We start from the raw sequence: 72,089 nt of genomic DNA on the forward strand, positions 1-72,089 counted from the left end.
AAAGCTGGGAGGATTCTTGTGGTTACAAATTCTGTAATAAATTGCTGTAGACTGCAAACAAAATCAATCTTTGTCCTTCCTTGTTGGGTCTGTAAGCGACACCCTGGGGACCCAGAAGTGTGGTTAAAGTGAGACACCAATATATCCCCAATATTAAGTGACTTAGAGTTTGTTATTGGTTAATTAGTACAGTCAAAGAGTGATGTATTGTCCAGCTGAGATGAATCTTACAGGCAACACTCCCAGGTAGGGTTAAAATCATAGTTACCTAATCTCCTGGAATGTCCGAGAGATTCCTTAATTTGTAGGAGTTCTCCCGGACTGCCGGGAGAGCAACGTTACCTCCTGCATCTAGCTCACTTCCCTTGTGAAGTTGGTGGAGGCAGGGCTCAATGGCGCGATTCACAGCGAATCACGTAATCCTAGCCCCACTCCTGGCTATATTACCCCAGGAATCAGGGAATTTTGGCAGGGGGCCTAATAACGTGTTGCGTGTGACCAGACCCTGCACTCGGCAGCAGGATCACCTCTCGGTGATCTCCCGGACGGGAATTCCAAGTATGGTTAAAAATAGCCCCTACCCAACAAGCCAGTCTAGCGTTTACAGTTTCCCTGCAAATGTGTGCCAGTCCTTGGCTGTATACTTGAATATTCTTAATTGTATCTTGTGCACCAGATTCTGGTGTTGACCTCTGCCCGCTGCCATACTGCTATCTGTGAATCAGACATTCACAGATATTGGGTTGTGAATTGGGTTGTTGGCTGTTCATCGTTTAAACACCGGATTTTTGCAATGAGTCTGGTTATTTTTTATATCTCTCCTGAGTATCTGTTTGCCTTAAACCTGGTTTGCTACTTAATTGTACCCATGAACCGATTACCGGCTATGAGTTTGATGGCTGACTACTCCTTGCTTAATATACCATATTCTTGCTGGATGTTCCATTATTGCTGTGTCTTTTATGTACCAAACCCCTAGCTCCTTACCCTGATTTAATATATCTGTGAACTGGAGCCTGGCTGAGAGGCTGACCGCCGCTTGCTTGCCTCTTAAACCACAGACATTAGCTGTACATGCACAGCTTATCTTACGTGTTCTAATTATTCAGCTGGTTTTTAACTCTGATCATCGTTCTTCCCATGTATATATGTGAACCAAAGTCCTCACCTTGCACCGGACTTTTATTGAAACCTGCACATTCTTCTGAGTGTCAGATTCGGGTCCTAATAATATTCTAACCCATTCCAGACCATTGAACATTGATGACTCATTTCCTGAGGTCCATCAAAATCTCTTGATTGGAGCATGGCGCACTTCCACAAGCCTCTGTGGGGGAGAGCAGTCTCTGATGGCGGTGTCCAAAGTTTACGATTTTCATATAAAGACAGGGCCATCCAAACTCACTCCACTGTCTGACTATTATTTGAAACGCTTGATTACCACCTTAGTTTTCTTGAATAAAGAAGTAAGAGAGAGGCCATTAAGCCGAGGGAGTTTAAAGGCATGTGTTGTGAGCTGATAATGTTACTTACCACTGGGAGTTAAGTCTGTGATGGAATCAGCCAATTGGGAGGAGGTGGAAGTGTCGTGGAAAGAATATATCAAGCAGTTGGAGAAGGAGAGAGCTTCCTGTTTCCTGGATCCAGATACCCACCCACCCGCCCTGTTTTAAAGTATATTTAGTTGCAATATTTCCTCGTCACGAGGAGCGAGGTATTTAACGGTAGGAGAGCATGGCAGTCAGATGGTTGTTAAACATATGGTACTTAAGTGTTGGCGATGTAGCCTTGGTTCCCTCGACGTTATCAGACTCGTTGATGCTCTAGTAAGGAGTATCAGGTTTTGCCTAGAAAGGGTTAACCAGTTTGAGCCCAGAGGGTAGTGAGTTAATTTGTAGTTTATAGTACCGGCCAATAGATAAGGTTTTAACCTGGGTTGGTGGAAAGGAGACGATCTTCCACCTTATTGGTTTATGTTGGTTTTAGCCGGCTGCCCTGCTCTTCGCCACCTATATAAAGAAAAAGGTCCAAATTGTTGATAGAAACTTTTGATAGTTTTTGATAGAAATAAAATAAAATAAAAAAAATAAAATAATTTAAAAAAAAAAATAATAATAATAATAAAAATAAGTTTTTTATTCCAAACTTAAGTCGGCGTCCGTGTCTTTATTTATGGTTTGTAAATGTTGGGCAAGGTTAACCAGAAAAGGGGAGTTGCATAAGAAGGGGAATCAACACTACGCATTTTAAGAAATTGATTCTTAGATAATTTGATTCAATAAATACATGTGTGCATTTGTTTTATCAGATTCTCTTTATAATTAGTTCAAATGTCTGAAGAGGTAGCGGTCATTTCTAAAGGGTTCACAAATTTTCTTGCCAATGTATATGGAAATGTCAATGACACTGATCAGTGACAATGAGATCTCATTGATGAGATCTGCAGTATTACACACATACCCAAATCAACATTAAAGCTTCCATCATCATCATTACCAATTTATATAGCGCCACTAAATCCGCAGCTCTGTACGGGGAATATTTGTCCCTCAGATCAGTCTATGCCCCATTGGAGCTTACAGTCTATATTCCATAAACACCCACACCGATCAGCAGCCGATTAACCTATCGATATGTGTTAAGAGTGCGGGAGGAAACCGGAACAACTGGAGGAAACCCACACAAATACGGGAGGACGTACAAACTCCACACAGAAAAGGCCATGGTCGGGGAATGGAAATTGTCACAATAAATTGCAATGTTTACAGGTCCTGCTCCTTTGTCAAGTGTATATTCAAAGGTGTAGGATTCTAAAACAATTATCCTGCTGTGATACAGTAAACTTGAACTCTTGAGAGAGCCTTAAAGTTAATATAGGCACCTACAAGTCAGGTAGGCGCTTTAACCAGTGATTCCAATCTGTCAGGAAGGTGTTTGAGCCTTACAAGCTAACCAGGAAGATACAATGACAAATAACACAACATAATTTCCTAAAAGCTCTAAAAGAAATGACTGCAGCCTCTCCGGAAGGTGTGTGGGCTATTAACACCGGCCTGTTAATAAGGGGCCTGAGACAATAACATCAACTGCATGAGTAGATTATAATAATTCTACATTTTTTGAGGATATAAGAGCTGAGGTCTGAACTAAGCATGGATTAAAACCTGAGGTTGTTTTCCTTAACTAAAGTTCACCTCTCTAAGGGTTAAAAGTTAACAGGGGATGGGGTACGCCCATTTAATGTCACTAGGGGAGGGTTAAGGAGTAGTCAATAAAAGTGAGGGGCGGAGTTAAAATAATGTTCTAGGATCCAGGACGTTGCCCGCCCACCCTCCCCGATATTGGATTGATTCTACGGCACTTCCGCGGATTGTTGTGATGTTCTATTTTTGTGCTGTGTTTTTTATCTTTCTGTTGGTTCCTGGCCTGGTATGGAGTTTGCATTTTTAGAGGTCCTTTATAGTTTTTGTGGCGGAAAACACGGTGCAGTCGGCATCCAACGTTGGTTTGGGGCATTCTGAACCTGTTTCCCTTCAAAGATCCAGGTATAGTTTTGGTGCAAGTATCGCGCTTGAGGCTACACTCTTTTCAGCCCAGAGGGGTTGCGGGTTCTGTAGTGTCCGGGATAATTGATCCCCGGTAGAGTGAATGGGTGAAGTTGATACCCACGTTGTTGATATCCAGAGGGGAAGTTGACCCGCATTGGGATATCAGGTTTGGGCCTTGCCACACTGCCTGCTGTTTTCTCCCCTACCATACAGAAATAAACTCCTTTATTTTGCCACAATGCAAGTGTGGTGGCAGTTATGTTAGGTATATGTTAAGAGGGTAAAGAGAGGTTACGTAAGGTAAAGAATAGTAACCCGTAAGCATTTTAAAGTGAATGCACTTTTGCAAATTACAAGCCCACCTGCAGCAAGGAATACAAGTCAGACAATACACAAGAACGTGTGCAGAAATTCATTTCAATGGCAATTTTGTATAATTCTGCCAGTTATTCAAGCTGCTTCTGCCTATATTAAAGTGGATCACAATCAGCAGGAAGGACTATCAGGCAATTTAAGTATACTATCTACCATTTTATGTCCATTATTTGCAGGACTGGATTATTCGTTGTCTTCTTTTATTTTATTTTTTTTAAAATCCTACATCATCCCCATTAAAGTAAATTTTTTGGATTAGTGTTAAAAGATTTTTTTCTTTCTATGGGAGAGAGCTTTGGTGACAATTTGCTAACTTTATTAGTAAATTAAATTATTATTACTTTCATTCTTAAATTCATTATCACTTACATGAGGAGTTACATCCTTACATATCCCCTTACATATGCTTAACAAATACACTGGTTACTATATAAACTGTGTATGCTGGCTCCTATGTAGCCAATACTGTACTCTCACAATCTTCAGTAGTCTGGGCTACTGACAGTCACAGATCTTCTCTCCTAGTACAATCCTTTTATAAGGCCATAGACGTGATATTTATTGCGATTGACCTGATCTCCGGTGGATATAGATTATTCCCCAAATGTTGGAGGCGTCGGCAATAATTTGTGAGTTAGTTAATTTCCGAATGGGCGGAATGAATTCACCCATCTGCACTGACAAGCCGAAGTACAGCTGCATCACGACCTAGAGTAGTCCCGGTGTACTTATGGAGCACGGGAGCATGCACACATGCAATATAAATGCAATATACTTACTATGTGTGACCTAATGGCACTTCCGCCGTTTGCTTAATGGGAAGTTATTCTTATATATGTGCTGGAGATATGTCTCATAAATAAGTAGTAAAAGAGATCAAGTTTGTTGTGTGCAGAGGATTTGCTCCTTGTCAGAAGATGTCAACATCATATTTAACAGATCTAGAGGGTTCATTCTTGGGGACTTTGCCTGCGTTGCTCAACAGGGACTGGCTGGAAGACTCAGCTCAGCAGGCTATTATTAACATTTCAAATGAAAAAAAATATGCAGGTAGCCCAATGACTCAGCCCAAGTTAGCCCACCATGGGGCCGGTCCAGTGGGCAGATGCTTCCCAGCACCCCCTCCCCAGCCCAGCCAGAGCCTGTTACCGACATATGAAGTGGGAAAGGGTTTGGAGAGTGGTATAGTGCTCAACGTGCCTCTTCGGCAGTGTGGTCATTCCTTCTTTGGCGGAGGCACATACTGGGCCACTCAGTCAAACTATCCCCACCCCCCCCCCCCAGGTATACAAGTGAGTTATGACTCACTTGTATAACTCATGAACCTCCACATAACTCATGAACCATGAGTTATGTGGAGGTTCAAGGCAAAAGGGAGATCTCTATGCAAAAGGGGATATCTATAAAAAATGGGTGGGGTTCTTGCAATAGGGAGATGTCTATGCAAAGGGAGGGGGGTTCTATGTGCAAAATATGGGTTTATGTACAAACAGAGACCTCTGTGCAATAGCCTCTGGCTAATGCTGCATTATAGACAGAGCATTCGCAGGCTGAGGTGGCTAAGATTTTGTACTGGGGAGTCTTCTTTCTACACCACTGATACCAAATATCATGATACGTATGGTAGATGCCATGTTCAACATCTGTCCTTATTTGATATGTATGAGCAACTTTATCGTAACCTTTATTTTTCTTTGTATGTTGGATGAAGTTCTCAGCCTCTGTTTTCTCTCCGGATGTTTGGTCAACAGCGCTGCATTCTATATGTACGGACAACTACTCTGTGCCAGAAGTTTCTCCCATATAAAACTGCCATAGCCAAGACCCTGCCGCCATCAGGAAATGACAATTCCACTAATGAGAAATTGGAAATAAAACTACAATATTATGCGTCTGTGGCATGTAAATTTCTGGGAGCAATTCAGACAAACACATCATTTCACAGCGTGCCTTTGGCAGTAATGGTTTCGGACGGTGACGTGTTTTCACTGAACGTTTAGTATGGAAGAGCCGTGTGGGAAATATCATTAACCAGTTTATGACAAAGGAAAATGTAAAGTGTATTGCGAAAAAAAATTCTCTTTGTCAGACATTTATTAAAACCGCAATGCTTTAGTGGCAATCTTGTAAGGCCTGTGGTGAGAAAAAATAACAATATAGACTGTAATGCGTGGTATATACTTGTCACAGGAGAACTGAATTGTACAGCTGGGTTTTTTTTTTGTTTTGTTTTGAGTACACCACAAAACACATAAATTACCATTAAAAAAAACATGGGCGATCAAAGAAATCATTATTTCCGTTGATGTTGTTCCCACTTTCCTGATGGAATTTTCCGTATGCTAATGAGTATTTTTATCTTACTTGAGCAGGGAAATGAGAAACGTCTCCTGCTTTTTTTTTTGCAAGGGCTTATTAGCCTATAACATTGCAGCCTTCCAAAACGGAAAAGTGTTGCCCGTAGCAACAAGTCACGTTCTAGTTATCGTGTTCTAGAATGTCCTAGAGAAATGCTAGCTGGAATCTGATTGGTTGCTATGGGCAACACCCTCACTTTACCTTTTTTGAGAAGGCTTAAGAATCCTGGGACCTGTAAAATTTGAAAGGGAAAATGAGAAGGAAAACCTTGGAAGAAAAATTAAGAAAAAAAAGAGAGAAAGGAAAAAAATCTACAAAGGAAAAAGAAAAAAACAACAACAAAATCCTGCAATTTCGCAGAGGTGTTAGTTAAGATTTATTTTAACTAAACCTAGACCAACAGAGAGCTGGAGATGGAGTAAGCCAGCTAGCAAATGTTTGGGGCAGTTTTTTGTATTTCCTTTACAGATGCAATAACTACCTTCAATTGACAAGTCAATGGTGGTGTTTTTGGGTGTGGCAGCAGCAGTATCCATCGATCGGTGCTCAGAAATAAGAAACCACACAGAGTGTCTGGTGTCCAAATTGAACTGCTTTACTCAAGGAAATAGCTAATATTTTTATAAACAGTAATCAGGTCACAACAATCACGTCAATGGAAAATATCTGTAATATTATGGAAAGTTTCTAAATTAATCAAACAGGTATAAAACAAGGTAGCGGTCATGCTTGAAGCTAAATGTCATCAAGTTCCTTATTGCTTATCCAATCAGGGGTCCTTGAGCCTGGCATAACTTCTTGACTCTGCAAAGCTTTACATTAGCAGACGCTCAGGTAATTTCCTTTGTGATTAGCTTCTTCATTCCAGACAAACAGTAGCACAAAATATCTGATTTGATTTAAGGAGATACAACATCCTAATAGAATTGAGATAGATACAACATATAGAAGAATGCAAAACACTATTTCTGAATATAGCTTAAGGCCCTAAGTAATAGGATAACCTTAGCAACATGTTTCTTTTTTTTTTTTTAAATTCTTTATTTTCATTGCGGGTGAGCAAGCATTATAACAAACGTAGCCAAAAGAATGGTCCATTAGGAAGAGAAATTGTCAGTACATAACATTTGTAACACATGAACCATCAATAGCTAATAACATTTGCGTAACTCACACCGCAAAAGTTTTAAATTGGCAATAGAACACAGACTTAAAAGGAAAAAAAAAAAAAAAGGGAACACTCCCCGAAGAAAGGGGAGACAAAGACTAACAGCAAGAGAGGAAAGGGAGGATAAAGTGGAGGGGGGAGCAGAGGACACATATGGAAAGGGGAGAGATGGGAGGGGAGCTAGTAAGCGCAGGCAGGTAAAGAACAAACTATCTTGAAATCTTCTGAGTTTTTAAATTCAATCCAGGAAAACCATGTGGCTAAGAATTCTGTGGATTTGTCATTGGCTGAGAGGATAATGTCTTCCATGGACATGTAATAATCAATTCTATTGAACCAGTCCATAATCAGGGGGGGTGTTCGGGATTTCCAGCGTGTAGGTAGGACTGCCCTGGCTGCGTTGTTGAGGTGTTTCAGTAGAGATTTTTTGTATTTTGAGGATTGAATAGGGGAGTATGAGAGTAGCCAGAAGCCTGGATCCTTGGGAACCTCGTGTCCCACAATAGCACTGGATAATCTAATGACCTCGTTCCAAAATGGGGTAATGAGTGGGCATTCCCACCAAATATGGAATAAAGAACCCAGGGAACTAGAGCATCTCCAGCACGAAGAAGATAATTGGGGATTAAATTTATGTAACAGTGTAGGGCATCTGTACCACCTGGTCAGGAGTTTATAGTGAGTTTCTATTACTGAGATGCTTAGTGAACAGGAGTGTGTATTTGTGAAAATTTTTTGCCAGGATGCTGAGGTTATATGTGGCGCTAGGTCCCGTTCCCATAATCTGGCAAAAGGAGGTGGGGAACTGAACTGGTCCTCCAACAAAATTTTGTAAATTTCAGAGATAATATGGACTGGAGCGGATTTGGATAAGCATAAGTTTTCGAATGGAGTTGGAGATCTGTTAAGAGTTCCGGTTCCTCTAATAGAATTAATGTAATGGAAGATTTGAACATATTTCCAATGTTCAGAGGAGGGTAGCGAGAAAGCTGACTGAAGGTCTGCAAAAGAGAGGGGTCTACCATTCGTCACCAGCTGGCCGAGGCCCTTGATTCCCGCCCGAGACCACCTTCTGAAGTCAGAACCCGATTGACCTGGTGGAAAGTCTGGATTGAACACGAAGGGGGTGATAGGTGAAGGAAAAGTTGAGATGCTTTTTCCAAAACGGATTTTCTTCCAAACCTTTAAGGTTGGGCCGATGGTTGGGTGAAGGATTCTGGGTATCTTAGATAACCAAGGTACCACATTTAGCGGGGTAGTGATAAGTTCATTCTCAATAACCACCCATTGTTTGAGGTCACCCCCTCTGGTCCAGTCCACTATCCTGCTAAGAAAAACTGCCTGAAGATAACCCTGGAGCATTGGCAATTGTGCCCCTCCTTGATGTTTTCGCCTATAAAGGAGAGCATGCTTAAATCGGGGTCTCCTACCTCCCCAGACAAACTCGCGTATCAAACGCTGGAGACTATCAAGGAATCTTTGAGGGATTATGATCGGAAGTGCTTGCATCAGGTAGAGTATTTTGGGAAGAACATTCATTTTTATAATGTTCATTTTACCAAACCAAGAGAATTTGGAGGACGACCAGGCTGTCAAGTCTTTTTTAATTTTATTTATGAGAGGGGGGAAATTCAGATGGAATAGCTGATCATTGGACCTTGAGATAGAAACCCCAAGATAACGTAAATGTGAGGGCTGCCATTTAAATGGGAATGCTGATTTGAGGCCTTTTATTGATTGTTCTGGGGCTGAGATGTTAAGGGCATTTGACTTAGAGAAATTTATTTTGAAGTTGGAGAGAGTGCCAAATTTAGAGAATTCTAACATCAGGTTAGGTAATGATGTGATAGGGTTTGTGATGATCGCAAGCAAGTCATCTGCAAATAGGGCCAATCGGTAGTTTTCTTTACCGATCTGCAGACCCGTGATGTTTGGGTTAGATCGAATCGCCCTGGCCAGGGCTTCCATACAGAGTACAAATATCAGAGGGGATAGTGGGCAGCCTTGACGAGTGCCGTTATAGATGGTAAAGGAGTCAGATAAGATGCCGTTTGCTCTAACTTTAGCAGAAGGGAATTTGTACAGGGCTAAAATTTTATGTAAACAAGAGGGGCCAAGTCCCATATGGAGAAGTACACCCTTCATGAAGCCCCAATCCACTCTATCGAATGCCTTCTCAGCGTCGGTTGACAAGAGAATTGTGGGCAGGTTAACAGAAGAGGCGTAATGTATTAGATTAATAATTTTAGTGGTATTCTCCTTTGCTTCCCTGCCCGGTACAAATCCTACTTGGTCGTTTATAATTAATTCCGGGAGGAGATTCTTTAACCTGTTTGAAAGAATTTTCGCATAAAGTTTAATGTCTACGTTTAGAAGGGAAATTGGGCGGTAGCTAGGGCATAAAGCTGGATCTTTACCCTCTTTAGGGATGACTGTAATATGTGCTTCCAGCGACTGTGGTGAAAAACCTTTTGTGTCCGACACTTCATTGAAAGCATCTAGCAGAATGGGACATAGCTTATCTAAAAATGTTTTGTAATATGATATGGAGAACCCATCGGGGCCAGGGCTTTTTCCAAGGGGGGAAGATTTTATAGCTCCCCTTAGTTCTGTAAGAGAAAAGGGAGAGTCTAAAAGATCCTTTGCCTCTTGGGAGATTTTTGGAAAATCAATACCTCGAAGGTATTCTCCTATAGCTTCCTCAGCCCGGGCATTATCGTTATCAGATACCTGGGATCTAATGTGATATAGTTTTGCATAATAGGAGCGGAAGGCTTCAGCGATGGACTTATCTGTGTGCTTAGTGGTGCCTCCAGAGTCTTGTATGCTATGTATGTAGGAGCGGTTACGTTGGGCTCGAAGGGCTCTAGCTAGAAAGCGGCTCGGCTTATCCCCCCATTGATAGTATTTGTTTCTACAGCACCGCCAGGCCTTTTTCATGCGGTCATTTAGTAGAGAATTTAAAGTTGACCGCTTATTATGGAGTTCAACTAAGGTCTCAGGGGACAAAGTGTTTTTGTGTTTAGTTTCTAAGTCCCTGATATCTGACAGGAGTGCTTTGCGAACCTCGTCCTTCTGCTTCTTGAGAAATGAACCTAATTGAATACACTTCCCCCTCAGAACACATTTGTGGGCTTCCCAGACTGACAACTTGGACGTCTCTCCATTATCGTTAATATCCAAATACTCCCCGATAGCATCATTCAATTGTGATTTACAGTATGGGTCCTGCATAAGTAATTCGTTGAGTCTCCAAGACCACTGTCTGGGGGGAGGAGAGGCCAATTTGATAGACAAATATATCGGGGCATGGTCAGAGTCCGTTATTTGTCCTATCCAGGAATCGGCTACCAGGTCTAGACTTCTGTGGTCTATAAATAGGTAATCTATGCGAGAGTAAGAGAAGTGGGGGTATGAGAAAAAAGTGTAGTCTCTATCTGCAGGGTGAAATATTCTCCATGCGTCGGCCAGCTGGTGATCGTGAAACTCCCTCCTAACCTTACGGGCATCTCGAAGAGAGGTCCTGGGAGCACCAGACGAGGAGTCAACTTGGGGGAGAAAGGACCAATTCAGATCCCCGCCTAGGACCACCACACCTTCTAAATGGTCTTCAATCTTAGCCAGAATTTTGGTAAAGAACGCAACCTGGGAAGTATTGGGAGCGTATATATTTACTAGAGAAAATAGCTGATCAAAGATCTTTACTTTAACAAGCAGGACTCTACCTTCTACTATCTCCGTAATGGATATATCGGAGAGGCGTAGGTGTTTCGCGAAAAGAATTGCGACACCTCTAGATTTGGATAACGAATAATTGTTAAAAAAACCTGTAGGGTAGTGGTGGTTGGTGAGTGTGGGGGCATGGTTTTTTTTGAAGTGAGTTTCCTGGACAAATGCGACATCTACTTTATCTATATGAAATGTGTGCAAAAGGCGTGAACGTTTCTGGGGTATATTCAAACCTCTAACATTAGTAGAAATAAATTTCAACTTATCCATTGAAGAGGAGGTCGGCAGTCGAGATCCCGACTATGACATCTGGGAATCCAGGTATACACCATGAGGGAGGATACGCCCCAGCAAATTTGTAGACACTAGAGAAGCTCCCAGAGGGGGGAAGGAAGGGAAAGCACAAAGGGGAGGGGAAGAAGAACAAGAGAGAAAAAAAACAAAATACATACAAAAAACATATCATTAGTAATCGAAACATATAAGAAGACATTGTAAACAACCGTCACATAGACCAGGGGGCAATAAGACCCCTGGACAAATCTAACAGGACGGAAAAATCAGGGGTTAGCAGGGGACATCAGGAGTCTACCGACCAGAAATGAGAAATGAGACTATATTTGTAATTATGGGTTATTATCAAGATGTCAGAATAAACTCAGGGGGGATGTATGTGGAATGGCTCGCCTGGGATAACCCCGGCTCAGACCATTCAGATATCAATAGTATTATTGGTACTAGTGTAAATAGTTGTAACTAAGATCAATGGGGGGAGAACGATAAACAAAGAAACTTATTATTGAACATTGCTGATAATATAGAGGCAACTAACAACCTATGTGGGAGGTATGCAACTATAGAATCCTAGGCAGGATCAATGGTCCAAGACTGGGACCAGTTGAAGTGGTAAATAGACAAGGTAACTTAAACAGAAACAACTTCAATGTCAAGTCCCACTCCGAGAACCAACTGGAACCATTGGGTGAGATCTTCTGTTATTCCTTGAGACCTTCTGCCAGCCTCCTCCATTGGAGGCGTGGAGGGGGATTTGCGCCATCCCTAGATTGTCCCAATCAGGAATCTGGATTTTAGGCAGATTCAGGTTTTCACAGAAAGATCCAACATCCGAGTGGCTATGGAGGGTCACCGTTTTCCCCTCGTGGTTAACCTGGATACTTAACGGGAATCCCCATCGGAACCGGATGGAACGTTGTTTAAGTTCATCAGTGAGGGGTTTTAAAACCCGTCTTTGTTGCAATGTATACCAGGACAAGTCCTGAAATATTTGGATTTCGTGACCGTTAAAGTCTATACTAGATACACCTCTTGCTTTCCTGAGGATAGCTTCTTTGACTGAAAAGTAGTGCAACCTGCAAATGATATCACGTGGGTTGTCAACCTGAGAACTCTTAGGGCGTAACGCTCTGTGAGCTCTGTCAAAGATAATTTGATTGTCTGGGTCTGCTTCCAAAAGCTCATTAAATATTTTGGTGAGAGCATCCGTAATCCCAAGAGGGGGGATATCTTCTGGGACGCCTCTTATTCTCAAATTGTTGCGACGGCCTCTATTGTCGAGGTCGTCTAATCTTCTACGAAATTCACCGAATTGTTGAGTGACCATACTCTGGAGGTTGTCAATTCGTGTATCAACCGTTTCTGAGTGGTCCTCTATGGAAACAATCTTTTCAGCCATCTGAGAGAGATCCGACTTGATTGAAGCAATTTGTGATTGCAGGGCCTCTTGAATCCGGGACTCAAGGGCTTGAAAGTCCGTTTTAGTTGGAAGAGATTTCAGATGGGTTAAAATCTCCCCTAAGTCTCCTTTCTCTGACATGATGGTAGAAGATACCGACGAAGTAGATTGAGGAGAATCTGCAGGGTCCCGTGAGGGTGTTTGAGGTGTTGTTTGTGGGGGTGTTGAGGAGGCGTTGGAAGTGAAGAGTTGTTGAAAAGCACCACGAGGTGTAGAATCTCTAGTTTTCTTCGGTGCTTTTTGAGCAGGAGTTTTTTTGTCTCTCCCCATTTATACAAAGACTATATATACATTGACATCCCCGAGTACAGGTGGGTACCCATGTGGGTGGTACTGATCAGGAGACAGCCGAGTCCCCTCCCCAGGGGGGCGCTCGCTAGTCGGCCATAGTCAGGGCTACTTTGGCATGAAGGAGCTTGTAGAGAAAGAGGAGTTCCTGGCTGACCTCAACGAGATGGGATATCAGGAGGTTCAGAGATAGGAAAGGACCAAGGGTTTCCAGCAGGGTGTACTGCTTGAAATGATGAGAAACCAGGTTGCCTTCAGTGATGCTGGTTCAACTAGAAGTGAAATCTCAGGGATTTGCTGAATAATAATAATAATAACACTTGTAGTTTGGGCTTTTCACCACAAGGTGGCGCCTAAGATTCACTGAAAACGAGCTTCACATATATGATCCTCCTTACCTTCACCTCCCAGAAGGCTCTGCTCCAAGCTAGTCGGAAGAGAAGGAGATAATGGTGGCCTTAACTTCCGGTCTGTCGCCGCTGAAGGAGGACTCGAGGGGGGGGTCGCCCACGAGGGCACATCCACCAGGGATCTCTCAGGGGGAGATCAGCTGGGCTCCCACCCCAGCACACAGCAGGATGGCGTCAGAGCTGCGTGGGAACACAGCGCGGCCCAAGGCAGAGATCCTCCACCCACGGAGATCAGCGGGAGAGTCGGCGGCACGGCAGGCGGGCAGCGGAGGATGCTGACAAGGTAATCGCTGATCCGGGGGGGGTGCAGAGACCCCAGGAGTTGCGGCAAGCTGGTGCTGGCTAGCGGTTCCGCCGCTAGCTGCTGCTCGCGGATGTCCGTGGCCAGAAGAAGGCACAGAAGTGTCCCGGGAGTATGGGGACCAGGTGGAAGTCACCAAGAGGGTGATTAGAGCAGGGGGAAGCCCGGGGAGTATGAATTTGGCCACCGGTTTGCGGGAGCTCACATATCATGCGACTGCACGAGATGGCGTCCAAGCCACGCCCCCAGCAACATGTTTATTGCTTCATAGGACCCTAGACCCCACACGAACGGCAGTGAAGAGTTTTTGTGCCGGAATATATTGGAAGATACTGAATGATAAGAAGTGATCTCCCCTTTTTTTTTCGTACTATCATTACATAACATCATTCTTAGAATTTTCTGGTCTCTATTAACTTGGATATTTGGTCTATATAATTGGAAATATTTACGGCGGACAGTATCCTGCAGATTGATTAATGATTCAGTCACCATTTGGGTGTAAGCAAGTAATTGAATTGTTCTGAATTTGTGGTATTGAATTTATGGGTTTTTTTCTTGGTTAATTTGTTTTCTTGGGTAACCTAGGTTTATCTAGGTTTATCTAGGACATGGAATGATATCCATTCTACTACTAAATCTCAGGTTATTCGGAGCTCTTCTCCATCCTCCCCATTATCCCCTGTACTTCCCCAGGGAGACTCTGTGCTTTCAGCTACTTCTGACTCTCTGCCTTCCCCTGTTGTTGCATAAATGGCCAAAGAATTGTCACTCATATTAATGCCGATGATTGATAAAGAAATTGGATGGTATACATGCCACATTTGCTATGGTTGTGGCTCAAATTCAATCCAATGTTAAACGTATTAATGCTTTGGAGTCTAGAGTTAGGGATATTGTTGCCACTAATGAGGCCTTGCAGCCAGTAATTTCTTCTCTGGGTAAAACAATTGCTACAATTACTAATAAATTGGATGATCTTGAAAAACGTCACAGACGTAATAATCTCCGCCTTATTGGTGTGTCTGAAGTGGTAAAAGGAACTGATTTTATACATTTTCTCCAGAATTAGCTTATTGAGGCTCTAAGGGGGGTATTCAATTGTTAGCGAGATCCCCGGAAAACGAGCGCTCGAAAAATATTAGCGTTAATACGGTAATTACTCGCTGAATTTCATCTCGCATCTGAGCTGCGAGATAAAATTCAGATGAATACCGTATTAACGGTATTTACGCGCATATTACCGTATTAATGGTAGTATTTTTCGAGCGCTTGTTTTTCAGGGGATCTCGCTAACAATTGAATACCCCCCTAGGAGTCTCATCTGATATTAAAAGATGTTACTGTTGAAAGAGTCCATAAACTGGGTTCTGAACGTGGAGGTACTGATAGGCACCCTAGAGTTTCTTCATTACATATTCGGTTTCCTTAATTAAACCCGCTAAATTGCGGATTACTAACAATGGCCAAAATAATTTTTTGGAGGACCCAGTTAAGGCGAGAGAGTTTGTAAGTTAAATTAGTATTTTGGATACTATGCAATACAGGTCATCCGAATAATGATGGCGTTTGGCTGAATATCTATTTATGTTATTTTTGCTTTTTGATATGTTTTTATTCATGCCCTGCTATGTAATGGCAGGTACAAGATCGCATTTCTGGTGGAAAATGGGAGAGGTTTAACAGTTAATTATTTATAGTCCACAACTTTTATATGTGATGGTGTGTTATTACATTACTGTTGATTTCTTTGGGTTTTTTTTTGTTATTTTTCATTGCTGTTATATGTGTCTTGTTATCCAGGTGCGGTTAATTATGTATGAGAATGTATTTTCGCTCTGTTTGCTGGGACAGGATGAGGGTTATGTTTAGCTATTTCATTATTGCTTTAGTCCCTCCATGAATGGGTATTGGATAATTGTCAGGCGTTGTCCTTGCACGTCCACTCAGTGCCAGGGACGGACGCCTTTTTTACTGCTCAGACACGCATCTTTTCTTCCTGTCCGGCGCACGGTGGTGGGGGAGCATGCGCGGTATGGTCGCATCTCCATTGCTAGGCACCGGGATGCTTTCACTCTCTGTGTTCGGCGGTCAGCTGCTTTGCTGCCAATTCACACTGCCACAAATCAGTTTCTTCCTTATACTATATATAGGAGGCTCTGGCACCATAAGGGTGCCAGAGTATCAAGGTCTACTTATACTCCAGCGTTCCTGTTTGCGTCATAGCATCCTGACTGACCTCACGGCTCCTGACCTGGCTATTCCTGACCTTTCTTCTGAACTGCCTTTGGCGTGTATAGATCTCCTGGCTTGACCTTCGGCTTCCTCTGCTACTGCCTAACCCTTTGGTACCTATTTGCTCGTACGGTCTGACTCCGGATTGCACGACCACATTTGTTCACTCTCTATTTTATTGGTGGGTAACCAGGAGGGCCGTGACTTGCGCGTCTTCTGTGGCAAACTCCAAACTCCTTTGCGGGGGTCCCTGGCGAAGACCAGAGGCGCGTTTAGACTCCGTGCCTTCTAGCTTAGCAGAACAAATATCAGCAAGTAGGCTTCAGTTTCTGCAAACCCTTGACAATAATTTTGCTACAGCATTACAATCAGTGAGTTCATATGATGCTGCTACTAACTTCCGTGGGGTCTCTTGGAATGTGGGTGGATTGAACTCACCAATTAAACGTAACTCATTTGAAGATCCTGTCTTCTGACATTGCCTTCATCCAGGAGGCGCATTGGAACTGTGTTCAGGGATTGACTTGAAAAGCTTATTTGATTCAAGATTGTATTTCTGCCCCTTATTTGACAAAAAGGCTGGGGGCTGCGATTCTATTGAATAGAAGATTGTGTTATACTATTGTGGATTCATTAATTGATGTTGATTGCAGATATGTCCTTCTGCATCTACTAATAGATAGGAGACATTTTACACTCTTGAATGTTTATGCTCCTATTATTATTATTATTATTATTATTATTATTATTATTATCGTTTATTTGTAAGGCGCCACAAGGTTTCTCCAGCGCCGCACACAGTACAAACAGTAGACTATACAGGGTGAAACAGTACAGAACAATAAACACGAAGTACCAATACTTCAGAAACTCCGGGCAGACAAATGCAGTAAGAACGGGTAAGGAGATGGGAGGGAAGAGGGCCCTGCTCATCCGAGCTTACATCCTAAGGGAGGGTAAACAAAATCAGGCACAAAAGGGAGCCAGTGAAGCAAGAGGGAGAGAGTAGAGAGGGGAGAACGAGTGGAGGAGATGAGGGGTTAAGTGGATGGTTGGTAGGCCAATATGCCTAATCCTTAAGTCTTTACTACAAACCTCTGGACTTCTGCTCCAAAGGGATACTTGCAATCTCAATGTCGGAGGAAACCTTAATACGGTTTATAATCCCCGGATTCTGGTTCTGGATGGGATAGTATCTATTATTTTAAAAAAATATATATGGGCTCATTGACCCTTGGCTGATAAAACATATACTTCCCATTCTGGGGTTCATCATATGTTTTCCCATATTGATTATTTGTTGGTCTATAATTTGTTGATTTCTAGAGTTAGTTCATCCCAAATTGGGAGTATCTTGATTTCAGACCATGCTCCTGTTGTGTTAACTATAAATCTACGCCCTGCTATTTCTGCTTGGAGGTTCCCACCATACCTGGATCAGTGCTGAATATCTTAACCATAAGTGGAGGATGGAATTCGTCGATTCAACATAGGTCTTTGGGATGAATCAGTATTATGACAACTTAGGTCTTTGGGATGACTCAGTGTTATGTCAACGTAGGTCTTTGGGATGACTCAGTGTTATGACAACGTAGGTCTTTGGGATGACTCAGTGTTATGACAATGTAGGTCTTTGGGATGACTCAGTGTTATGACAACGTAGGTCTTTGGGATGAATCAGTGTTATGACAACTTAGGTCTTTGGGATGACTCAGTTTTATGACAACGTAGGTCTTTGGGATGACTCAGTGTTATGACAACGTAGGTCTTTGGGATGACTCAGTGTTATGACAACGTAGGTCTTTGGGATGACTCAGTGTTATGACAACGTAGGTCTTTGGGATGACTCAGTGTTATTTTAGAAGACCTCTAAGACAGCTATGCAAGGTCACATCTTTGCGTGCTTAGCTAAGCAGAAAAAAGAATATCAGGCTAAATATGTTCTTCTTCATAGAGCTGTACAAGTAGCATATAAGGCCTATACTTGTTGTCCATCAGTTTCTTCCTTTGATTTTTTTTAATTTTTATATGAAAGAACTACAGCTCCTTGAAGACCTAGTGGCCTCTATTGCGAAGTCTAGGTTAGACTATTCTAAAAATAGATATTACAGGTGGAGCAATAATACAGGGAAGATTTTAGCGATTGTGACCAAATTGGACAATTGGGAGATGTGTCCCACTAACAGGTGTCACGTTGTGTGGTCCAGAGCCTTCACAGCGCTGGGCACAATCTCAAGGATCGTGACACACCCTAAAGTATGAGGCAGAACGGTGGCTAAGTGGTTAGCACTTCTGCCTCACAGTGCTGGGGTCATGATTTCAATTCCCGACCATGGCCTTATCTGTGTGGAGTTTGTATGTTCTTGCCATGTTTGCGTGGGTTTCCTTTGGGTGCTCCAGTTTCCTCCCACACTCCCAAAAACATACTGGTAGGTTTATTAGCTGGTATAAAAATGTGGTATGTGTATAAGTAGCCATATTCATGCATCTAGCTGTCCCTCGTCAAGAAACGCCCCGATCCACTTCATCAGACGATGCTACCCACAGACGCAGCATCTCGGCCCTTAAATATATGGCTTTTCCCGAAGCAACAGATACATTTACATAAAAATAGGAGCGTGTGCAGGGGTAGAACTAACCTCTCACCTTTGGGATCAGCAAGCAGCCGCAGTTCCGAGTTCCACCACTAGGCGGCCTGTGTCATAAAACCAGCATTTGCGCTACAGGTCCACAATTTTACACTTTTTTAAATGACCCTTATAGACACAATGCATCTGCCTTTGTGAATTAAAGTATTGAACATTCAATAAATATATCCGGAGTAATAAAATGTAAAAGAAGTTCAGTTTTATTTGAATGCTTGAAAATATCCATTCAGATTTACCTTCCGCACCAATAAATACTATATACATTACGCCTCATTTCACAAGTGAAATTCTTTTCAACGGTTGCTTTACATAAAGACGTTCTGATCAATAGCTTCCTGTTAACTCGATACTAGACAATGAAAATGACCCCACTGCAAAGTTTAACTTTACCATTGTATTAGTAACTTAGATACAAAGCACAGGATTTAACCACTTAGTTGCCACAAAGACTGCAACGATCACTTCTGTATTATGTTTTGCAAGCTTGAAATCACAGAACTATGGTCACTTGGCTGAAACACCACTGAGGCACAATTACAAGTCATTTTGTTTCATTTTTAATAACCGTAAAACAAAAACAGCATATTGTATGTGCAGAGAGAACTTGATTTCTATAAACAGTATATTTGCATTTAACGTCTAGATTAAAATGAAACGTGGAATGGAATAGTGACACCCAGTGGCCGAATTGTAGTGAAAAATCATGTAACTCTAGCAATAAGTATTGAATAAAGCACGTCTCAAACTCGAAAGTACCTGTATTTCACTCAGCAGGAAGAGCCAATCAAAACATACATTGTTTAACAAAATAAGTAGCATTTCAATATAATGTGCTTTTAAAGTGTTTGAACTTTTTGAAGGAAAATTCTACTGGATTATTGATTCATTACTTAGGAAATATTTACAATTTAGTTATTGGACAACTTACAAGATATCGGGCAACTTACTTGAAAATTCAGCATTTCTGGCACCTAAACCAGCCCAATGTCATGTAATAGTTTAATTGGAATTGACTGGTTTATTATTGAATTACATGTTGGTAAATATGGTTAGAACATGACTGGATTAACAGGACCTGAGGATACCGAAAGTGATTCGTCCCATGTGCGTCGCCATATTGGACATTTGATCTTGTGGCTCGGCCCTTGAATCGCCCCCATGTGTGACTGCCTGTACAGTATACCTGCTGCCAGTAGAGGAAGCAATATAATCAGCTGAACAAATATGCACGAGAATTCGACCTATCCTTTCAGTGTTGTCACTGGTTCTCAGTGTAGTCCACAAAATGGCGGCCTCCACTGTGTGCAGACGAAATGCTTACTGTATTAGATTGGAACGTGGCAGCTGTTTTGTGTTATTTTTCAGTTATAGAAAGTCTGTGATGGATGGAATGTTCAGAAAATGCTCAGGGTGTTCGACTGCCTCAATTTTGTTTGAAAGAAAAGATTTAAATTCAAATATATTGAGGTTGAATCAAGGTTATGGAAATGTTTGCAAAATGTAATTTTCCTTCAGGCCAATTCTAATGAAAAATACATTGTCCCTGAAGAAACTATTATTGTGTATAATATATCATTCTGTCTATGCAAATACATACAGTTTTGAATGCGATTTGTTGGGAAAACCATTTTCCTTTCAGTACTTTATTACTCTAAATTAGAGAGCTAAAGTTTTTTTTTTTTTGCCTTAATGTGCTCTTGGTGGAATTTTTTGGTTTTTGACAATTTCATTTTGTTCAGCCCCCCACAGGCATGTATAAATATGCAAATTGCACAAAAAGAACATTTATAGCAGAAGATAAACTTTGTTCGACTTCCAACTGAAGGAAAATATATTTACTGCATAGGGAATAATGGATTTTCCTTTAACTAAAGTACAATTATTATGTACATATAACACATGGGTGTAAATGTATTAACCTCCTGTTCCAGCAAATCGCCTATATTCAACGACATTGCCAGCCAAATTTAAAACGGCAAGTTTTGCCTTTAAACACATTGCCATTTTAAATTTTGCCAAAGTCACCGTATATCAGCGATTTGCTAGAATCGGAGGTTAATACATTTTCCCGCCTGATGTTTACAGACTGTCTTACAGCATTTATTGAAATGATGTCACTGGTTAAAAATGGCTGTCTCTATTCTGTACTAGTCACACTAATAACAACGGAACTTATAGAATTGAGTGTGTGGTACCATCTAACCTAGGTTCTCAAACTGTGGTATGTGTACCCACCTGGGTACATCAACAGGTACTTCAAACTGTTAAATATAACTCAAGTAATATTAAATGTATTAGTAAATAATAAGATATTTAAATGCATGAGGAGTGCTTTGGGTACATTTAGGCGTACTTGCAATCATACTTAAAGGGGTAATTGGTAAACATAAATTATTACATGGCGTTACATGTTAAAATTACACTACTGATCCTACCACGTACTCGTTGCCGCCCCCTGCTGGGTAACAGTGGAATGGACTTTTCTGCTTATTGTAATCTACAATAAACCTATTGAATATAGTGATTATTCTAGCATTGTCAATTTTGAACAAGGGTCAAAATTCACTAGGGCTTCCTAGGATTTACTATGGGTAAAATTATTGGCAATTAGCAAAAAAAAGAAATAAATAAATTTACGCCCATCAGTACGATAAAATTAGCAACTGATCTATTGCGAAATTAATGGCTTTTATTTCTTGAATAGGGAAAATTTTGGTACTTGTTTGTCAGATTGTAGTTAATAAGAACTAGCAGCACTGTCTGTTATTGTGTTATCAGTTATTTCTATTGTAAATTACACTTTTCTCAGTGTCCAATTGCAATGTTTTTGGAGGAAGGGGGGTTTAGTTGTGCTTCTCTGATGTGGTTAGTGAGGCAGATATTTATGTTTACACTTTCCAATTGCCTGCTGTTTGGAATTGCATCTATCTGTGTGACTGTTCCTTATTCATCATCACTGCTTGATACAACCTCACAAGCAGTTTGTAAAAAAAAATTGGTTGTCATTTCATGAGACTGTCACCAATATCTGCAAACACAGACTTGCTTTGCCTCACGCACAGATGACACAAATCTATTTCAAATTCTAAGTCAGTTGGATTAGGATGCATTAGGACTATTGTCTTTGATTTATTATCACTGACATAAGCATTGCTTCTTTCCTGTTACAATGTAGTTCGTGATTTGAGAATGGGAGAAAAGTAAATGCTCATCCTCATCATCCCTCTGAGGATGAATATCAAATATTGCAGTACTACACTCTCATCGTGCTCATCCTCAGACTGCTGTGAAAAATTAAATATAATTTGAGAAATACTTTTTCCACGGCTAGCATCTGACATGTTGTCCTCGAAGTCAGCAAAAGTGACTAAATAAATGGGAGGATGAAGATTCACCAGTTTCATCATTTGGATTGGCAAACCTGGGGTAGCCAGTCCAAATTTCATATGTTTTTCTTAAATATAAGCTCTATAAATAGCCGATGATGACTTAGGGAGCAAGCTATTTTATAAGGCTATGGACATGTGACATTTGTTGAAGCTTGCTGATTGGTTTCCTTATTTTCAAAGCGCTCTGATTGGCCTGATTCTCCAGAGGAAAGGACATTCATTTTTCTGCACATTTTGGGCACATCAGGGCCAATTTGTGAATCTTGTGCTCTGAAATTTTTGCCAATTTCAGAATAGGCAAAACTGACCCACCCATTCTTTATTTTGATTTAATATCCCGGAGTCCCAAGCTGTTGTAGACAGTGAAGCTGCATTTTAATGTGTCAGTAAAAATGCTACTCTTCGGTAAATTTATAGAAAACCGTTAGTAAGAAGTATTTTCTGGGGATTTTCCATAGCAGTTTTTTTTAAAAAAACTAACATTCTTATTGTTTGGTTTTAATTTTTTGGAATATGAGTAGTGTTGTGTCGTTGCACTTTTTCTTTAAGGGTTCCATTTTCGGAAAGTGGGAGACAGCGTCCATTCGCGTTTGCACGGTTAAACGCCCAAAGCAATGAAGTGTCTGGAAGAAGTCATAAAATACTTTCAATTATGTTGTAGATTTCAGCAGGGATTCATTATAGACTCATTATCTGGGCTGTCATTGTCTCAATTTAGTAGTGTAACCAGCTGAAAAACAGGTCCAAGGTTATAACAGTGGGATTCAGAGAAATCTTTTGTACAAGGAAAAACTCCATCACATAAACATAAAATAGCTCACAGGTCAACTCCTTCTGCTAGACATAACGTTTAGCTTAATATATATTTTTTGATTACATGAGAGCAGAAGTCTAAAGGTGTGATGGTTTTATAAATAGTGTGACATTGTTGGCTAGGTTCGGGGCTCAATTCAGAACCCTCCTTCTTTTGTTCCTTTCAGGGTCATCGCCTGTTCTTAAAACTTCTGAAAACTGCTAAAGTCATTGATAAACAAAAAAATGTATAAAACACTAAAAAAAACAATCGACTTTATATAACCAAATGTCTTATCAATTTTGTGTTTGGATTTGTAGTAATAGATTTGTGAACCTCTTCACCGAAAGCAGAACCGCAGGCCTGATTTTGCTGATTGCTCCTTAAATTTAGCCTGGGGAGAGTTTCAGCTTTCTGCTCTTAGATTAATTATTAACACTTGAGTAATATAGAAAAAAAGAATACGGCCATACCTGTAGTTATAAGGAGTTACATACTTTGTGCTAATGGCTCGGCTTGAAGCCTAATAATATACTCCAGAGAGGTCATTATCTTGTATTATCTACTGTAAGGGTTATATAGTTCCTGATACCTCATAAAGCACTCAATGGGGAAAACTGTGTTCTGCATGCAATGCAAATCAGTGAGATAGTGAAAGTTTAGCACTCACAATCTAGACTGTTAGAAAAATATTTTTCGATAAATGACACGAAAAGTCTTTATTAATAATGTAAGTGCATGCAGCACAGGTATCATGTAATCAATAATAGCCAAATACATTAGCTTTTTTACCATTCTGATGCAAGTTAGACTAAACCTATATTTCAATGGGTGTTGTATTGCATTTAATTAATGCAATATAAAAATATTTTAAAATAAACAGTGCATTAATGTATTTTTGTGAGTCAATGTGCAAAGTATGTAAGGTGTGTTTCTTTGTTATACAGTGCTAAGATGTGGGTGCGTTAGGCAGTTAAGAAAAATGTGCTATATTAATATGGAAGATAATATTGGACTAGTTGCTATGAGCTATATCAGCCATGTTATTACAATGTTTAACACTTCAACCAATAAGGATGGCTTTTATTTTTCAAGGGTCTTTATTCTTGCCTACGCATCTGGAATGTCTAGGAGATTCCTGTATTTCAGATAGGTCTTCCAGACTGCCAGGAGTGCAGGCCACCCTCCTGTGTCCTGCTCACTACCTAGCGAAGTGAGCGGAATAGTTCCGACGCGTTTTGTGTCATCGTGGCCCCGCCCCCAGCTGCTCAGTGGTTCGAGTTGCAGCAGAAGCAAAGGACCGCGATCATGCAAAGCACGTCATCACCTGGAGGAGAATGGAAGAAAGTTGACAAATATGACATTACTTAGTGTCTGTGACTTAACGCCTGGGCTAATGAACTAAGCATACAACGGACGGACGCCATGAGATATTTCAGAGGGTCAAATAGTCTTAGTAGCTGTTGTCTTCTATAGTTTCCATGTTAGGCTCTGATTGGCTCTCTGCAATTTACTTCAATAGACTTACAGACAGCAAGTTTGATATTCACGGAAAGGAATACTTCCACGAACACAGTCTAAAGTTTAATATTTTCAATTTAACCCCTTAGATTCCGCCCATTGTCGATCTACATCCTGTTGTGCTGGGTGAAACAAGGCACAGACATACATTTCTTTATGCCTCGACTGTTAAACTGGAATTTATTATTTACAGCCCCTGATTCCACTGGTCTGCCGAGAGTTATATTATTGGGCTCCCCGCAGGGGAGGGCTGGCAAAGTTCAGCCCAGAGGGCAAGACTCCACTCAGCAGTCTATTTTAAAGGACAAAAAAAATGCTGGTAGCTCATTGACCCAGCCCAAGATAGCCCTTTATGGGATCGGCCTGGGGAGGCAGATGCCCCCCTTGCCCTTCTGCCCAGCCTGTCCCTGTCTCAGTAAATCCAAGTGAGCACTGTGTATATAATGAAAGTTAAACATTAGAGTTGCTATGGAACCCCGGCGTTGAAGCTGTGGATTTCCTCCATAAGGGATTGAACTAATCTAGGTTTCCTCTGTACCCTGGCATCTATAAAGGGAACTGCTGGTTTGGTTGCTGTGGTAGCAATTCCATAGTGTTGTTTCATTCGTTTTGCTTTTCTCTACTGATTTTTTTCCAAAATCAAAGGCATATCACAGTACTTAAAAAATAAATATATTGTAGATCTCCTCTTGCTGAGTAAAACAATGGTACTCCTATGATGCCTAAGTCTTAAGGCTTTGTTCTAAAGATATTGTTGAGAAAGGCAAGAAAGCATTTTATTTTATAGTGTAGTCACTGGGAGGCATAGTTCCATTGTCTGTGAGTCCAGATAAAATATAGAACATTTTTTATCTCTGGGCAATCATTTTTGTGACCACAAGAACTGTCGTTCAGGGCATCAATGGCATAGCCTATTCCTTGCACTGATTTCCATCATCACTACGGTAATGGAAAATGGCAGAATGTCTGTTAATTTTGTTTAAATACATGTTTGGGATGTTTAATTTGGAAACCATTAGTCAAAATGTTCTGAAAACCAGAAAGAAAGAAAAGGAATTAAATCCTGCTCTTCTCTGTTAATATCATAGAATCTCTGCGTATTGTCACTGTGATACAATATAATTAGTTGGAGAATGCCAGGTTAGTGAGGTGAAAGACACAAGTAATATTTAAATACACGGTGCTCTTGGTTACCCGACAAGCCCCAACATTCCGAATAATAAATCCTATACCTGTACATACATAGCATTCTAATATTATTTTATGAGAGAATAAATTGTCAATATCTGTGATGGTATAAAGGTAAAATATTGTTCTAAAAGTAAAATAAAATAAAACCTAAAATGCCAAAACCAGAATATATTTCATAGATGTAAGTCGTGTTATAAAAACAAATATATATTGTTCCTATAAAAAGAGAACTGGTAACGCAGAGCCCTGGGGAACCCTCGTGTAAAATGAGAATAATGCAAACTTTCAATATATTAGTATATATCATTTGTCACTGTGCATTTACCATTCCCTCTGGCATGAATAGTGATTAGATCCCAGCAAAATTCAGCCATACATAGTGCACATTAGTATGTAGATGTGATGTGTGTTTATATTACAATGCTGCATCCACTTCACAGGTGTTTTAATCTGATCATGAGCCAGACATGTTGTTTTGCAGCTGTAATTGCAGACAAAAATAGCTTCCCGTGAAGTGACTATCAAACGGTTTTGACTGAATCTCTCAGCACATTGTTCTAGGAGGGGGGGGGGGGGAGATTGGATAGGATAAATGCATAGGATGCGAGAGGTGAACGTCACTATCAACTCAAGGAACCAGAAATGACTTTTATATAAATACTGCAGTCAGAGTTCATTTAAATGTTACTCAGCCGGAGTCGTTGTTGGAAACACTTTCATCTTTAAATAGATTAGAAGCAGAATCTCTTCGGTGTAGAGAGTCTCATTCTCAATCCATGAAAAAAACATATTTGCCTCCAGCGCTCTGTATATATTATATTTACATTCTTCTGACGGAGGTTTCAGACCTTGCTTGTTTGCATGTGCCCGTTTACTTCAGAGTTCCGTGACGTGAGCATGGTCTCCTGCATTCGACTGCTCTTTTCCTGCCTGTTTTCGGTCAGGTCAGCGTCTTTGATGCCGTTGCTTTTGCGGAGGCAAAGGACCTTCTGAAAGCTCTGCTTGAAATTGTCCGACAGAAAGCCATACAAGATGGGGTTAGCGCAGCTGTTGGCGTAGGACAGGACGACCACAAAGAAATAGACGCCAACGTAGGCTGGTTCATTTGGTACTATAAACGTTAAGTTTACTATGTTGAGGATGTAGAACGGAAGCCAACAAAACACAAAGACAGCCACTATGATGACCACCATTCTGGTGACTTTACGTTCTGACCTTCTGCGTCTGGTGGATCCTACACGAAGACCAGAAGACTTCACTTTAATTACAATTAAAAGATAGCAGAGGCAAATCACCAGTAGAGGTCCAAAGAAACCCAACACCGATGTGTAGATGATGAAGGCAGCAGACCAAATATTAACCGGATCTGGCCAGTTTATGTTGCATGTGAGGAAATCTTGCTGGATATCTGAAAAAATGATGACTGGGAGAACGACCAGAAATGAAAAAGTCCAGACAGTAGCACTGATTAGTTTCGCCACTCGAGGTCTCCTCCACTTGGTTGACCTGATTGGGTGAACCACAGCCAAGTAGCGGTCAATACTCATAACGGTTAGGCAGAAGATGCTGGTGAATTGGTTTATACCATCCACTGTCATGACCAACCTGCAGAGAAAAGTGCCAAAAGGCCAATAAGAGAGTGCATTCTGGGTGGCAAGAAAGGGAAGTCCCAACATAAAGAGGACATCTGCCACCGCCAGATTCAAGATGTAGATGTTGGTGACTGTCTTCATCTTGGCATAACGGAGGACAACATAAATTACTAGGGTGTTACCACTGAGTCCAATGGCACATACCAGCAAATAAATAAAAGGAATGAGGATGGAGCTGACCCCTGACATTGGAGGCTCAGCCGTTGTACAATTGTCAGTGACATTTCTGAATGCTGTTAAGTTGGCGTCCCTCGTCCCAGGTTCCAGGAAACACGCCATTGCAAGAGATATCTTCAGGACGGAGTCCTAACTTACACTGAAAGACAAAAAGAGATCACACGTATATTGGTTATTGAATTTATTTTAAACTATTAGATGCACAAAAATTATAACTCAAAAAGAACACATTAGTTGTATAGTTATTTTGGCTAAAATAAATACATATGACTATCAATTTCAACCTTTCATACTCAAAATCCCCAAAGCTGATCCGGAGCAAGGAGAAAAACATAGTTGTTAATGCCTTACGAGGGAGAAAATTCTTCCTGACTTCATTATTGTTATCAGACTACTGCTACTTGTCTGGCCTATCGCTAACTCCTTCGTCATTCTGTAAGCTGCTCAAAAGAATGACATTTCTTTTTTTGTTTCAGAATATAATTCACTACCATTGTGTTTTCAGTGAAACTAAAAAGGTGAACTATGGATCTGCTTATTTATTGATTTGCCTAGGTAGTTTAGGTTTATTTTTTTTGATAGTGCCAAATAGGGTTATGCTTCGTTTGAGCAAAAGTTGTGCCAGATTGTACAAGTTGAAAAAGTTGTCACATGTAACGCTCTTAGTTCACTTGTGAGGTCTGCCACAACTCTCACCCCTTGTTTTTTTTACCGGTCTTGCTCCTGGTTCTTTTCTAGTACAAACTTATGATTTTGGAACATATGGGGCCTGATTCATTAAGGAAAGTAAAGTAAAAAAAATGAGTAACTTTGCACCGGGGCAAAACCATGTTACATTGTAAGGGGGAGGTAAATTTAAAATGTGGGGACATATTTATAGTTGGTGTAGGGCATGTCCTTGATCAACTTTAAATGCCAGTGTAAAAATAAAGCTATCCAGTATTTGTGTTCTAGGTGAAATAACAGCCAGTATTTAACTTGGGTGCAAAATAATAAACTAATTTGCACCCCTTGCATCGTAACATGGTTTGTCCCAGAGAACATTTATTACTTTGTTTTGCCTTACTTTCCTTAATGACTCAGGCCCATGGAGTTGTAGTAACATGTTGATCTACAATGTCATCCCCATTTTTGGAACCATCCGTGTCACTATCGTATGATTTTCTTCCTCAGACACATCTTCGCTATCAGACGCTTCCGCAAGCACTTGAATCTCAGCCTTGGTCAAAGGTTTTCGAGCAGCCATGAGTATATTGATTGTACACGGATCAATATCAAATTAAATAGGAGTCACTCCAAACCGTGTATTTATAACCAAAAGGGAGAAACAAGAACAGACTTGCAGAAACTTGCAGTTCAGCGTAAATAACCTGCTCAACATGTGGACTTGTTCAAACTTGTGTAACTGTGTGAATATGTGAAATACCGACATACTTCAAATGTAAAACAATGAGCTGACATTGTGTTCAGAATTCTGGGAATTTTTGTTTTTTGAAATAATGTGTTTTGAAACAAATATGGTCATTCACTGGTATACTATTCATGTCGGGTCATATTGACCTGAATGGTAAACTACCGTAGTACTAATTACGAATAACTTGTAAAAATGAAAAACATCCCAAAATTTTTTTGACCATAACAACTATTTGCCATAAAAAAAAAATAAAAGTAACTCAGAAATCATAATTACATAAATAACGAGCTGATACCAAAATTAATTTAGTTTCGGGTCAAATAGACCCGAACAGAACAGCAGGGTTAAACTAGTCATGAAGGGGCGGTCAGGGGCAAACGCAGGATTTTTAAGGAGGGTTTTTCTCACCCCAAAAAAATATATATAAAGAGCTGCTGCAGCTCCATCTCGGCGATGCTGAATTGTACAGCAGCCGCGGCGCTGTCAAAGAAGCGTCCGTGGCGGTGCTGTATTGCAGACAGTGCCGCGGCTGCTGTGCAGTACAGTGCTGCTGTGTAGGGGCAATGTTTAGCGTCCGAAGCATTGTATTACAATACAGCACTGCCACTGACGCTTCTTAGACAGTGCCGCGGCTGCTGTACAGTACAGTGCTGCTGTGTAGGGGCAATGTTTAGCGCCCGTTCGTTCGCGGAGGGGAGGGGTTTCTGGAGAACCAGAAACTCCCCCTGCGTGCACCCCTGGCGGTGACAAGCGGGACTGTCTTTATTAAATATGCAGCCGTCTACAAAACAGGGAACATTCTGCTAAACGTATCTCTCCCACCCCTTGTTCTCAGTTAAGTAATCTTTTTTAGCCCGCATCGAGCAAGGAATTGCCATACTTGCTCACTCTCCCGGGATGTACAGAATGCTCCCAAACTCCAGGTAGGTCTCCTAGACTCCTGTGAGACCAGGTCATTCTCCTGCATCCTGCCCACTTCCTAGTGTAGTGTGCAGGACAGGGGCCTCAATGACGCTAATCAAAGCGAATTGTGCCATGATGGCCATTGTGCCATTAAGCAAATACTGGGGGCAGGACCCTCTGTACCACTCCTCCCTCATCAGTTGCCACTTGGAGAATGCCTTGATGCCAAATTTTGCACCCTGCATATATTGGAATCTTGGCCTACATATCCATGTCGTTCCCCTTAGCAACAGGGACGTTTATGCAATAATAGGCACATAACATGACACAACAGCATTTGCTTTGAACTTGTCCATGTTTATCAATGACTCTAATCGACGTACTCACATATCCCTATTGGGTTACTAAGTGAATAAAAATATTATCTCTTCTTTTTATGTGAATGTAAGAATATTTACTTTCTTATATTCCACTTATTTCTTTATTGTGTTGAATAAATCTGTTTTTATAATAGCAGGAAGCACGGAACCTTTCTTTAGAAATAATGGAGGGACCATTGCCAATCCTAAAAGGAAAAGTGGAGATGTTTCCCATAGCAACCATTCAGATTCTAGCTCTCATGTTCTAGAATGTACTAGCTTAGTGATGGGCACCCTGATACACTTCTGGGGCTTCTATCCTTCAGAGAGGCCACACATTACCTTTAATCTCAGTAATTTGTTAAAACATTTAAAAAACGTTTTACAAGCTATAGCAAATTTGACAATAAAGCGGGGAGCCGCAGGTGAAGGCTTGGAGGGCCGCCTGTTGTTCATCACTGTACTAGATGGGCAGCACGATGGCTCAGTGGTTAGCACTTCTGCTTCAAAGCACTGGAGTCATGAGTTCGATTCCCAACCATGGCCTTATCTGTGTGGAGTTTGAATGTTCTCCCCGTGTTTGCGTGGGTTTCCTCCGGGTTCTCTCACAATTCAAAAACATACTAGTAGGTTAATTGGCTGCTATCAAAACTGACCCTAGTCTTTCTGTCTGTGTGTTAGGGAATTAAGACTGTAAGCTCCAATGGGGCAGGGACTGATGTGAGTTAGTTCTCTGTACAGCGCTGCGGAATTAGTGGCGCTATACAAATAAATTATGATGATAAATTATAGAGTAGAACAATTTTACAGATGAACCAGAGCCCAGAGATGATGCGCATCGTCAACACCTCAAGGGCGTATCCTAAAAATATATATGTTAGTCAAAACTGGGCACATGGCAAAGGTATCGGGTAGAGATGCTCGAAACAGATGCAAATAGATTCTGGAGTCAGTTCAGATCAGTACACAAATTTTAACATTTGCCGCAATTTCTCGATATTTGAATCGATTTAAAATGATTCAATTTAATCGATGTAAATTAAAGCGGGTCAGACCAGTTTTCAAGAGTGCAAACCAGCTTCAACGTCTTTCAGCCTACATTGATACATTTTAACTGTGTGAACCTTTAACGGTTGTTTGGAATATTCAGTGTGCAAACCAGCGGTTTGCTTCAAACTACTTATGCCTCGTGGGACATACAATAAATGCTTCAGCCTGTGTTTGAAAACCGCATCCAATCGATGAATGTTTTAAAATCGCATTAAAAAAAACCTCACTTTGATCCATACCACACTTGTGTGTCCATTTCTAGAATTCTGCTCTATGCTTTGCTTGCTCTCGAATTACTTCACTATGCAAGAATCTTGCATCTTGGTTTGCAAAAAGATACATCATACTTGCCACCGCTCCCAGAATGTCCGGGAGACTCCCGAGAGCAGGCAATTCTCCCGCAACGGTGCCTTAATGATGCGATTCGTTGTTATTCACATAATTTTGGCCCTGCATCCGCAACAAAATACCAACTAATTCATGTGGAAGGGGTTTATGACTCAGTTTGCCGGAGGCAAATAACAGAAATTGCCAAGTATAAGATACATCACTCCCCCCCCCCCCACCCCACTATATCAAGACTCGCCTTATCCAATATGATACACATTTATCACAGATCAAATTATTTTGTGTGTAAACAATTCCGGCAGACGGTTTTATATGTACATTATGTTGCAGATCCAGGCTTTATAAATCGCAAGAGGGTAGACAATGTTTTGAACGTATAAAAACACAATTACTCCAATATGCTCTAACACGTCAAGGGCGCCCTGGTCGCATCTGATATTCTCCTTACAATGAGATAATGATAAATCTGTATGCAGGCTTGGCTTGTTGTAAAGCCCAACATATGTTTAGTGTATTCTCCATTCTCACAGCAGAAAAAAAAAAGTGCCCCAGAGAGAGGAGCGCCAACGTATGCCTAGCCAAGGTGTGGGGATTCATCTTATCTTCAATCTATAACCTCATTGGGGGACATTTATGGAAACTAGTAGTTGTGTGAGAAGATTCTGTAACCCATGGCAACCAATCAGGGTCCGTCGTATTTTCCAGTAGGGTTTAGACACATAAACATCTGTTTGGTAGCTATGAGATTTGGCTCCTTTTTACACATGCAAGTCATGTGACACAAGGAAATCATGTGACACAAGGTATTTACTTACCACAGACTTGTTTTTGACAGTGCTAAATATTTGTTTTGCTTGGCACAATACACTTGAAATGCAAAGAGAAAGGTAATTTGTCAGATAATACAGGGCGCTGAAATTCCCTAAAGGTCTCCATAACTCTAGCACAGACCTGTGAATTGAAATATTAAACACATTTTTTTTCTTATCAGGAAGCCTTGAAAATGTACCGTTTGCTGAGTATATGGCATAAACAAATCCATTTTCTGAGTTAGCCTTGGTAATGTTTCACTGTTTTGATAACTATATTTATTTCCTCTTGATGACAATAAGGCCACGTCTGTGTGATACATTATTTAAATGTTATTATAGTTTATTTATGTAGCACCAATCATATTACACAGAGAATATATAATTATTCACATCAGTCTCTGCTCCAATGGAGCTTACAATCTAAATTCCCTACCACACACAGACGCCAATTAACCTACAAGTATGTTCCTAGACTGTGGGAGGAGCCGGCGCACATGGAGGAAACCCACACAAACACACGGAGACCATACTAACTCCACACAGATAATGCTCTGGCCAGAAGTAAACTCATGACCCCAATGTTGTGAGGCAGCAATGCTAACCAGTGTGCCACCATGCTGCCTCCTGCTATCACCTTATACTGCATGTAGAGTTTACAGTGGAACAGCCCCGATTTTAGGACCCACTCTGGGTCATGTTTGTCCTGCTGGTGGAAATGTTGGGGGATGGGAGGTATCTAATGCGTAGTCTATTGCTTTACAACACTAAGCAACCCTCTGGCCTTACCCCCGCAATGGCATGGCCACGCCCGCCCACATTGTGCTGTGACTACTCCCCCTCTTCAGATGACGGGGACAGACATGGTGGGAGGTATGCTTTAGTCAGCATTTCACAATGTCTAAATATCTCCATCTCCAGAAACACATTGGCACAAATCCATAACAGCCAATCAATGACTCTCCCATCCAGGATCTCCCAAAGCACAGGCCAAGTGGCAACTATATGGGAAGGGTAATAAATTGCACCATTTTGTCCTCACCCCGTGGTGCAATGCTAGAATAGCATCATTGCATTGGGGGACAGGGCCAAAATAACATGATTTGTGGGGAATCACATCAAAGAAGTTTCTGTCCCATCCACTTCTCTAGGAAGTGGGCAGGATGGGGGAGGGTGGCTCGGGAGTCGTGAAGAACTACCAGGAATTTCAAGAGTCTCCTGGACATTCTGGGAGAATGGGCAAGTATGAACCAGACATTTGCTTTAATCTTCCAAAATTGTAGTAGAGCATATCTCCTAAGTGTCCCAGTTTAGGTGAAACAGTCACCTATTTATTAAGCCATAAACCATTGAGAATGGCTGTTTCTACATGGTTTAGGCATTTTTAAGTTAGTTAGATATCTAACAAAAGCCTAGTTTGTCATAGCTTGAGCCCGTCGGCTCTAGCCAATCAACCCTATGGGGAGAGCATTGCGGAAGAAGGGTCTTCGGATCCCTCACCTCACCCTTCCTACTCTCCCCTCAAAGCCACTTTATGATAGTAACCGGAGGCGACAGGCAGACAAACGGAGATGAAAGGTAAGGGAAGTCATCACCGGCCATCACAGTCAACAGCCTCCTATGCACTGTCCCTGGATGATTTTTTTTATAAATGGCGGCAAAATATCATCCCTTATCATTGCGATAAGGGATGATGATTTCACATGGGACATATGCAGCCATTAATAAGTAGGCACCATAGTCAGCAGAGAGCTTGCCATCATGAGCATGGAATGGATCTGACTGTGGAAGCCCTCTCCTCAGGAACAAGCTTGAGTGCTTAAATTCAAATGCATTACAGCTGAGAGGCTTTGCAGCTATTTGTCTCGATCACACAAATATTTTGCAAAGTGGACGCCAATTTATGTTTAAAAGGTACAAAGCTTGTTGTTAAACAAAAAAAAAGTTTATGTGGGATGTCAACTTTAATTATGGCCTTATTTTCATTGGACAGTTTCATGTGTATTTAATTTAGATCATTATGTAGCATGTATTTTATCAAAAAATGTAATAGCTATTTCCCTAGCACACACTGTAAAAAGATCTGGTCATTTACATTGCTTTTTCCATTGGTAACATAGCAACATGAGTGGACAGTAAGATAGAGGAGACAAATTTCACACAGTGTGATACGATTCAATTTCTCTTTAATTGCTGCTAAACTCTTATATCTGACACCCCACTTACATTGTGTTCTGCCAACCTATTATACATGTTACTGTGACTCATCGCAATTCAGAGCAAGAATCCTGTCACATTCTAAGCTACAGGGACACTACTTTTTAGAGTGTCTGGGTCATTTTTATGAATATGTCTCAGATGCCGGCAATAATTTCCACTCCCTCCTGTGCTCAACGGTCAGTGTGTTCCTTACAGAGCGAATCTAGGAGGAAGAGCGCAGTGATACATGTCACTGTGCTCTTCCTCCTGCAATCTTCATGACAGGGAAGCAGTGACTCCCGCTGGAGACCGGAGATGGAGGAGGCTCAGAAAGGCATACAGGAAGGTAAGGTGAGGAACTCGCCTTTGCCGTTCCTGAAACTGGGTCATGAGATCCTCACCGTGCCTCCACCAGGAGCAGCAAGTCGTAACTTTTCTTGGATCAGGGATATTACTTTCTCAGTGCAAATTAGGCTGTAAATACAACTAGTTTTGCACTTAAAGCAGCAGTCCCATGAAAAAACGTGTCCAGGCTTCCAGCTTCACTGCACATGTGCGAACCAGCAAAGCCCGGTCACGTACGCTCAGAGGCAGTGAAGACTGGTATAACGGTATGGGTCCTCTTACCGTTGCACGCTAATATCTCCAGGGACCAGAGTATCACTCAGCTGCCACAGCAAAATTTTAAGCATAAATAGCGTCAATAATAGATTTTCTATTGCTGCTATGATATCGCCACTCCCTGGTAAATAGATGCAACAATAAACATCGCCTTCATTAGGAATGTTCAGGCAGCAACACTGGCTATCAGAAAATATATATTGATTATTCTTTAGGCGATTCTCTATACGATTCCTCAGGCTTTCCACATCCATTCTATTTTTGAAAATGATTAAACACGAATCATTTAAGGCTTTTTGAGTCCCAAAGTTCAATCTGCAATAACAGTCAGCTGTCAGGTCCGGCAACATTCACAAATTCAAAATCAATAAACATAGGGAAAAAAACACAGACATGATGGATTATATGTGTAACAATGATTACAGGGCACAGCGCAAATCATAAATAATAGATTTTATTACAGTGCAATTTCCCATTTTAATGCACGCATTTGGATATTTGTTGTGTGTAACCTTTTTTGCTTAATTATACAAAGGTCATACAGTGGGTTTCAATAATGGATATACGTGGGTTTAATACTAACATATAAAAATAAAGCAGACATGAAAACATACGAGACCAGGTGTGTAATTTACAATGTTTAGAAAGACTTTTCTAGAGGACATTTTAAAATCATTCCAGGTGTGCTGCCAAATTAGCTCTCACATCCTACGCTCATAGGTCATTTATCATGGGGCGTAAACGGTCTGATAACAGATTTGGGAGCTGTGTCATGCGGGGTATGATATAAACTTCATGGGTCTTGTAGTGGTTTGGATTTAAACAGGATCTGGAAACCTTTGGAATCCAGGACTAGTATGTTTGACTCAAAACACTATTGGATTTAAGGTGACCACCATCCTTGTGAGAAGGTAATCACTATCCATTTACAAGTACTGATTAATATAAGACTCAGGGGGTGTAGTACCTATTAACAGTACTGACTACCCTGACACGGACTAAGATGACATGAGGACTCAGAAGAAGTACTACACCGACCTGAAATAAAGACTTCTTACCATGATCCAGATGACTTCATGTGACAACCCGATCTGTTGCCGATTGTGTAAAATGATGTCATGTGAAAACGCGACTCCTCTTAAAGCGGCCGATGGACTGACCCGGCTGTTATTCATGTACTGTAAGTATTGGTTTAGGGGTTAGAGGTATTAGGGTTTGGAGTTAAGGTTAGGATTAGGGTTAGGATTGTCACATGAAGTCATCTGGATCATTGTAAGTAGTCTTTTTTTCAGGTCTGGGTAGTACTTCTTCGGAATCCTAATGTTGTCTTAGTCCGTGTCTGGGTAGTCAGTATCGTTAAACTGACTACCACCGGACTCAGGAATTGACCTCCTGAGTATATATCATTGTATATTGATGTCATTTTTTTGTTTCAAGCCATTCTGTCATATTGACCGAGTTTTAAAATATTTTTAGTCTGAATGAACACTGTTTTGAAGAATTTTTTTGTTTAGAACTATTTTAAAGCTCTTTTGGTAACTTTTTCCTTGTTTCAATTATAGTGCCTGAATAAGTTCCTTTTCTTTCTCGTGAATATTTGATCAGTGGTTCCTAGTGAGCTGATTGGCTTGAAAACATTGCCAGAATACGTCCTTTTCTTACTCAACAGGCTACCAAAACTCTTATCCATTCTCTCATCATCTCCCGTCTTGACTACCTGACATTCCTGACACCCATATATCCACACTTCAATCCATCCTAAATGCTGCTGCAAGACTGACTGTGGAACCGCTCCACATCTGCTGCTGCACCACTCTGCAAATCCCTACTCTGGCTCCCTGTGTCCTCCAGAAACCAATTCAAATTACTCCCCCTTACCTACAAAGCCCTCAACAACACTACCCCTGCACACATCTCAAATCTCATATCAAAATACTCTCCCACCCGCCCTCTTAGATCTACCTCTGACCTTCGCCTTGTCTCGTCTCTGATAACCACCTCTCACTCCCGCCTACAAGACTTCTCCCGTGCTGCTCCCCACTTATAGAATTCCCTACCACGCTCAAGCAGACTTTCCCACAGCCTTCAAATCTTTAAACATTCTCTAAAATCCTCTCTCTTTTTAAAGTTTACCTTATCCCTGATGATACTATTCACACTAATACACCCTCACAGCTGTCCCAATCTCCATTCTAAGCTCCTCTTGTTTCAGCTGTGCCCTCCCCCACTTAGAATGTAAGCTCTCTAATGAGCAGGGACCTCCATACCCTTTGTTTTCATGTCTGCATTTATTTTGTCTACCTTATATGTCCCTGTTTTATGTATGTCCTGTTTTCCCTACTGTACGGCGCTGCGGAGCACTGTGGCGCCTTACAAATCTACGATAATAATAATAATAATAATAATAATTGGCTGCCTCCACTGTGTACAGATGACAGGTTTAACCATAAAGTTAATACAATGGGATTTTTACATTATCTTTCAAATTTTAAATTGTTCTTTACTTTAAAAGACAAGCTCCAAACAACCTGGTATCTAGTTTTCATGCGGAAGTAATTCTGATAACTTAACACAGTTTTGAGGAATTGTCCATTTGCCCATGAAATGGTAACTGTAATAGAGCCTATAAATATCACTGGTAAGAGCTTTGAAATGGAATGTTTGCAATGTATTAATACTGTGTAATGTAAAGGTAACACTCCAGTGCCCTCTGTAAGACTTTAAAGATAAAGCTATCATCGTCTGGAAAACCAGACAGTCTAAAAACTCTAGTCAGGGACAGGAACACAAAATATACTTTTTATCGCGCTGATAACAAGAAACAATTATTGATGCAATGTCACAAAATCGCTCTGCTGCCCAATGACATCACTGAGCGCTCAGCCACTGCACAGCCAAACAAAAGTGCCCAATCTCCCCCATCCTGACACCTATAGACACAGAGGCACCATATTTTGAAAGAGGGGAGCCCCCACTTTCAAACAACGTGGCCCCTTAGAAGTTCTTGTTTGGTGATCACTCTACACTATAGAAAACAATCAGCAGCCCAGGTATGGTAACGGAATGTTGTAATGCCCAGTTCTCCCCCATCCTGGCTTCAAGAAACTACGGGAACCCTTTGTTTGACATAGGATAGTCCCTCTTTTAGATGTTGTGCCCCCTTTGTAGTAAAAGTGCCCAATCCCCCCCCGCCTGGCTGCAATAAACGCAGGTATACTCTCATTTGATGGGGGTAGGTTGTCAAGTTTTCAAATAGGTATCCTTTGCTGGGTTACTATATGATTCCGACAGGACAAACATGTAAAAAAAATAAAACGGTATTATCATCATCTATTTATATAGCGCCACTAATTCTGCAGCGCTGTACAGAGAACTCACATCAGTTTCTGCCCCATTGGAGCTAACAGTCTAAATTCCCTAACACACACACACAGACTAGAGTCAATTTGTTAGCAGCCAATTAACCTACTATTATGCTTTTGAGCATGGGAGGAAACCCACACAAACACAGGGAGAACATACAAACTTCTCACAGAACATACAAACTTCTCCCATTGTCGGGAATTGAACTCATGACCTCCGTGCTGTGAGGCAGAAGTGCTAACCACTAAGCCACCATTTTCAAGTGCCTATTTTATTATGTAAACCTATTCATAGAATCCTGCTTGTTGCTGTTTTAGAAAGGTGGATAGTTACCAAAACAAGAACCACTAAGCATTTCTTGGTGTTGCTTAGAAAAAAAAATGCACACATTTGTTTTTTTTTGTTCGTGTGAGTTCACTTTAAAAAATAAAGAAATAGTTTTTTGTCCATTTTGGGCAGATTTTCTTTGCTGTATCAGGAGGTATAAGAAGAATAATGGTATTTTCCGAAAATTCCAAGTCTTCTGTGACAAACAAGGTTTTATACTGAAAAAGAGATCGGATGCATGCGATTGTTGCATACTACAGCAAGGGTGCATCGTGAGCGAATAATTGGATGAAAGTTGAAATAATAGGCCAATTATAAGAATTATTCCATAAAGTGACAGCTCTGAAGTTGCCATAGATTATGAATAATTATTTCCAAACCTCTTTTTCTCAGAGGCTTAATACTTATACCTTTTGGTCCGAACTCTTGTTTTTATATAGTATCTGCTTAAAGGTATGCATAAAGTGGCGTTACAATTATGCATTTACCATGCGTTTTTAATGCAAGTTAAGTTCATGTAAACGGATATGAAAATAAAAATCATTGCACCAAATGAGACTGTACATCAGTAGCGGAACTACCATTGGTGCACCGGGACACATGGCGATAACGGGGCCTGCTGTACGGCAGATGCAGAGGGCCCCTTCTCCCCGCTTCCCTGCATCGGGGCCCACAGCTTCCATCTCTGCGGTACATATTTGCGTTTAACTGGCCTTGCGCCGCAGTTCACAGTCCGATATAGTTAAGATGTATTTACATAAGAAGTAGATCACTTCCTGCTTTGTCACACACGTATGTTTAGAATCCGCAGCCTGATTGCACTTCTTAATGCATCTAAATGCATATGAAAATGCGCATGAAATACATACATAAACTCAATGCAGTTTATATGTTATTTAACTTTAACGTGCATTAAAAAAAACTTATTGCAAACGCCACAGCATCTTTCTTTGGTTTCAGGGATGACCTCACCGCCTTTAACTTTACATACTGAATCAAGTTCTTAGCGGGGTATTCAACACCGCAGAGGTCCCGTCAGAGCGTTATGGAGATGACACTCCACGGTGCTCTCAGATTTGAAATCGCCGCTCATCTATGAGGTGCGAGAAAAAACGCCCAGATATTTCTCTACCGTAACATCCGGTAGTGTGCACAGATGCACATTTCGCGACCTCCCGCTGAATTGAACTCCTTCCTTAAAGTCTTTAGAAGCTGAAGTATGAATAGAAAGATTTGTCGGCAGACACGTTAGTTTCCTCCCCCCAATCTCAGGGAACATAACCACAATCATACCTTCCTATTGTATCGGCCATGTGGGATCAGTTTGTGACACTAATCTCCCCCCCCCCCCCCCCATGCACAATGAGCACCTACAACTTTCTATTGTAGACTGAGTTACATAGTGATGACATTCTTTGTCACAACTAAAAAGAGAATGTTGTACATATTATCCAGTGGTAAATATGTGATAGCGGATACTTTTGTGTGGTACGAAGAAGGAAGAAAAGTGAACAATGGAAGCATTCCTGACCAGGGAACCAATGTCACTCTTATATTACTCTTGGGGGTAAATGTATGATCCTCCGATTTCTGCAAGTCAACGGAAATCGTCTACTTTGCATTGAAAATTTAAAGCGGCGACGGCTTGTAAAGGCAAACTTGTCTTTACAAGCCATTGCCACTTTAAATTTTCAATGCAAAGTCGACGCTTTCCGTTGACTTTCAGAAATCGGAGGATCATACATTTAACCCTTGGTTTTGTTGCACTGCAAAATGGTGTTCAAACAACTAAAATTGTTAAAGGGAAACTAAACCCCAACATTTAAATTTTCAGATATAATCCACAAAGGTAAAATACATTGATTAGTGTCAATCTATTGCATCTCTATTAAAAACTAAATGATTACCTCCACATTCCGCTAGAGAGAGCTGAAGCTTCTACCCACTTCTTTAGGACAGTTCCTGATGGGATCTGACACAAGTAAAAAATCTGAGACTTCAATCATTTGAATGGAAATCTGTATGTATCCACAAATCCACTCACCCAAGCTGTCAGTCATACCCTGCCTGTCAGGTAGAGAAGCCCCTCCCTCCTAACATGGTCACCCCCTGCTGAGGAGTATAACAGACCACAACAGGAATATTTAGTAAAGAATAAACACTCTAGTCAGGGGCAGAACAGTGTATCGCTGGGCCCCATATCCCTTCTAGCCTCCCGGACCCCCACTTTGCCCTCAAAAGAACAGAGTGGAGGGATCTTCTGAGCATGAAGACTGGAATCAGTGGTGGAAGCACAGGAGGTACAGGGTAGGTCGCTTTGGTGCTTGACAGGGAAGGAGGCAATGTAATGCTGGCCTGCCTCCCCTGCTTGAGCCCGGAGGCCCTCACTCTGCTCTCAAAAGAGGGGTGAAGGGAAGGAAGTCAGGCACAGGCTAATACACTAGAAACACTAGTCATGCCCCTGGGTTAAATGGCATACCCCAAAGTGATGCGGCCATGCCCACAACGTGGCGTGACAATGCTCCCTTGTCGTGTGTGCCACCATCGCTTCATGGCAGGGTGCATACATTGTCCCACTTTGCACAGGGACAATGTTGTTGAGGTGTGCGCCATCTTTGATATACCATTCATTAGCTTCAATTAGCAGAGTTGTCCAAGAACTGCCAACAGCACGTGAGGTCATAGGTCAACCTAGAGAGAGAGGATCTGAGCACCTCTCAGGATGGCGTTATTAGATCTACGCGGATATTTGTCAGGTTCGGAGGATCTGTCCCTCGGCATATACCCAGGATATTGCCGGGGTGGCAATCTGAAAGTGGTATAATACTGGCCCCCTGTTTGGAAAATATGTTTTGTTGATCTATTCTCTGTGATTGAAACAAAGACACGCCTCTTGTCTTCTTTCATTGGTTACTGTTTGTAATGGAAGCGTTTTACAATGTTTCATTGACTGCTATGTGGCATTATATAGGTGATACCTTGACCTGTGCCAGTAATAGCGGAGAATAGCAAGCAGGCATAGACCCCTGGGGTATTTGCTGCACCCTTATGTGATCAGCTGCTGGGAGAACTGAGGGGCAGCGAGAGGATGAATTCCTTTGCTCGCTCTCTCTGGAGGGAAAAGCATTGTGGAGGAAGGCTGAACATGTTAGGAGAAGAGAGCTACAGGCCTGCTGCAGTCCACGTCATTACATTCGGCAAACAAAGACAGGCGTTCCAACAGATTGGGGATACTGGCTAAGCACCAGTTTCCACAGAAAAATGTAACTTTATTTTGCCTAAAGATACAAAAATACCAGACATAAGACATTACATTCAAGTGCAGCGCAGCTGCAAGCACAATACACCGTGGAACATAAATCAGATATACTTTATAGTACAATACAAGACATATGGCACTAGATATGACATCCTACACTATACATCAAGTGCGGCACTATTCATGCATCAGTTTAACAAGACAACTGTTTCAACAAGAAATGGATGTGAGGGGAGGTAGCTGGAGGGGGGTAAGGGAGGGGGGAGATCACGAGCCCGAATCTTTGGTGATAGAAAGACACATATAAGGGGAGGGTGCGTTAATAAAGACAAGACAGTCAACAAAACTTCAAAAAGTGTTATGGGGAAATGGGATGGAGGGTTAGATAAGAGAGGGGGAATCACAGGTCCAAGGCTTTATTGTAGAACAGACACATGGGGAGGAGGGGAAGAGGTTGAACAATCTAATCCTCTCTTTCCTCCTGGATAGACATCATTATCATTAATTTATATAGCTCCACAAATTCGCAGCGCTGTACAGAAAACTCACTCACCTCAGTCCCTGCCCCATTGGAGCTTACAGTCTAAATTCCCTACACACACACACACACACACACACACACACACACACACACAGAGACTAGGGTCACTTTTTAGCAGCCAATTAACCTAGTAGTATATTTTTGGAATGTGGGAGGAAACCGGAGCACCCGGAGGAAACCCACGCAAACACGAGAGAACATACAAACTCCACACAGATCAGGCCATGGTCGGGAATCTAACTCATGACCCCAGTGCTGTGAGGCAGAAGTGCTAACCGTTGAGCCACCGTGCTGCCCACATCTCCCTTTTCAAAATGAGGCAATTCCTGGCAAGCCATAAGGCATCCTTAAAAGAGTTCAAAAGGCGCCTCCTGGATTGCTCCATAACTGTGGGTCTCAGGAAATAATCCATAAAATACCGGACACCATTAAAGGCCAGTCCTGGGCACACTGTCTCTGAGTTCATGTTCCAGGGTATCCAACAGTGCCTGTGAAGTGGGGCAGTCCCAAAAGATATGTTGAGATGTTTCCCTGCCAACAATGTGCCAGGGGCAGTAAACATATCTGCACAGGTTCCAGGAGTGCATGAACACCCTGAGAGGCAGATCCCCTGTATAGCCATCCATGGCAAGTCTTTATGTCTATTTGTCAGCCTCTTAGAGGCCACATTCTCCCATACATGTTTAGCTGTAGCAGCAGGGAGCCCTGGAACAAACTCCATAACGTCCTTAGCTCTGAAGAGCTTGTAGATAGTTTTGGGCTTCCACAAGTCTGGTTTACCTCCCTCCAGAGGGTGCTCCATCACAAATTGTCCAAAATCCAGGCGGAACCAGGGAGTGGTCCAGTTGTAAGGGAAGTCGCTGTCCCACTTGTCCCAAGGCCCCTACAAAGGGGCAGGTAGAAAAAGTGAGTCATGGAATTCCCAGGAGAGCTATTCATCCTGCGGATGCATTTATAAACGAAGAAGGCTCACAGCAGGGTGGGATATCGGGTATCTCTTTCCCACCTTTTGGGGGCTCCTTGTTCATAACTGACCTGTTTACTTTGTTCATTTTGAAGCCCCAGATGAAGTGGAAGACTGTCCTCATGATGGTATGCAGACCACAGCAAGGGAGGCCAAGCTTGGGCTGTGTACTGCAGACTAGGAAAGATCTCGTTGTGCAGTACCAGTGCATCCCTTCAATGGTGATGTCTCTGTGTCTGTTATGGAGCCCTAGTACATGCTTAGCAATAGCCTCTGCTCTTGTCTTTTGAGAGTAGATTAGGGGAAGGGGGCCCCGGCAGGCTAAGACGGCATTGCTGGGCCCCTACTTAAATTTTGCTCTGTGGCCCAATGAAGCATTGCTCTGTCCCTGAACTACACCTATATTAATATGTCCTGGAAGGACTGAGCTTAACTTAATCTTCAGAAGAGTTAATAATACCAGAAACTAAGCTATTACTGAGCTTTTTGTCACATAGTTGGTGTTCAATGGATTACACTGGTCGAGACAGAGATACCACTAAGTATTTCTATTATTTTCTACCCGGCCAAAAGCAGATTACAAATGGATTTGTTATATTCCATCAGCATGTGGGAAGATTTATTCTGACTAAGTGCAGCATGGAAAGACCAGGCACATTGTTTGCTTAAATAGCCAGTTACAGAGATATAATCATTATAATTACATTGATTCATATTTGTCATCACTATTTGCCATCTTTTCAAGTACACGGATTTGTGTGATTGTTTTACTCTGCATGTTCATGGCTTCTGAAAACCAAGTAAAAGTCCCCATGTTCTTCACCTGCGGTTTTATAGCCCTAGTAATGAACATGATGTAGCGGCTTATACACCCCCCAACGTGTATTTTATCTTTGGATGAGTCAGACAAGGGCTTTCCAGGTTGACTTCTAGTAGATGAAGATGACATTGTCTACTGTTGCTCTGAGCACAAACAAAAAAAAAAATGTCGGAACGGAATCGCCATTGGTAAGTGACATCACAAACTTTATGTCACACCCTTGGAGTATATACAGAAAAACAGATTGCGCATAAGATGTCCTAATATAGATAGATACAGTATGATAAATAGACCCAAAACAATAATGGATATAGATTGATGTTTACTAGTATACAAATGGTTAAAACAATTTAATACATGTACCAATATAACACATGATCCAGTGCACAGGCTCAATGACCTATTAGGAAAAAACCCCACAAAATGTGTTTTATATTCCACAGAACTCCCAATGTTTCCAAAAAGATGTCCTAGAACAGTTAGATAAAAAATGCTTGACAAAAAATGTATACAGAGGCTCCGTGATGTCGAGTCAAATCATAGCTTCAGAGTATGCCTCCACATGGGTTACATTAACCACTTCAAGCTTGTCTCTTCCTGTGGCGGAAAGGGATGTCGGCCAGCCTGGGCAAACACTACAGCGTAAAGGGATGTCTGTTCTGGCATTGTGTGGCAGGGAAAGGAGTATGCAATGCACAATTCTGCATTGGGCTACAACTTTAGAGGCCTTGCTGGAAATGATCCTAGTGTTAGGAGAGAAATGTATTGATGGATACAGGCAGCTTGCGGCATAAAATTTTATTTCAAGGCTTTTTCCACCTTTGAGAGAGTTGACACAACCCAGTACTTCCCGCAACTCCCATATGGACCAACAAAGTCACATGTCCTAGGGAACGATGCAGAAAAGCTCTATGTGACACACAGATTGACATGACCATAGGATTTGTTGAGTGGTGCGGCTATACAGTCAGTCATCTCACTAGCAGAGGTCACCAATACAAGGAGAAAAGGGGGTGAGAAAATTCCCTTACCTACAAGCAGAATCCAAAATTGAGGGGCCCAGTACAAATTAAAGGCAGCCCCATCCACCACGAACCCCGTTGGTGGCTCAACACCCTAATGGAGTATACAAAGATGTAGCTTACTACAATGCCCTCCCACCCGCAAGTACTGAAATGCAACACATTATCATCATTTATTTATTTATATAGCGCCACTAATTCCGCAGCGCTGTACAGAGAACTCACAACAGTCCCTGTCCCATTGGGGCTTACAGTCTAAATTCCCTAACATACACATATACACACACAGACAGAGAGACACTAGGGTCAATTTGATAGCAGCCAATTAACCTACCAGTATGTTTTTGGATTGTGGGAGGAAACCGGGGCACCCGGAGGAAACCCACGCAAACACGGGGAGAACATACAAACTCCACACAGATAAGGCCATGGTCTGGAATCAAACTCATGACCCAAGTGCTGTGAGGCAGAAGTGCTAACCACTGAGCCACCGTGCTGCCCCACATGCCCCTCAGACCTCCTCACAGAGGGGCAAAGCTGCAAGAACAAGCAAGAGACAAGAACTGGTAAGAGAGATTGCACAATTTGTCTAAATGTGAATGCTGGAGAATACTGCTGAATATTCATCTTCAAGAGTAGTCCTAAACGCCTATATTGGGGGAAGGATGTGGGGGGGAAGGCGCTACGGCTGAAATAGCCTAGGGCGAACGGAACCCGAAATCGGGCCCTGTACACAAATATATAGATAGATATATATAAATAAATAAAAATGTAGAAAATACAGACGTAAAAGATCATAAATCAGCGGAGTTATCAGCTAACTATCTGCAGCTCCCACCTGGCAATCTATGTGATTGCCACACACATAATCTAGACAAAGTAAAAAATACTGGGGGAGTGCTGATAGTTAGCAAAATGTATTCAGTTAATGAATAAATTTATCTTTATCTATCTATCTATCTATCTATCTATCTATCTATATATATATATATATATATATATATATATATATATATATAGGCACCTGAATGCTTGTCTGTCTGTACACGGTTTATTACACAGTTGGAGGGCTTGAGTTCTGTATGATTACAGGGCAACGCTCTGCCATCTACTGGCTGTTTGCATTTTACAGCGACTCTCATGGCATTTCTCATGTATATGTTCATTGCACATCGTTCTCCATTGTTGGTTGCTTTTACTTCCACTCACCTCACCCATCTCTCACATAGGCAGTTCGGGAGAGCAGTCTTTCTCAACGACTTAATAGAAATATTTGCTTTCAGGACAGGGTTGCATTGTTTCCTTGGTGCAAGTTGATTCCTTTAATTTTTTTTATAAATTCCAATGTTCTGGGATTTGTCTTTTCTTTTAACCAAGTACTGATATCCATGACAGCATCTTTCCACAGTCTATTGGTTTATCCACATCTCTGCTAAAACACAATAAATTAAGATGGCTAAACTAACACACAGAGGTCTACTGCTGTCTGTAGCCAAGTACCTCTATTTGTAACAACTTCACTAGGCTAAATCTAAATTAGTGTGAAAACAATAGTCCCAACAATATATAGTGCAATATACAGTAATATAAAGTAATGTAATTGTACATATCAGGGGCAAACGCAGGATTTGTAGAGGGGGGTTTCCACACCACGCCGCCAGTGGGCGTGACCAGCGTGCATGGGGGCGTGTCTATAATTTTAGCCAGTGCTTGGCTGCTCTCCAACTCTTCCTATCCCCATAATATACATGGGCAATGCTGCGTGCACTACTGTTAGGTTTTCAAGCAGAGCCGTGTGAAGCAAGGACAGGGTCCAGCCACCTCAATAATGCACCAGGCTTGGAGGGGGGTTTCCAGGCACTAGGAAACCCCCCCCTCGGTTTGCCTATGCATATATATTCTGGAGTGCATAGCTTAAAGTGGACATACCTTTCCCACAAAAACCACGCCGGTATCTTTAAGCTCTGTCTCCCCTGTGCTTATTGCACTGCAATGATGACTCCTGATGGAGTCCAAAGTAAACAAATAAGTGAGGGTAAATGACTATGACTGTTTTAATGTATTTGGGACCTAAAACACATGGGGTGGATTTTATGGCCTATTTTTTTTTTTCAAGCCTAAGGGGCCTGTTTGTCATTACCAGCCACATCCTGGCGATAAAAATAATCCACCGCATTTAACTTAAAAAATAAAATATCGCCGAGATTTACTACTTCACTTATCGTTTTGCAGGTTCAGGTCCGCGAACTTGTGCACACGCTTGAGCCGGATTGACGATGTAAGCATGCACACTGGATATGAAAGCGTTTTTTTAATGCTTTTATTCTGAGATGGCGCTTACAGTAGAGGCATTACAGCGCACACTTGCTGCTGGCGGCAACCTCTGTCATGTATTGGTTGATGCGATAATGAGCCATATCACTTGCGAAAACACCCATTGTCCCAAGATAATAATGACTATTAGGGTCCCATGGTAGCTCTACTTTAAAGTCTATTTTCCCCTTTTTTTTTCTTTTTTTTTCTTTTTTTTACAGTGTTATATTAATCCTTACTTTATCCATCGCTTTTTAGCATCCATGGTGCAGAAGCTCTGTGCTCCATTTAACTGCTTGCTGAATATGGCTCAAACCAGAAGTTAGTTGACAAGACTAAGGGGTCGATTTTGCCATACCTCTCAAATGCTCCGGTGTCCGGCAGGTGGGAATGTTGGGGAAAGCAGATATCAAATAGGCAGCCCTCTGGGGCATGGACACACCCCAGTCCCCCAGTCGTGATGTAGCCACACCCCCTGTCCTGCTGCCGGGGACTTGCATGTTGGGAGATATGGATTTACTAAAGCTTCGATAAAAGAAAAGTGGGGGTATTGCCCATAGTAACCAATCAGATTCCAGATATAATTTTTCTAGTACATTCAAGAAAATGCTAGCTAGAATCTGATTGGCTGGTATGGATAAACACTCTACTTTTTCTTCTTAGAACCTTTAGTAAATCTACCCCTAATTGTCTAATATGGACAAAATTGAATGGACAAATGAAGGCTGCAATAGATGAAGTGTGTCCAATTTATTTAAAAATAAAAGACTGCACTTACAGGACCATAGGCAATGTAGAGCCTATCATGGGTTAACCTTTTCTCTGTCCTCCTGCTTCGGATTGGTGATCGTTCAACAGGCAATGTGGAAACACTTCATAAATTATTATATTATTATTTTACATTTGTTCCTGTGTGGAAGTGAAGGTGTTTTTAGCAAAGGCAGCACCAGTGGTTTTCTTCATTATCTTTATCTTCAGACACAGCTCCCCCCTCTCCTACCTTGGAAGCTTATTGAACTGAAGATTAATTATCTGTTATGAAGAAGATACAGGATGCTGGGACTGACATTGACGGCGAGAGAATGCAGAAATAAGTGGCTGCAGCTCAAAGTTAGTGGTCCTTGAACGCAGAGAAATATAAGTATTTGTCTGGCCTCATCATATACCATCATCATGAGAGAACATGCGGTATAATTACTGGACCAGCAAATTACACTACTTCACCTTTGCTTAATCAAGGACAACCTTAAAATGTACTTGATTGTGAATACTTATGGAGAGGACTAGGAGAAACTGGTGACATAGGGTCCTCGTATCAAATAGCTATTGCTGCATTGACAGTGATTGTCAGGTGATCTGTGAAAAGGGACCGGGCATTCCGTGCCAGTGAAGGGGGCAAATGATTGGCTGTGACTCTGACAGGTTACAGTGTTCCTGGGACAATCACGTTGTTTGCCACTAGAAATCTCTATCCTGGATTTTTTTTGTCTTCTAACAAAATGTAAGAAACTGGAGAAACAAAAGTGCTATTATCAGGGCTGTACCTAAGGCTGTTCGATAGGGGCGACCGCCCAGGACACAACTCTGAAGGGGGCGCAGTTTATGAATATTTTACGTTCATTTGGTTAAAATTGAGGGCCAGGTGGCAAAAAGTTTAGGGGCCTGATTCAGTAGTGATCTTATCTGCCAGTTTTTGCTTATCTTAAGCAAATCCAGTCTGTGCATGCTCAGAAAAGGGAGATAAGAAGCAAAATCCACTGCGTAAGTGAAGAATTTCTTCAGTTAAGATGAAAATCCATCTTAACTTCACTCATATCTCCTCGTTTCTTCTTAAAAATAAGCATCTTTACTTTTGCACAAGATAAGATCACTAATGAATCAGGCCCTAAGTCACAGCTCTGGCAAATAGACAACTTTGTTTCTGCATTTGCCACACAAAAGGTGCCAAAGGGGCGGGTTTAATAGACTCAGAAGTCTTCTCCCTCTATATTCAGTGCAATGCTAAAGACTGCAATCCTCTGCACGTGCTAGCAGTGCAACTTTTCTTAATATCCCTGTTTGAGGACATTGACGTGTTTATGCCATGACCTATTTAAATTGATAAAGCATTGTAAGGGTTACATTTGAGAAAGAGATCCCAGTGGTCTTAAATGACAATCGCTGCTAAGATGACAGGCTGACAGGATCTACTATGTGTGTTTAATCCGCATTGATGTTACTGTGGGGTAACGCGCCCCCTTCTGGCAGGGAATGGGCGCTGCAGTTGATGCCTGGTTTGCTGGACAGACTCAATACTCCGCAGGTTCCCATTGACTGAGATTCCATGTTACTAAGCTACTGACCAAATGCTGAATATAGACAACAAGAGCGTTCCCTCCTGTGCCGGGCTGCATGTAATCCTCATCAATCTGCCCACTTCTCTTACGTTTATTGCATATTATCATGACCCGGCTCCAGCGTTCCCCCAATATTTATTTTGCTCTCAGCCAGAGAAAGTTCACCTGTGCTATCCAAGACACCATCAATTATTAACCTAGATAACACGTTTGCACTGTGGAGATAAGGGCACAGGTTGATAGAGAGAGACAGAGAGAGATGGAAATACTGATTGACTCGTTCTTAACTCTTTACACCCCGGCCTCTGACCCTCTCTAAATTCCAGTAGTCAATCAGCCATCAGTCCGGCAATGACATTCAAATGTTTCATCTCAGATGCCAAAATCAATCCAATCTGATTAATGTTCACTGTGGCTCTCCATTTGAAGTGGAACTACAAGTCCCAGCATGCAATGCGAGCCAAAAGCTGGAGGGGTGTGCTGAGACCACACAAAACCGACAGCCACTCCTAAGTTTGAGGTTGGTAATTATAAAAGTAACTTCTGTACTTTAGCAAACGTCCCAGTTTGAGGGGGCTGATGCGCTGTCCCAAATTTCAGTGTGTTTGTCCCCACTCCTGGAACAATGATGTGAGGTACACTATAGGACTCTAATTACATTACTAAATTAATATTCCTGCCCCTATACCTTTAGTATCGGCTATTCAGCTGGTATCAGTTTTATGCAGAGTGGAGATGTATGCTTTATACTTACATGTTTGCTACTGCATGTTTTATGCTGTTACTACGCAATGTTTTATACCTTTTTATATATTACCCTCATAGATATTATTCTTATTCTATGGGTTTGTATTGCTTGTTGTATAATACATCCTTCTGCAGAGAGCTCAGGTGCTAGGCAACAATAGAAACAAGATTATTATAGGTAACCTAAGTCAATAGACACAGTAGTCCGTACTGAACCCTTCTGATGTAACGATAAAGGGATAACAATTACAGAATACTATCATATATTATACATTTATAAAAAAAGAAAAAGTTGGTGTACATACTTCACTAATCGGCTCTTGACTTAAGATTGATGTGGTTTTTTTTACAGCTCTCTAAAACAAAACTTTCAGAGGAAACAGCCCAATATTACCTCATTGCCATATTATAAAAGTATAGTTAGATAACATATTGATCAAATTAATCTAAGCTCCCATATGCCAGGTGGGTGTAAAGTTTGTAAACCCATTAGGAGTTAATATTGCTACAGATTTTTGGGACACTGACTACTGTTGCTATCTAACCTTGTAGTATTTTGTAGTCTTTGCTAGGAAGAGGCAAGGGTCAATGTTTCCTTTTGGCTGTAGAGAAAGTATTTCTATACTTTCACTATTCAGAGTACTGTAATCATAAGTAATCCATCTAAGCATGGTACGCGATTGGGCACTATAATCCCCCTATTTTTTTCCCCCACTTTGATCAAAATGTACTTTTTTGCCTTTTAAAAACTTCTTCTCAATACATATTAACTTATAACGCATAGAGGATAAGAAAAAAATAGGGATATTTAAAGAGATAAAACTTTCCAGGGACAAATATAAACCAAGGACTCTCTCTTGAAAACATTTGAAGACTGATGTGAACGATTAAAAAACACTGTAAAATATGTTGGCCCTATATAAAGATTAATAACGAAGGCAATGAATTCTGGGTTACTGACACAGTTGGGATCCTGGGTTACAGACATAGCTAGGATTCTAGGATACGGACAAGGCCAGGATTCTGGGATATAGACATGGCAGTATACTGGGTTACAAACACAGATGCGATTCTGGGAGACAGAAAGAGCAGGGATTCTGGAATACAGAAACAGCAGGAATTCTGGGATACAGACAGCAGGGATTCTGGGATACAGACACTACAGGGATTCTGGGATACAGACATGACAGGGATTCTGGGATACGGATACAACACGGATTCTGGGATACAGACGCAACATGGATTCTGGGATACAGACACACCCTTGATGTTGGGAGGACTATGCAGTGAGGATTCTGGGAAACAGACAGAGCCAGAAGTCTGGAATAAAGACAACTATGATTCTGGGATACAGATACAATAGGGATTCTGGAATACAGACATTGGCAGGATTCTGGGTTTCAGACACAGTGGGGATATTGGGTCTCTGACAGACGGACTCTGGTTTATAGACGCAACTGGGTTTCTGGGATACATTCAAAGTTGGGATTTTGGGATCAGACACAGCTGTGATTCTCTGTTACAGACACAGCTGGGATTCTGGGATACTGACACAACTAGCATTCTGGGCTACAGACACAGCTGGAATTCTTGGTTACAGACACAGCTGGTACATAGGCACAGTGTGCATTTTGGGATACAGACACAATCGGAATTCTGGGCAAAGCTGAGTTTCAGCGTTACACATACAGCTGGAATTCTGGGTTACAGACACAGGTGAGATTCTTGGTTACAGACTCAGCTGGGATTCTTGGTTACAGACACAGCCTGGTACACAGACACAGTGTGCATTTTTGGATGCAGACACAACCGGTATTCTGGGTTACAGGCAAAGCTGGGTTTTAGGGTTACAGATACAGTTAGAATTCTGGGTTACAGACACTGCAGTTTTCTGAGTTACAGACACAGCTGGGATTCTGGGATAAGAATATAGCTGGGATTCTGAGATATAGACACAGCTAGAATTCTGGGTGACAGACACATCGAGGATTCTGGGTGACACAGTCGGGATTCTGGGTTATAGGCAGAGCCAGGATTCTGGGTTACAGTTACAGCCAGGTTTGTGGGTTACAGACATAGCTGGGATACAGACAGAGCCGGGAGTCTGGGCTACAGATACAGCCAGGATTCTGGGCTACAGATACAGCCAGGATTCTGGGCTACAGACACAGACGGAATTCTGGGTTACAGACACAGTCGGAATTCTGGGTTACAGACACAGTTGAAATTCTGGGTTACAGACACAGTCGGAATTCTGGGTTACAGACACAGTCGGAATTCTGGGTTACTAGCACAGTCGGAATTCTGGGTTACAGATACAGTCGAAAATCATGGGTTACAGACACAACAGGGTATTTGGGTTACAGACACAGCCAGGACACAGGCACAGTCGGGAATTTGGGTTTCAGATACGGCTGGCATACAGACACAGCTGGAATTCTGGGTGACATACTCTGCATGGATTCTGGGTTACAGACACAGACAGGATTCTGGGTTACATATATGGTTGGTATACAGACACAGATGGAATTCTGAGTTACAGATACAGCCGGGTTTCTGGGTTACATAAATGCTTTGTATACAGACACAGATGGAATTCTGAGGTACAGCCTGGATTCTGGGTTACTGATGCAGTTGGGATAAGACACAACTGGGATGTGCTGGGATTCAGGAGTACAGACACATCAGGGCATCTGAGATACAGACACAGCAGGGATTCTAGGTTATAGACAAAACCTGTGACTTGGCATTATCAAACTAAATGTAACACACTATACACAGCTGTTTGAGCCAGACAGGCTGTAATTAAAATAAAAAGAAAAGTCTCACATAGGCTGAGATTGAGGAAATAAAAAACGAAATAAGATAAGAATCTAAGCAAAAGATAAGAAAACTCAACAACAGATAAACAGCTCTAAGCCGAGCTAAGTATCAAATTGCAATTTGTCTTTATGAACTTCTGTATAATGTAACAATAAATTCTTATGTTCCCAGAGGAAAATAATTCCAATTATTATTATAATTATTATTATCCTTTATTTGTTAGACGCCACAAGGTTTCCGCAGCGCCGTACACAGTACAAACAGTAGACTATACAGGGTGAAACAGTACAAAACAATAAACAAAAATACCAATAAACAAAAATTAAAACTAAGATCGAAAATATCAACCATAACACACCAGTAAAGTCACACATTGGTCAACATGTTAAAACAAATTACTCACAGTGCAGGAGGCGAGGGAAGGACATGATTCTGTAGGAATCTAAGTATTACATTGCTCCAAGTACTCCTGGCAACTGGTGTGATAATTCTTCTATCAGAAGTAGGCAAAAATGTGACTATCCAACTGTTGAAGAAACTAAAGCCTGAGCATGCATAGACTGTCAGGACATGCTAGGACTTGTAGTTCTACACGCAACAGGAGGACACACTTGCCCACCTCTGTTGTATGGTCCCTGTACACTGTGCACAATCACAATGTCAGATTATAACTCACTGCACAAAACATAAAAATATTTCCACCCATTATCCTCCTGTCCATTAAAAGTTCACATTTCTAAAATAACCATTGGGTTATTTGATTTGAAGTGTAAATAGGACATTTGTGGCTGGTAATTAGAAACGACCATAGGCAAGCTTGGCTTACCTGATTGCGTTCCTCTCTTCACTGGTCTTCTAAGGAAGTTCTCCATACCCTCCAATATTTAACTGGTCACATTATAGAGAGTTCCAGTCCAACAGACGTCCCCCCAGAATTCCTGGCACAGACCTCTTTTCTTGTCTCTTAGTTGTGTAATTACAATCCACCTGTCAGGCTAAGGTCAGTAGTTTTAGTCCAGGAGCAGCACAACTCTCAAGTCTTCGCAGTTGGTTTATAATTAAATCCCATACTGTGAGGTTATTGCATATATCCTTTCATAGTACAAACAAACAGCATTCACATTGTCTGTCACCAGAAACTGTGCAACAGGCTTCTGGCTTCTTTTGTTCACAGTGCAGAGATGTGCATGAAACACTAAGTGAGGTTCTTACCACTGATAGGATTTCATGATCCCTCCTGCAGGACAGGTGCAGTTTTTTCCCTGTGCTGACATGCTGAAGCGTGATCCCTGGAAAAAGCAGCAAGTGAGTAACTAACAAGTGTCTCTGGCTAATATATGTGTATCAGCCTCTTTTTGCTCTGTAGGTGACCTGAAGATGTAATGTCATTCCCTCTGTGCAGGACCAGACTGTGCAGCAGCAGAGCACAGCACACACACACACAGCTCGGATCAGGACTTAATACACATTGCTCTGCCAAGTCAAGTGTGTGATTGATGCAGTCACTGTGCAGAGAGGAAGGTGTGTTATAGATTTCCATTTCAAACCATAGGTGTTTGTCAAGTCCTTACTAATCCAGTCACTCAAAGTGAAGAGCGAGGGATGGGTGGCACAGAATCCTAAAACTTATCTGCAATGAAATGCTATTAAATATTAATGTCTATAGGGCTCGTTCACACAGGCGTAAATTTAAAGCATTTAATGTGTGCCATATAAGTCTCTTAAATACATTTTGATGCTGATAGTCCAATAAGTAATTTAAGCGGATGGAGCTCACAGTTTCTGACAAGCGTCCACTTTGCGTCAAGTTCAAAGCTGCATTCTGTGGTCAGAAGCGTTAACGCTCAGTACAGTATCATGGAGTTGTATTGGGGCACTCATTAAGTACGTTGTATACTGCAGGGGGGATTTGTGTAATGCTTTGTTAAATACCAGGGCAAAGTACAAAGCTTTGTCTATGCTTTTATCTAGCAACAATGCCCAGGGGAGGGCTGGCAAAGTTTAGCCTTAAGACTGAGCTCAGAAGCCTATGAGGAATATTTTAAAGGAGCAAAAATTCAGGTAGCCCAATGACCCAGCCCAAAGCAGTCCACTATGGGGCCAGATAGATAGATAGATAGATAGATGTCATGTGCATATATGAGAACTAGCATGTAACATATATCCTTGGGGTAACACGGGGGCTCAGTGGTTAGCACTTCTGCCTCACATCAATGGGGTTATGAGTTCAGTTCCCGACAATGGTCTTATCTGTGTGCAGTTTGTATGTTCTCTCCGTGTTTGTGTGGGTTTCCTCCGGGGTGCTCTGGTTTCCTCCCACACTCCAAAAACATACTAGTGGGTTAATTGGCTGCTATCAAATTGACTCTAGTCTGTGTGTGTGTGTGTGTGTGTGTGTGTGTGTGTGTGTTAGAAAATTTAGACTGTTAGCTCCAATGGGGCTGGTACTGATGTGGATGAGTTCTCTGTACAGCGCTGTGGAATTAGTGGCGCTATATAAATGATGATGATGATATCCTTATATTTTTGGGCAGTCATGTTTGTTATCACTTGGAGATTAGTGATGTCATTTTTGTAAAATATAACTTAAATTTAGATTGTAAGCTCCAACAGGGTAAGGACCTATGTGAATAACTACATATTCTTTGTACAGCACTACGTAATCTGATATATAAATAAATTATATAATAAAATAAATCTATATATATATATATATATATATATATATATAATATGTGGAGAGTAATGATGCTAGTTGTATCTCATGGCTTGTGAGTGTTCCGTGATGGAATGTATAACTTTCACTGAAAGTACCTCACACTGTTTTACATTGAAAATTATGTATTATATGGAATAATGCACCCTACTGTAAACTGTAAAGCAATATAAAAGAAGGCAGCTTCTGTCCTTATGCTTATATTACTGAATTCCTTGGTGGCTATTAATATCCTTGTATTTTACAGAAGAGTGTATATTATTCCTATTACTTAGATCAGACGTGGGCACCCAGCAGTTGTGGAACTACAAGACCCAGTATACCCACTGGTGGAAGTGTCTAAATTTAAGGTGCACCCAGACTATTTGGGTGTGGTTTATAAACCAGCCCTTGGTTGCGTGTCAGTCTCTATACCTGACAGGTGAGTGCATTTGATTTTAACGTAATTTCAGCGTTGTTTGAAGCCTAGATGTACTATACATTGGGTTGGAAGCTTAAATGTTTTGATCAAAATATGAACCAATACCTTGGAATTTAATTTTGCTAGATTCAGACAGATTTGCAATAGTAAAGATAATCGCTGACAACAACTGAGTTTTTTATTTGTATCCATATAGGGCATTTATGTTGTCATGCGGCTGGTGGTCTGGACAGTATGGGATTAACTAAGAGAGGGCTTATTTCTTCTCTATATAAAATCGAACTGTAACTTATTCATCACTGAAAGAGAACAGTTATATTTACATGCGTATTCAAGAGAACAGTTCAATCAAAACATTTTGATTTGAATACGTACAGACTGAACAACTTCATTACGTGATGTGTCATCTGCTCACCCCAGGGCGTTCCATCTGTCCGTATATATGTGGTATTATTTATAGTTCTATGAAGTCACGATACCTAAGACATCCGCTGACAGCATATAATATGTGGAAATCAGCAATTCATTGTCGGAAGAGTCGCTACTCAAAACAGTTTTTGCATGGCCAACCTTTGAGGCAATGCTTTGCCCATTGGGTAATCAGAGCATGACACGGTGATGAGACAGAATTCCCACCTACAGACAGACTGTTTCACCCAGGTTGAGGCTCATTAGTTTTGGGTTAGGGATTTTGCGCAACACTAGAAATTCTAAAGAGACAGTGTCAACGAAAGAAGAGATTTGTTAGGAAGCTTTAACAGTGGATATTCAAAGTATGACATAAGCGGGGGAGAAATGTGAGAAAAAAGGGGGGTGGGGGGGGAGACAGTTGCCGCAGCAGCAGCACCATTTGTTGCCAACAGGTGGCGATAGAGAGTCAATACATTCCTTCAGGGCTTATACATATATATATTTATTAGACCTTTACAGGCACATATTGAGCTATGAAGTTTAGGATATAGCAAACATACTCTGTAGAGTCGTGCAACAATTTTCTCTGGACTCCAAGGACAGCCATCACAAGCGAAAAATATGCAATACACAAAAAGACGACCAATCATGGATGGGACGGTTGGAAGATGCAATTGGATGATCAACGTATCTGGCCGTCTGTCATCTGATAGTAGTAGTAATATAGTTTTGTCAGATCTATATATTGGGTTGGAGCGTTGCATGTTCAGATCTTTCAGATTCAGCCATACTTGTCTATGTATGTGTATGGTCAAATCTGACAAAGACCTCAACACTGACAGTCACCTCAACACCGACAGTCGGGCTTTGCAGCTGGATTGGTCAGTGTAAGGAGAACCTGCCCCAGAGATGACTCGGTCATTGATTGTGTAGTCCCAGGCATTGACAGATCTCATACAGTACATTACTTACTATTTTATTATATTATATTGCTAATTTAAATATGTCGGCATGGTGAAACCCCAGTTTGGCTATGGGGATGCCCTAGCAAGTTTGTACTGCTCCACAGACACTATTGTCAGTGGTGGAACTACTCCCACTAAAGGGATACACCCGTGGGGGAGGGGGGCCCCTACAATGCCAAGCTGCTCTACCAAGGCCGCCGCTCTGCTTTCAGAGAGGACGCTCTCCTTTCCGAGCAAGCGTCTGTAGATATGCTCATTTGGGGCCTGATTCATTAGTGATCTTATTTGCCGTTTTTTGCTCATCTTAAGCAAATCCACACCGTGCATGCTCAAAAAAGGGAGATAAGAAGCAAAATCCACTGCGTAAGTGAAGAATTTCTTAAGTTAAGATGAAAATCCATCTTAACTTCACTCTTATCTCCCCGTTTCTTCTTAAAAATAAGCATCTTAACTTTTGCACAAGATAAGATCACTAATAAATCAGGCCCTTGGAGCTTCTCTGTGCGTTGCCGGGTCCTCCGCCAAATTTTTCTCTGGGTTTCGGCAGTGCAGTATCCCACCCTTGTGTCATTTGTTTGAATATCTATAATTTTTATTGAAATTCACCAAAAATTGTAAAGGTGTTGCCCGGTGTAGTGCTTTCACTCTCCTGTAGGTTGATTAATATTAAAAGGAACAGCAGCCGTATTCCGAGAGAATGAGTAATGACAGCTGTCTGTGAGCTGTGAATAAAATGATAGAGAACAAGATTTGTGGCTAGCCACTTGAACCTAGAATCCTAATTTTCTTTCATTAGAGGTAAATAAACAGTATGGTCCAGTGTCTGAGATTCCAGCAGAGCAGGGATTTAAATGAGGGCGAGATCTGCTCAATGCAAAAGTTGGGAGTGGAGATTTGTCATTTGCTACACAAAGGCGGTATCACAAGAGAAGCATCAAGTCCGTATCCAGGGACTCTTCGGAAATGAGGTCATGTTCCTCTTGCAGTTGGCTTAAATTATACCTGAATCACAATATACCAGCGACAATTGCATCCTGGTTTAATTTCATGGCTCCCAACATTTGAATGCAATTTCCAGACACACTTTGCTACTAGGCAGTTGAATCTATTAAGATCGCACGTGCCTCTGACTGATCAGACACGGTTCTACATCCATATGTAGAACATAGCTAAATATTTTACTTTATTTTTCTATTTATTTTTAACAAGAAACTTCAATGCTTATTTTCTGAGGAATAATATACATTAGATTATAAGAAGCACTGAGAACTGCATCCAGCATACACAGCAAGTGAGCTCATACTATCATCATCATTTATTTTATATAGCGCCACTAATTCCGCAGCGCTGTACAGAGAACTCACTCACATCAGTCCCTGCCTCATTGGAGCTTACAGTCTAACTTCCCTAACATACACACACACACACACACAGACAGATAGAGAGGGAGAGACTAGGGTCAATTTTGATAGCAGCCAATTAACCTACCAGTATGTTTTTGGAGTGTGGGAGGAAACCGGAGCACCCGGAATAAACCCACGCAAACACAGGGAGAACATACAAACTCCACACAGATAAGGCCATGGTCGGGAATCGAACTCATGACCTCAGTGCTGTGAGGCAGAAGTGCTAACCACTAAGCCACTGTGCTGCCCATATGCAGCTATCCCCACTTATTGAATAAAAATAGATACTGAGAATTACACCGGGCTTACAACGCAAGAGACGAGGTAAAATGTATTCGATCGTATTGTACATACGGCAATATTGAATTTATTTCATATTTATTAGTAAATAATACCAGAATTTTATTTTCCTGTACCAAGACATGGCGGTGGACATTAATAGGTGATACATTCCTGCCATATATGTGGACAGTAATTATTACACTTAATTATAACTCTACCACCACCAGATTGTTTGCTTCTCTCCTGGCCCTAACCAGGCAGGACCACATTTGGGATTTGTAGACCACCGGCATGCACAGTAAAATAAAATGACGGTAAATAAGACTTATAGGAAGCTATATCAAACCTTCTAAACAGAAAAAGTGTAGATGTTGCCCATAGCAACCAATCAGCTTCTACCTATCATTTATCTAGTACATTCTATAACATGAGAGCTAAAATCTGATTGGTTGCTATGGGCAACACCTCCACTTTTCCTTTTCAGAAGGTTTGATAAATCTACCACTTGGAGGAACATTTACTGCGGGTTTGAAAGAGTAGAGATGTTGCCTATAGAACCAATCAGATTCTAGCTGTCATTTTGTAGACTGTACTAAATAAACGATAACTAGAGTCTGATTGGTTGCTATAGGCAACATCTCCACTTTTTCAAAACCGCAGTTTAGTAAATATACCCCTTAAAGTTTTCTGGTACCAACATACTATCCACCCACCTGTGACCACAGGTGGGATCTACCAATCCAGAGCTCATGGTGCAGTTGATTGGGAGTTTCAGATTCAGTAATTGCTTTAATAAATCTTTGAGCTAGTGGTTCTTCTGACTACTTCTTGTTTGTTTAAGCTGAAAGATTAGATAGATAGATGTACTTTTAGAATGTTTCGGCTGTCCTACAAAAACTATACTGTCTTAGACAATGGAGATGTTTAGGAATGTCCTGAAGACCTACATTAAGTATTGAAGGTTTGCTAGGTTCAATAATAATTTGATGACATGGAAGCTTTTGTAGATACCATCAAAGTAGCGATTGTGGAGGCCTCTTTACTGCATCTTTGGCATTTCACTTTACACGCCATCAGGGCCAGGTGATGGACCTCTTGATTGAACACTGGACCATGTTGCAGTAACTCTTTCCTCATGGGCAACCTGAGGAATTGCCAGTTGGGAGAGTATGGAGAACCACAACCTCCTCATCCACCATGGAAGAATTATAATGACCTGAGCCTCGCCTTCAGAATTAGCAAAACTGGAGTAAAAAGTGAAATCCCAAGTTAAACTGAAGCCATCTGTTGCTACAGCTTCTGCCACCCAGAATCTTGATCAGTAGTTTTACAACACCTTTCAACTGTAGCAATAAGGTCTAAAAAATGTAGACAATTTATTATTGTTGATTATGTCTAAGGAACCGCAAATGTCTGCAGCCCCATACACTAGGAAGAAGAACAAAACAAGTACGATTATGTATAATACAGAATGAAGGATAAAAATAAGCTGGAGGCAAACATGGGAAGACAAACCGGTGCTCTGAAACATCAACTTACAGTGCAAAATAACATGGTAGAAGATGACATAGAGACCAGGCAGAAGGTAACGAACAGGGGTGTGTAGATGGACGGCGGGATGGAGGTAGGATACTCCTCAATAGGCAGAATTTCTGTGATCTAGCTCTCCTGGATCAATAAGTAATCTGTTGAAAATGTAATTTGCACAAACCTAGAACGTAGACTGTTTAGATATTATTGTGGTTGTCCTGTTCCCACTTAAATATCTCTTGAGTAAATCATGGGGCTCTGCTGTACATTGCTTGGAAATATACTTGACAGCAGGGGAGTTGTCCGAGTGGATCTGGCTTGTCCCTAGATACTCCATGCTAAATGGAATAAATAAATAAATTGATTAAGGGGCAAAATTAATTTATAATTAACTTATGGGGCAAATTTATTTTTTATTATATTAAGGGGGCAATATTATTGCATTCATTATATTATTTTGCCCCTTAATCAATATTATCACACTGTCGACATTTTGAAGCTGTCGACAGAATGGAAGTGTTGGCATTTAGTCTGCCAACATTTTCATGTCGACAGGATATCTGCTGATATTTCAATTGTCAGAAAATTGACCACAACCCGTTCCTTGTTGATCACAAGAATATCTCATATAGCACGAATAAGAGGTTCCACTGCTGTAACTTGGACACACACTACGACTCTTCTAATCCACCATCTCATAGGTCCACAGTTTTCCCACCGAAGCCTAGTGCTTTGGAGGAGACAATTCAATTTCAACTGCTGCAGTATGTTAGGGCTAATAGCCATGAAGGCAGCTTCCTGCCGACAACGCCATGTCCGACTTCCCAGCAGCTCTGGTGAAAAATCCCTCAATACCAGTGTCTATAATGGTCCCTTGTCTGGCTCTGACATCCTGGAAAAGTCAGAATGAATACACTGCTCAGTGCGATGTATTGTTAAAGCAAATTGAAAGAGACCAATCAGCTGCCTTTTCAACCACTACACTGAACAATATATACGTTCAATCTTCAGGGCGTTAGCCTAGGCAATAACAATCAAATGAGGGTGAGATAATTACTCACAGCACATTTACTATGTGCTTTTGGTACAGTACTTACATGTTTTTTTGTTTGTATTTGACAACTCATTTATTTCTGAAGTGCACAACACTGGGAACAGTTCAGTGAAACAGTCCCTGGGGGAGAATATTTTAATAAAGGATCAAGAAAATGATTTAGTACGTGGAAGTAATCAAGGTCAATGAATCAATGCCTTCTGGATACAAAGTGTAGCTTTGTCATGTGTTTTTACTAGCCGCTCTCTTTAGTAACAATGTTATCAGTGGAAACAATTTCAAATACAGACTGCCAGTTATTAATAAATTAAATTGCCTAATCCACATAGATCATGAATCCCAACGAAGCAATTTTATCTTAATAACTCAGACTCATTCCACTAGTACACGTCTGTTAATTATTTCTAAACATTTCCCCTCTATCTGCTATTTCCATCCTAATACCAGAACTACTTACCTGCACTCTAATTAATACTTATATCACAGCTCACCAAGGGATAGATTTATCAAAGCTTCTAAAAAGGAAAAGCGGGTAATGTATTAAATAAATGATAACTAGAATCTGATTGGTTGTTATGTCTACAACACCACTTTCCTCATTAGAAGGTTTGATAAATCTTCCCCCCTCCTCATGACTTGTCAAGTCATTGTGGCACACAGACAAAATAAACTTTCATTTAACTAAACATAACATCTAATTAGAATTGTTGCATTCGGTGTGCAATATTGCAGTGTACTAGTAGCCACAAGCACATGAATAGACGTGTGTACGTGTGCCTTGGAGGAAGGGGAGAAGGGGTTAATGATTAAAGCCACCTTTTGTGCGTAAAAGATGAAAAAAAATCAATTCTTTGGCAGTTCCAAATATTGAACTCCGAGCTGAACAGACGCGTCCTTCCTTCCTCTGCCAAACTAAACTGATAGTGACGCACTCAACTCTTGTACCGCTAAAGTCACTCTGGGTCAAAGGGCTGCACTCTGGTTTGTCTACCGACTCCATCAAGATGTTTCCAGGGATTCCATAACATAAAGATCCAATTCCCAACAAACAACTCTTACAGAAATTGTTAATGGGTAAACTTTACAGTGCTGTGTGTTACTTGGCACATGGGGCAGACTTACCATCCCTAATCTTTATATGTATCATAGCTGGTAATGAGCAAATCGTCCTTTTTAGGGTGGTCAGTCCAGGGCTGTGGTTTTTAGTTTCCAGTAATTCCCCATGACAGCAAGCAAACACAACAGCAAACCCTGTACAAAGGTTATAAGAACTGAGGGCTGAATTAAGCATGAGGGTAATTAAAAGCTGAGGTTTTGTTCATAGCTAAAGTTCACCTCTCAAAGGGTTAAAAATCTGGCAGAGGATGGGAGTGCACCCCTTGGTGTGCCAATGGGGGATGGAGTCAGTTAATAAAAGTGATGGTTGATGCAAGAATTAGCCTGTTGGATCCAGGACAATGTCTGCCCCCCTCCCTGGTCTGGATGGATCTTCGGCACCTGATGAACACTGTGGACTGTTCTATTTTTGTGCTGGTTTGTTTTGTTGGCTCCTGGTCTGGTATGACGTTCATACTCGTGGAGGTCCTGGGGCATTGACATAACATCTGCACCTATGGTAGTTACACCCTCAATCCCAGTGGATGGGCAATAAATACACTCACCGCACTCTGCTGTCATACTTTCTGGGCAATTGTCCACCAGCAACTCGGATGATAGCGATATATCATAAATCAGCTTCCTTATCAGCTCTGGTCATTAAACAAAGGTTGTGATGAGTTCTGCAACCAGCAGCAGTTTCCCTTTTTGTTCCTCTCTGCAGACTGGAGCAAACTTCTACTTCCCAGGTTCTCTTTCAATGCCCCTTCTAACCTCTATAGAACTCTTTGTACTAATTAACTGGGTCCATAGGAAGCCACTCTAGCAGCCATCTTGTAAAAGAGCAACAGTATTTGCTTCCTATGCTGTCCTTTTATCAAACATGATGCACTTTAACTGGCTACACACGCTGCAATATCCGCATTATCAGACATTGATCATTATGGGCATGGCAGGAAATGCAGCCAGAAGAAGTCTACTATCAGCCTCTGCGTGCAGTTACCTAGCAACCACACTGACATTCCTGATTGGACAAATCAGGTCACACCCCTGGTCTTCCCAAACCATACTGCAATTCACCTATACTGTCTTCATTTCACATGCATCCATGCTCCTTTTCCTATCTGCCAATGAGATTTGGGGGGTATACTGTGCTCCAATTAGCATCTTCCACCTATTCATATATTATGAGCTCTCGGATCTGATAAATACCTATGACTGTATCATTACCGCCATTTTGCAAATATCACACATTATGTATAATCAGGGCAACTGCACTAGTGATCCAGGAGACAGGATCTTAGTAGGAAAATACCAAGATTAATTGCTTGTTCCCATTAATCTTGTTAATAAAAATGTATCAGGAGCCTGAACAAAGATTTAAATATTTTCATTACCAGAAAAAACTGCAACATCTTGATAACTGTTCTAGAAAAAGCTGCAAAACATTAACAACCATACTAAAAAACAACAACAACCGTACTATAAAAAAAACTACATCACATTGACAACCGTACTATAAAAAAAACTACATCACATTGACAACCATACTAAATAAACCTATGACCCCCTGACAATCACACTAGAAAAAAGCTATGATACATTGACAATCAGACTAGAAAAAAAACTATGATACATTGACAACTGTACTAGAAAATACTATGACCCATTGACAATCACACTATAAAAAACCTACAGCACATTGACAACCATACTAAATAAAACTATGACCCATTGACAATCACACTGTAAAAAAACTACGACACATTGACAACTGTACTAGAAAATACTATGACACTTCGACAATCACACTAAAAGAAACTATGGCACATTCACAACTGTACTACAAAAAACAATGACACATAGATAACCGTATTAAAATTAAATACGACACATTGACAACATTTTCATAAAAAAAAATCACATTGTCAGTAAAACACAACTATATGCCAGTGTTAAGAAAATATTGCTTCAAAAATATCTGTAATGTGACTTCAATTTTTTAGCACAGTGCAGTAAAATGATGCTGTCATACTCAAGAACAAGGATCGAGAATGAGAGGGGAAATATATAGTAAAACTACAGCCAGTCATTTCTTTACAAGACCCTGATTTTACACACAATCCTTTAGTACCATATCATTACCCGCTTCAATGTCAGCGGGGTATTCCCCTTTATCTGGTATTACAGTGTAATCTCTTCAATCTCATTTACTTTTAAGATAAATCAGCATGTATTACTTCTTGTCTCCAATATAAAGGATGCATTTGATGGTGGTTGCAAATAGCCTATTTATCATTAAAATTAGACGTTTCCATCCTACACCTTAAACTGCCAATTTATCACGGTCCTTGGCTAATAGGCCTGGGGGAGTTAAATGACATGGATATAATACGACATTAAGAAGAGAACACTAGTACTGATTTTAGAAAGCATTATAAGACAAATGTGACATTAATCTTTCTGGCGAATGAACTGCATCATCAGACATCTAACCTTAAATTAATTATTTATTATTGTTTATTTATAGAGCACCAATCACATTACACAGCTCTGTCCAGAGGGGGCCCGATTCAACTTGGAAAAAAAATAAAGCACGGAACTTGAGTGTAGTTCCGCCCATATTCAAATCCAACTGGATCTTAAGATGCGTTTCGTTTTGAACCTGGGTGTAAATACGCTCTGCCTAAGCGGTACTTGTTGTATGTTAACAGAACGCACAAGCATATGTGCAATCTAAGGTCACATCAGAATGCATACAAAACATTTTGTAATATAATAAATGAACAGCAATAAACAGTATAATATTTAATAAAATATGGTAGGTTTAAAAAATATATATTTTTCTATAGATTTTTTTTTACATTAACTCCATAAATCAATATGTTCTTAATGCATACTGTACATGCAATGCATTTTTATTGTATGTCTTAAGTACATACACATGTTCTATGCTATCTAGTGACACGCATACGTGCACTTTTCCAAGCAAAGACGGGCCACTATCAGTCAGCACTTACACGCCCTTTAGCTGGTGCAAATGATGGACTTGTTTCATTCAAGAAAGTAAGGCAAACAAATGAGTAAGTTTTCTCTTGGAAAAACCCATGTTACAATACAAGGGGTGCAAATTATTTTTTTATTTTGCACGTAAGTTAAATGCTGGCTGTTTTTTCATGTAGCTCACAAATACTGTGCACTGAAATTTAAAGTTGATCTAGGACATGCCCTACCCCTACTATAAATCTGCCATCACATTTTAAATTTACCCCCCCTCCAATGCAACATGGTTTTGCCAAGGTGCAAAATGACTCTTTTTTTTGCTTTCCTTTCCTTAATGAATCAGGCCCGATACGTCTGAAAACGTTGTTTCTGTCCATTGACAACGTATGTCCTCCCCTTCCCACCGAAGTCTCATTTGAGTTGGGACAGGGTCGTTGGCGTAAGGTCCGTTTCTCAGCATGCGCAGAGCTATTTCATGCAAAAAAGGCACAATAACGGACAAAACAGGAATTATGCCCTGAATATGTAATCATGCAGATCAGGCGCTATTTTCTGGTACACATTATAAAATCAAAGCAAATATCTTATTCTTTACAAGAGGTTGCAGTATGTAATCCTCTGCACCAGATTTTTGTTTTTTTTAAAATTCTCAATTGTACTTTTAGGGCTCATTCAGACAAGTGTTTGTTCAGAATCTGCTAACAATGACAGACATAATGGGCCTTAAGGAGAGCAAAGAAAAAAAAGTAAGTAAGGAGTAAGTTTGCTCCTGGACAAACCATGTTACAAAGCAAGGGGTGCAAATAAGTTTATTACTTTGCATGTAAGGAAAATACTGTTTTCTTTTTCATGTAGCACACAAATATTTGATAGCTTTATTTTTACATTGAGATTTAAAGTTGATCTAGGACATGTCCTACCCCAACTATAAATCTGTCCCCACATTTTAATTTTACCTCCCCCTCCAATGCAATGGTTTTGCCAATGTGCAAAGTTACTCCTCTTTATGCTTTACTTTCCTTAATGACACAGTCCCAATATCAGAAAACTATTCTGAAACTCAGGATTATTGATCCCTACTTGCCTCTGCTCACCAGATGTATGGCAGTATAAATCATGGATCAGAGCAGAGCGCCGTAAAGTCGTGCATTTCTGACTCAGCGATGATTTACACAACTAATGAAGGAGAGGAACTAGGAGCAATGATCCCAACGCTGGCACCATTTTAAAAGTGGATTGGTCACATGGTATTCCGTGTGGAACAGGGCGTGAGCAAATTCTGACAAATTGCTTGTCTAAACGAGTCCTTATTTTGATGCCACAGGCCTTTCCTGTGTCTAAAAGACTAAATTGATTTGTTTTCTATTGGCAACTGTCAAACACAGCAGATAAAATTAATGAGAGGAAAAATAACATCCAAGTCTGCTTTCTGAATCAGTTATAATAAAGCCTGGAGACTTTAATTTGTTAGCCTTTAATCCCCAGTGGAACAAAAAAAAGAAGCAATATTTGTATTCCAAAGAAACATTGGTCTTTGGGAATGAATATGACGAATCAAGATAAAACTGCCTTTAGAATGGCATTGTGCTTGTCAGTTTAGGATGCCTGAAAATTGTTTGCAAAATACCATTATACAGCAAGAGCCGCTAAGTAAAAGCTCCCTGAAATCGAGGCTGCAGTGCTGTGCGCTAAATGTATTCATAATTACATCAAGTTAATTGCATTTAATTTGGAGATGCACACACAGACTTTGATGAATGTGAAGCAAGACAAGAGATTGAAATAAAATACAGCATTTTCATTTAGAAACTTACTTTGATGGCAGCTGTGGTCAGGCTTGTCTATTTTAGTCTAAACTTTGTAACAAATAAAGTAGTGCCACACTTTTTTTTAAAAAGGTAACAATTCTAATGGAATGTGATTCCTGCTCATTCAGCTATCAAGTAGAATGTTGGTAATTAGTAGCTACGAAACCCGTTTGTAAAGCAGAAGTTTCCACCTTCAGGCTTAAAGGACCCCTAAGGATTTCAGAGGTTTTCAAAAGCACTCTTGATCAAAATGGCATTGAGAAAAAAGAGAGATTATCACTAATCAGGAGTAAATGCAAGTTTTGTTCTGTGGATCGGGGGCAGGACCGGCGCTAGGATCTTCTGCGCCCCTCTGCCTAGAGTTGGCGCATGCACTATGCTCCCTCCCCCCCCTGTGCTTCTTCTGACAACTGCTCTGTTATCTCAGTACCTAAGGTGTCCCACTCTGAAACTATTCCTGCAGGAAGCCTGGCAGGGAGCCCCAAGAAGTGCAGCACCGTCCTACCACACTTATCCAGCTTTACGCGTTCCGCTAGCCCTGATAAGGGGGATATACACTATATAAAGGTGTTTTGCAAATCAATTTCTCTTGGTAGGATTTGCTTTCCATTGTAAAAATATAAATTAGATAAAATGGGACCCAATGTTGGCAATCTCATTGATTATAGTTAGGACCTTCACAGTGGGTGGTGGATGGCTTACACGTGTATTTGAAAATGTGTGTAACTAAACTGCTTTGGAGCTGAGATGGGGAAGAACTTATGCAAATTGGGCACATGCTAAGGTTGCTGAGTCTTTCCTTAAGAGGAGAAGGATCCCTCCTATTTGCAAACAGAGAAGAACACGTGCCTGCAAATTAAAGTGGAGCTGAGCAAGTGGATCAGTGGTCAAAGCATCGTTAAGCACAAAATCTTCTTCATGATGGACAATAGCGGAGTTCGAATATTACCCAGGTTCAAATCCACGGCCATAACTAGGGCTGTGCGACAGGGGCGACCGCCCAGGGCGCAACGCTGAAGGGGGGCGCAATTTAGGAATATTTTAGGTTAATTTGGTTAAAATTGAGGGCTAGGGGGGCGGCATTTGTCTTTCTCGCCCCAGGGCACTAGAATTCTAAGTTACGGCTCTGTTCAAATCTGTTATCTCCTCAGGGGCCCCAGAATACAGGCCTTTTTGAACCAAAGAGGGTTGATACATAGGCTGGCAAGGACAGGTGCTATTTTGGTGTTATGTTGGTTATGTTAAGTAACTGAACTAAGCGTAATACTTAAATTGTTGTGAGATTTGGAACTGAAGATCTGGAGGCCTCGTAGGACTCACGTTTATAGTTCTATTGGTTTGTTTTATCATCAGGACTGCACTCACAAGGAGAACGTAAAATTCTATGTGAAAGTTAATTTTGCTAGTTGGACTCAGTCATACACAGCAGAAGGAATTTAAACTACTCTCAAATGCAAGTTTATTATGTTTACGTATGTACAACGGGTTCAAGTACATTGCTTTGAAAAGGTCAGTGGCCTCCATTTTTCACAGCCTCTACCCTTTAATCCCTGAAGGCGATGACCTTTAAAATATGGCACTCTGTAAGTATAACTAGGTCCTAGAATGAAATGACCCTAAAACATATCACACCCAGTATAACTAGCGATCCTAGGATAAACTAATGTTTTACAATCAGCTAAAAGTGTATAAATAAACATGAACCTCTCATAGGATAATCTCCCATGTAAAAACCACGAAACGTAAACACAACCCAATGTATATAACAAAGCTTCTAATAACGTTCACAGCTATACATTTAAAATGTGTGATCTTCATGAGCTTTAATATATAAGGCAACTTGGATGTTAAGTTTTGGGGTCCTGGAATGACATCAAGGTGCTTATGTAGACTTGGACGCAATTCCGTTGGCGCACAGTAGTTAGCACAATATTTGCCGCACTGCGCACACACAAAAACTTGCACAGTTTTTTTCAGCCACACACATCTGACATTTGTGGATCTTTGCACTTGTGGAGGCGGATTAGGGGTGTTCACATGCACGTGGCGTACAGTCAAGGCATAGAGACGCGCTTTAGCCACCCCCATTTTTAATGCGTTGATATTTTGGTTTCCTGTATGTTTGAAAATGCTTAGTTAAATGATACGCCTGCGCAAGGCAATTGCAAAGAATGCAAAGTATGCCCATATCTGTAAGGTTTCACATATCATAAGATGCAAGTTGAAATCTGCACATACACTGTTGCATCCAACACAAAATCAGCCCCAAATGTGTTGGCGTTTTCAAAGCGAGAATCTTTTTTTAAAATTTTCTAAATGTATGAACTTTAGCTCCTTCTAGTGGTGGCAAGGAAAAATACATACATTTTATTTATTACTTTGCAAAATAAATATTGCATAAAATATAAATAGCCTTTAGTAAATTGAGGGAATTAAAGATAACACTCATTTTAATTTTACGTTATTTACATAGTAGCATCCAGGATCAGAAAGTCCAGCAGTATACGATCTGTCGTCCGTATGTCATTGAAAACACAATTGAAGTGATTGCCAATTTTGACTCAAATAAGGGAAAATCCTACTATAGTTCGAGGTATCAAGTAGAGATCTCCCCGGATCAATACTGTGTACTGTGCTGAGCTCTTGCAACCTCCATCACCTGCTTAGCTGAAAAGAAAGGATAGGATTCTTTTTTAAGTCTTTAATCTGTACACTACTGAAAGGCTTTCATCATGTCCACATTTCCATACAGTCCCACTAATAACTAAGGTAATTGTCAGCGTTGCTTTTCATGTTGAATGACTGTAATTTCGTCAACTGAATTGATTAGGCAATTGTACATAAAAGTCAACAAATGGGGATGGTGATGGTGCGTTACTGGGCAAGGTTTTGTTAATGTGGTTGAAATACTGCACGCTGGTGTATAAGTACAAATTGCAGCCTGTACTGCTGAAATGCAATAAGGAAACAGCTTGCTGAGAAATGGGCTCTATGGATTGCACAACCTGCTCATATCTTACTCCAGTGATGCTTTCGGAGACCGATAAATGAGGGGACGGCTTGCTGGATCACAACTCTATCAAGACACTGACTTTTCCAAATATTTACAAAGGTCCTGATTCATTAAGGAAAGTTAAGCAAAAGTAACTAAGGCAAAACCATGTTGCTTTGGAGTGGGAGGTACATTTAAAATGTGATGGCAGATTTATAGTTGGGGTAGGGCATGTCCTAGATCAACTTTAAATTTCAGTGTACAAATAAGCTATGAAGTATTTGTGCGCTACATGAAAAAACAGACAATATTTCTTATGTACAAAATAATAAACTAATTTGCACCCCTTGCATTGTAACATGGTTTTGTCCAGAAAACTTACTAAATTTTTTGCTTAACTTTCCTTAATGAATCAGGCCCAATATGGCTGCCTCCACTGTGGTCATGCGACATGTACACTTTGATGGCATACCCATTCCCTAGCACTAGCAGTCACCTGCTGCTTTGTTCCTAGGAGGTAGGTTTGAACCCTTGTGAGTGTCTTCTAAATAAAAAATAATATTAATAATAAAAATAGGTGACAAGAAGGACATTAATTAGGACTATTCCTGCCGACAACATTGACAACCCTTGAAAATAATTATTACTCTCT

At 41.0% G+C, this 72,089-nt stretch overlaps 1 protein-coding gene across 3 annotated transcripts; it reads right to left on the reverse strand.

The window, feature by feature from the left end:
* Window positions 1-25,489: 25,489 nt before the first annotated feature.
* Window positions 25,490-55,349, reverse strand: LOC142097434 (somatostatin receptor type 5-like). Of its 3 annotated transcripts, none has more exons than XM_075179265.1 (2): window positions 54,967-55,349; window positions 25,490-27,675 (listed from the first exon to the last, which is right to left on the reverse strand). In XM_075179265.1, exon 2 carries the CDS (start codon window positions 27,636-27,638, stop codon window positions 26,550-26,552), a length of 1,089 nt encoding a protein of 362 aa, XP_075035366.1. In that variant the 5' UTR covers window positions 27,639-27,675; window positions 54,967-55,349; the 3' UTR covers window positions 25,490-26,549. The 3 variants fall into 3 exon arrangements, with proteins under 3 accessions (XP_075035366.1, XP_075035365.1, XP_075035367.1); XM_075179264.1 differs by having other exon boundaries at window positions 54,581-55,348; XM_075179266.1 differs by lacking the exon at window positions 54,967-55,349 and adding an exon at window positions 54,158-54,526.
* Window positions 55,350-72,089: the final 16,740 nt, after the last annotated feature.

This window comes from Mixophyes fleayi, chromosome 7 (genome assembly GCF_038048845.1).
Source record: "Mixophyes fleayi isolate aMixFle1 chromosome 7, aMixFle1.hap1, whole genome shotgun sequence".
Lineage (NCBI taxonomy): Eukaryota > Metazoa > Chordata > Amphibia > Anura > Limnodynastidae > Mixophyes > Mixophyes fleayi.

What these genes read in the sequence shown, in the direction of transcription:
- LOC142097434 (XM_075179265.1), bottom strand. Translation starts at nt 27,638, where the DNA reads ATGGCGTGTTTCCTGGAACCTGGGACGAGGGACGCCAACTTAACAGCA.